The sequence below is a fragment of the Xenopus laevis genome, chromosome 2S, assembly GCF_017654675.1.
Source record: "Xenopus laevis strain J_2021 chromosome 2S, Xenopus_laevis_v10.1, whole genome shotgun sequence".
In the NCBI taxonomy this organism is placed as follows: Eukaryota; Metazoa; Chordata; class Amphibia; order Anura; family Pipidae; genus Xenopus; species Xenopus laevis.
In genome coordinates, this window is record NC_054374.1 from 135,919,761 (window position 1) to 135,976,684 (window position 56,924).

The 56,924-nt window shown below is 39.2% G+C and overlaps 1 protein-coding gene across 1 annotated transcript; it reads left to right on the forward strand.

The window, feature by feature from the left end:
- Positions 1–15,669: 15,669 nt before the first annotated feature.
- slc48a1.S (solute carrier family 48 (heme transporter), member 1 S homeolog) lies at positions 15,670–32,512 on the forward strand. The gene is made up of 3 exons (NM_001096596.2): positions 15,670–15,833; positions 28,881–29,048; positions 31,584–32,512. The coding sequence occupies exons 1-3, from the start codon at positions 15,701–15,703 to the stop codon at positions 31,718–31,720; spliced, it is 438 nt and encodes a 145-aa protein (NP_001090065.1). The 5' UTR covers positions 15,670–15,700; the 3' UTR covers positions 31,721–32,512.
- The last annotated feature ends 24,412 nt before the right edge of the window (positions 32,513–56,924 follow it).

A 56,924-nucleotide genomic window follows, 5' to 3' on the forward strand; every position in this document is an offset into this window, starting at 1 on the left:
CAGAGCAATGGGGATTGGCGCACGGGAAATTTAAAAAACGATTTTATCTCCTGTGCATTCCCCAGTGTTTCTGAACCAATGTGGGTGCAGTTGGGCAGCATGCTGTCCGCTAAAATCCTGCCGTCCTAGGCCCGGGCCTTGGTAGTACAGAATAGGGCGCATAATTTCATAGCAAACGCTGTAAACAATGCCAACCGCACTTTTAGCACATATGTGTCCCATTTGTTTCAAAGTACAAGCACAACTGTGTTAATTTCCCCCCTGGTGACCACAATGATGCTAGAACCATGTGGGAAAATACACAACATTGCGGCTAAAGAAAACACTGCAATTTCACTTTGCTTACTGCACTTGTTTTCATAAATGACCTCCTTACTTTTATGTGATTTTACAGAGATCTTACTCATGATTACTGTTTTCTGTGAATTTATATTGACGGTATTTGGACAGTATTAATCGATCGATCGAACGATTTTTACTTCGATCGAAAAAATACTTCGACTATCGAAGTATCAAATTCGATGGTCGTTTTTTAACTTCGAAATCCAACCCTTAGTAAATGTGCTGTGTTAAAATTGGTTAAAATGTGGTGTTAAATTGTTTTTGATTGTCTTGTGATAATGGAAATGTTTTTCACTAATGACCACTAGATGGTGTAATAGAATATGAGTAGCACCGGTAATTACATCTTAGTAACCTTCATAAAAGACCACATGGTCTGAAACTTTCTGTAATGCCCTAGCACCAATAAAGGCTTTTTTTATTCCGAAATATATTGGGTGCTGGACTAACTTTTTAACCAGTAATACCAGTGTAAAGTGGCCATTGGAGAATGTGCATCCAGTTAAGGAAGAAAGTGAGAGTCGTGCTAAAACCATCTAAGCCTTAGAAATAAGAATCTAACAGGGGAATGTAATAAAAGTCGCAAAGAGCAAAACAATTCGCACCAATAAGACTAAAAATCCACATCTCGCAATGTAATATTGTTCGTTAAACTGTTATTGCATTGCGAATTTTAATTGCGCATTGCGAATTTTAATTGCGCACTCATAAGAAGTGCTTGAAGGTGTCGTAATCTTTTGGAGCAAACATAACGACTTTTTCAGTAAGAAGTTTTATTACATTGACTGCGCATTGGCGCAAACTATAAAATTCGCAAACGGTCTTTCACTGTCGGAAGTGGTCGCTAAACAGTTTCCGGGCTCGCAAAAGCTATATTAAATTCGCACAAAGCAAAATTTGTTCGCGCAAAGGCATAACTTTTCGCATTGCGAATAGTTTTTCCGTTAGCGATTTTTATTACATTCCCCCGTAAAAGAAGTATCTTGAATTGTAATGGACTCTCTCTATAGTCTTTAGTCATAAGAAAGCTTATTATTTATTACACCAGCACGTCATAATATGTGACTGAGAATATAAGAATCCTTATAGTCCAAAAAGCTGCTGCACACTGATAAAGTGAATCAATTCTTTAGTTGTGCAAATTTATTGGCTCATGCAAAGAAGACAAGGCAACGTTTCAGACCTCGGCTCGCAGGGCCCTTTATCAAGTCTATAGTGAAACACTCCACACTGTGCTAAATAGTGTTATGTGAGGGCAGGGAAAGTGCTGGGCGGAAACAACAATTCCAATTAGTTGCATTCTTATATACCAATACAATATACCATTGTGACTTTCAGCCATTTAAATGTCCTTTGTGTTGACAAAGAGTGTCCAAAAATTAGATACTGTGCACTTATCGATACATTAGGAATAGTGATGGGCGAATTTGTGCAAAATGGCGAAAAATTCACGAAATGGCGCCGGCGTCCGTTTTGGCGAAATTTTTTGTGACGCCGCCGAATTTTTTCGGGCGAATTTTCGCGGGCGTTTCGCAGATTTATTCGCTGATGGCGAATCGCGCAAATTCGCCGCAAATTCGCTCCTGGCGAATAAATTCGCCCATCACTAATCAGGAATAGAGAAGCTTAAACGCGTGGATATTACTTTTCCTGCAAACTATATTCCATATACACTCTCTGTTCTCTCTGTTGTATGCAGATGGTAATGTCAGCTGGCATTTTACTGGCCCATGTGGTGGAGGGCTGATAATAGAAGTCAGTGTTGGCCACTCCCCCTTTTAAACCACACCCACTGTAAACCACACCCATGTTACCACCATTTAGATCTAGTGATGGGAGAATTTCGCCCATTTAGTTTCGCCGACAAATTCGCAATTTTCCAGCAAACTGAGGAAAATTTACAAAAAAATCGTGATATTCAAACATTTTCACTAAAGAAACGTGAAATTCAAACGTTTTCATGAAAAATCGTGCAATTCAAAGTTTTCACAAAAAATCGAGCAATTCGAACATTTTCATTAAAAATTTGAGCAATCCGAACGTTTTCACAAAAAAAATTGAGCAATTTGAACATTTTCACTATAAAAATTGAGCAATTTGAACATTTTCACTAAAAAAATTGAGCAATTCGAACTGTTTCACAAAAAATCAAGCAATTCGAACATTCTCACTAAAAATTCGAGCAATTCGAACGTTTTCACGAAAAAAATTGAGCAATTCGAACATTTTCATTAAAAATTCAAGCAATTCGAACTTTTTCACATAAAAAGTAGCAATTTGAACATTTTCACACAAAAAATGAGAAATACGAACTGTTTCACAAAAAAATCAAGCAATTCGAATGTTTTCACAAAAAATCGTGAAAATCGGAGATTGACGCAGTGAATTTTCACAGGAGATTCGCAAATTTATTCGCCAGCAGAAATTTGCTGCAAATTCATGCCAGGCGAATTTATTCGCCATCACTATTTAGACCCTCTGGGCCAGAGCACTTCAACATTGAGTGGAAGAGAATGCAAGAATTCTTTGCTGGTTTTCCTGCAACTGTATCATGTATTTCAGTGAGTTATTATTGTGCAGACAGTGGAGAACACATGATTCAAGGGAACAAAACCGATGAGAATGTTGATCACACTTCAGAGCTAATTATTTTTATTTTTTTCTTTTGACTCTGGTCATTCAGGAAAATGTGAGATTCTGGTGACAGTTAGGGGTCACCTTTGAGATAACTTTTAGTATGATGTAGAGAATGATATTATGAGAAAATGTGCAACTGGTTTTATTATGTAAGCTTTTTGCTTTATTTAGCTTTTTATTCAGCAGCTCTTCAATTTGCATTTTAAGCAAACTGGTTGCTAGGGTCCAAATGACCCTAGCAACCATGCATTGATTTGCATAAGAGACTGGAATATAAATAGGAGAGGGCCTGAAAAGAAAGATGAGTAATAAAAAGTAGTAATCATAATACATGTGTAGCCTTACAGAGCATTTGCTTTTTAGATGGGGTCAGCGACACCCATTTGAAAGCTGCAAAGAATCAGAAAAAAAAACTTACTACAAATACTTATAAAACTATAAAAAATGAATAATGAAAACCAATTGAAAAGTCGCTTTGAACGGACCATTCTATAACATTCTAAAAGTTACCTTAAAGGTGAACCACCCCTTTTAACCATAGTGCTAAGCAAGAAAATACCCTAAGAAAAGGATTTGACAAATCTATACTGTGAAATGTTATAAATCTCTTCAGTGTGATTTAGGACCATGTTACAATGCACTCTACAATGTATTTGTATCTCACCCCTGCATAAAGCATCATACATATACCATAGCACTATAGAATATATGGAGGAAATATAATCAACATTTAGGGGCATATTTATCAAGGGTTGAATTTCAAATTGAAAAAAACTTCAAAATTCGAATTCAAAAAGACCAACCAAAATTGAGTCGTTTTTTTGTTTGTTTGTCAAATAAGTCAGTTTTGATCGAATGGGTCTGTATTCAACCGAATTCGAAACGTACGAATTGAAGGAATAGCGCATTCGATCTAATTTGATTAAAAGTTTTTCCCCCAAAAAACTTTGATTTTCCAATTGACTCTAAATAGGTTCTAGGAGGTCCCCCATAGGCTTAAACAGCAATTCAGCATGTTTTAGATGGCGAATGGTTGAAGTCGAATTTTTAAAGAGACAGTACATGATAAATTTCGATATTCTAATTTTTGATTTTTTTTCAAATTCTAATTGAATTTTGACTATGTCCCTAGTCGCAGTACACAAAAAATAGCTTGAAATAGATTTTTTATTCATTCTAAAATTCACCTCGACCTTTGATAAATCTGCCCCTTAAACACATCACCACAACCCATACTTAAAGGAGAAGGAAAGGTTAAACTTAAGTAGATTTCTATCATAAGACTTACAAAGCATAGTTAATGCTTTCTCCCTGGTGTCTAGAAGAAGGAACAGCGCTCTGCAGAGAATCTAGCAGTGGACTCAGGTGACGTCACTAATTTTCAATGCAGCTTCCTCCCTCTTGAGGCGCATTGGGCTCAATTATAGTTTAATGCACATGTTTCAGAGGCGCAGACTTTCTCCCCAGATGACGCGCATGCAAATTTAGCTATGCTAACAGTTATTGCGTGCTCTTGCTGCTCGTGCTGCTATTGCTAATGATCGCTACGTCACATGTGACGCGCTCAGGGGAAGTTTTTTTCGGGCATGCGCATTACTGATGTAGAGGCGAAGGAAGTCTCAAATCCTTTAGTAAGATGGCCGCTGCGTTCTACAGTTCTACAGTTCTACAGCAGAGCAGAAGATCAACCATCATTTTCTGCTTTTGTATGCGCATTGGTGAGGAGAAAATATAGTGATTAAGGACAACAATGTGAGTACTATAGAGGGAAGTAGTGTATGAAATTTACCTTTCCTTCTCCTTTAAAGGAGAATTAAACCCTAAAAATGAATATAGCTAGATATGTCATATTTTATATATTGAATTTATTGAACTAGCCAAAAGGTTGAGCATATGTATAGTAGGCCTTCAAAGTTGTTACAGGAGTTTCCCATCTTGGATTGTGTTAGGAGTGTCTGTGACACGCAAATGCTCAGTGGGCTCTGAGCATCTGATAAGAATCTTAGCTTAGGGATCATCACAAATCATCAAGCAGAAAATGAGGTTTGCTTATCATATAAGATGATGCTTATACAATGTGTACAATACATTGTGAGTCTGTCCCTAAGCTCAGTAAGTCACAGCAGCACAGAGCATGTGCAGTAAATCAGCAGAAATGAATATGAGGAGCTACTGGGGCATCTTTGGAGACACGGATTTGTCTTTTGAAAGGGCCCTTGGGCAGGTATAGAAGCTCAAATATAATGTACAACATTTCTGCGATATTTCTTTAGTTAAGCTTTACTTCTTCTTTAAGAGATGGGAAATTCTTGGCAGCATGCTACGTATCTATACACTTTAATCCATTTAGGTGAAAAATAGAATACAAACTCCATTTCTAAAGCTGGCCACACAGAATTTTTTCATGCAGTGTAATGGAATTCCAGATGAACTTTATGATGTGTGGGCCCATAAAACAATCAACTGTAAAAAGAAAAGAGGGCAAACAGATTTGGTGCTGGGTCATGGTCTGGCCTGGATATACACAAGGTCCACTTAATCTGAGTGATCCAACCAATCAGGCAATGAGCTGCTTGATTGGGTGTGTGAAATATCTGGTCATCCCTTGGAACTAATAGTCAGATATTTCTTTATGAAATTGCCATTAAACTGTGTTTTTTTTTTTTAAAAAAATCACTAGAATAAAAAATTTTAATGAAATTTAATGAACTAATCGCAATCACATTTAATTGTGGAAAGAAAGGTGATTGCAACTTAAAACTAGGGATGCACCGAATCCAGGATTCGGTTCGGGATTCGGCCAGGATTGGGCCTTTTAAAGCAGGATTCGGATTCGGCCGAATCCTTCTGCCAGGCCGAACTGAATCCTAATTTGCATATGCAAATTAGGGGCAGGGAGGGAAATCGTGTGACTTGTCACAAAACAAGAAAGTAAAAAATGTTTTCCCCTTCCCACCTCTAATTTGCATATGCAAATTAGGGGTGGGAAGATTCGGTTCGGTATTCGGCCGAATCTTTCAAGAAGGATTCGGGGGTTTGGCCGAATCCAAAATGGTGGATTTGGTGCATCCCTACTTAAAACAACACTGTTCCAAAAAAGTAAGCCTGTTGAACATCAACTATTTGAATAAACATAAAATAATGGCAAATAAAAATTTATCTTAAATGCTTCAGGTACACCATTGATTTCTATAGAAACTTTGCAGCTTAAGCTCTCCATTTGAATTTTTCCCATTAGAGAAATCTCAAAATATATTTTGAATGTTTGAAAAACTCAGACCTGAATATAGTAGAGTTCTTGTTTTTTTGCTTACATTTTATTGAATCCTTGAAATTTAATAAATCAGACCCTACACGTAGCGGCATATTTATCAAGGGTCAAATTTCGAATTGAAAAAAACTTTGAAATTCGAATTCAAAAAGATCAACCGAAATTAAGTCTCGAATCGCACCAATCTAAGTAATAGCGCATTTGATTCAAAGTTTTTCCCAAAAACAACTTTGATTGATTCACCAATTGCCTCCAAATAGGTTCTAAGAGGTCGCCCTTAGGCTAAAAGAGCAATTCGGCAGGTTTTAGATGGCGTATGTTTGAAGTCGAATTTTTAAAGAGACAGTACATAATAAATATCGATATTTGAATTTTCATTTGTTTTTCAAATTCAAATTTGGACTATTCCCCAGTCGAAGTACACAAAAATAGCTCAAAATTGTATTTTTTTTTTCATTTGAAAATTCGCCTCGACCTTTGATAAATCTGCCCCGTATTGTAAGCTTGTTTTAGTAAAACCCAGGGCATACAGAATATAAATCATTAAAAAAAACCTCCTTCCATCTGGGAGCTAACTTCTGGTGGATTCCCTCAGTAGACTGAGCCCCTTGTGGACTACAAATAAAAATGCACAAAGGTTTGGGGGGTCACCATTGCACGATACTTGACCATTCTTTGGGAAGATTTCTCAACCTCTCTTTACTCTCAGACTTTTAGTTGCTCCCTAGCACTGGCAGGCGGTACCCCCAGCTCCTCTCTGAGTTACTTCAACAGACAAACAGCCTCCCTGCCCTGTGTCTCAGAGACATCTAACATTTTCACTTTTTATTTAATTTTCAATTAAATACCATGACATTTTTGATGGACTAAAAGAATGGAGTGTCTGGTCTGTCTGTTCCTTTCAGAACACTCCAGGTTCCAGCACCTGACAACAAAATTCCTTGAGTACAGAAAATATTCTCTTACTGCCCTACTTTGGAGCTTACATCTACTATGGAAAAATTAAACACAAAATATACCTTTACTGCTATTTTTCACTTGCTCACAGTAGTCAGATGACACATTTAGGGGCAGATTTATCAAGTGTTGAATTGAAAATTCAAAGTAAAAAAATTAGAATTCCGAGCTATTTTTCCGTACTTCGACTATCGAATAGGCCAAAATTAGATTTGAATTTGAAAAACATTCAACTATTCGAATATTAAAATGTATCATGTACTGTCTCTTTAAAACTTCGACTTTGACAATTTACCATCTAAAACCTGCCAAATTGCTGTTTTAGCCTATGTGGGACCTCCTAGAACCTATTTGGAGTCATTAGGTGGACTTTGAAAAATCTAAGTTTTTTTGGGGCAAATCATTCGATTCGAATTCGATCAAATGCAGTAAAACTTTGATTAGAACAATTTGAATACAGCCTATTCACCCGAAGTTAAAAACATTGATTTTTTAAATAAATCTAGATTGGTCTTTTTTTATTCGAAGTTATGAGAGTTCAAAGAAACTCCCATTACTTCGAAATTCGACCCTTGATAAATCTGCCCCTGAGGGGCCGATTTCCTAAAATTTGAATTAATATTTTTTTTCACAAATCTTTCTCCAAAAGTTGCAGGCTTTTTAGCATTCCTCTAAAACTCTAAAAATGCCAGATTTATTAAGTGTAAAAACCACAAAAAAATTTTAATACAAAACTGTGCCAAGTAAAAGCCCATTTTAGAAATTTTCAGCTTTTTTTTGTTCCTTGTTATTGTCCAAAAACTAATTGAATTAAAATTTTGATTAAAAATTTTTTGTATTTTTTAGTGCATTGCTCAACATTTTTTTTCCATCCGTACTTTTTATGTTCAGATCTTTTAATAAGTTTATGGCAGTCTTGGTTTTAGAGAAATAGAGTTTAATCGTGGTTTCAAAAACCTCTAAAACCACTAAAATCTGACCTTTAATAAATAGGCCTCTAAGTATATATCATTTACAATTTCAGAACGATCACCCAGACAGTTTCTACGTTTGCTCTAACAGAAAAGGGCAGGAAACAACAGAACCGATGGAATATTCTAACCTTTGATTTAATCATATAGCACAATGTACATGGACCAGTCTCATTAATATTATGTTTGCGGTTGTGGCTTAACTTTGCAGAATTCCATTTTACTCAAACTAAAGGGGTTATTTATCAAAATCTGAAAATATCTCATTATTTTCTGATATTTAAGCAGACCAAATCCGCACAGGTTATTTCCCCTTATTTATCAATAAATTTTCCCAAACATTTCCTGTGCGGATTTATCATATTTTCCACCTGAAAACTCAGATTTTTTCAGATTTTTGCCCAAAAACTACAACATTTTCAGTAGGGATGCACCGAATCCAGGATTCGGTTCCGGATTCGGCCAGGATTCGGCCTTTTTCAGCAGGATTCGGCCGAATCGTTCTGCCCAGCTGAACCAAATCCTAATTTGCATATGTAAATTAGGGGTGGGGAATGAAAATGCGTGACTTTTTTGTCTCAAAACAAGGAAGTAAAAAATGTTTTCCCCTTCCCATCCCTAATTTGCATATGCAAATTAGGGTTCGGTTCGGTATTCGGCCGAATCTTTCGCGAAGGATTCAGGGGTTCGGCCGAATCCAAATAGTGGATTCGGTGCATCCCTAATTTTTGGATTTGCATGAAACCCAGCGCAGATCAGGATATCTTTGGGACTTCTCCTATTGACTTATATACAACCTCGGCAGGTTTGAGATGCTGCATTTTTGGATTCAGACTTTTCCCATCCTCGGGGTATAATAAATCCCTAAAAATTCGAGTTTTTTTTTTCGAGTTTTTGCCATTTGGACTTTAATGAATAACCCCCAAAATATGTGATGAGTCCTCAGCATTATATTCCTGAATCTCAATGCTTCCCAAACCCCAGCTCAAGCCGACAGTTGTACTGTTGAAAATGAAACTATAATAGCCTTGTGTATCTATCCACCAAAAGCCAGAGTATCCTCAATTTTTTTTTACAGAACTGATCCCAGCCATGTTCTCTAGCTCTTGATTCTCCAAGAAAGCCTTTATATTATTCCACAAATAAAGATTCAATTTTGGGAAAATTAAAAGAGTCCACCAAACATCTCTAAGCTCTGTCTTCAAGACTGACTGAATGTGGGCATACCTCCCAACATTTTGGAAGTAAAAAGAGGGACAAAAAATTTTTTTACGCACGTAGCGCAGCAATTTTTTGACCACACCCCTTTCTGTGGCAGGTTATGAAAGTTTGAAAATATTTCTCCTTATCTAAACTGTGTTTTTGTGTCTCAAAATTGTTACAAAGTATCTTATTTGCACCTGTTAGGTGTTCTGGGCTCTCTGCTAAAAGCCAAGTAAGTGAGAAACTTTGTTTCTTTTTCTGGCTGTTCAGTGCAGAGAAAAGAGGGACTTTCCAGTACAAATGAGGGACTGCGGGTTGAGCTGTCAAAAGAGGGACTGTCCCTCCGAAAAAGGGACAGTTGGGAGGTATGTGTGGGATGTGCTATTACAGCCAATTACAAGCTTGCAAATCCTTTAGGGTTCCTAAGGGGTCAAATCCCCCATCATTTCTATCTGGAAGATATATATATATATATATATATATATATATATATATATATATATATATATATATATATATATATATATATATATATATATATATATATATATATATATATATATATATATATATATATATATATAAGTCATGTTCTATTTTATAGGTCAGGAAGCCACATTGTGCAGGGTCAGTTTCAGGGTTAAGCAGCAAGAGCACTTGCCCAGGTTACACTCCAGTAATTGTTCATTCTCTTGAGGGGATATTGGTCATATTAGTCCCAGTATACTGAGTTACTATTGTTATCTATGTTCAATAAATAAAGCAAGAATGTCTAACTTGAGGTGTTACCCCATTTGTTACAACCTGAAAACAAAATGATAGCCCTATTCATAGTGCTGGGAGCCTGCTGCACCGGGGATCGTGGGATCGAGCAGAGACTCTAACACTTTCACTGCTATAACAAATCGCTTACATTACAGACCATGTCAGAAAACAAACAGCATGCAACGGAGTAGGAAAAGGATACATTTGTTTATATGGTCCATTTATTCCTGTTTACGTTTTTTCCTTTTATTTAAAGAAAATCCATCATCAGTGTATTTAGAGGGAAGTCTCTATTTTACTTGCTTATTTTATGAGGTTTTCATAAAAAAAATACGTAGGTTCCTCTTTTTCATTTCAAACCACAGAGGCAGTTTGATACTGATTTTAGATTATGGGTTTCCAGGCTTTTACCCTTCAGATATTGCAGCAGCTGCAAAGGGATGCTGGGAGCCATATTTACAAAGCTGATGAACGGCTGCAGGTTGGATACCCATTTTTTTTTTGGATCCATGCTCACCAGATCAGTGTTTCTGGGTCACATTTAGGTGGTGATGTGTTCTGATGTCCAAACTTTGAAAATGCAACACTAAAGATGATCATAAATTGCCTGTAAGGAGCAAGTGGCAAAAACGGAGCATGTGCAGCATAAATCTGTCCATAGGACAACAATGATTATTGCCACTTCACCATTTAATGACCTAAAAATGAGCTCCACTCAGGGAAAGCCATCTGTAGTGTTCCATGTAACTACAGTCTAAGCTGACACTATCCCACACGGCTGCAACAATTACTTATTTTACAAAAACCTTGAGAATGTCTCTCATACGGTGCCGGCCTTTTGATGGTTTTCCCTTCCCTTAAGGCATCTTTTAAAATAGTTTGCAGGACTCTGCTGCCCTCTTGAGTTATTTAACCATGAAATACACATTCCTAGCAGTTTGTTCAATCATACAATTCAAACGCAGTGGCATGCATCTTAACACATGTAATAATGCAAATTATATTCAAATCTGATTTAGAAATAACAACATGAAAGATTTGTCATCTAAGAACAACATTTGCTGCATGCTGCCTTCAAGGTACTTTTGTTTCTTCTTGAACTACACTGACTGTCTAATGTAGATGAACGGAAAGAAGAAACCACCTGATTTTATCTAATCATATTACACATTAATATCTGAAGATCAGATGTTGAAGCATCCCACAGAATGTCATGCTGTTTCGTGCAGTTGCAGGATTAGATTTTGAGGGACAGATAAGTCTATCTAACTAAAGTCTCTCATGTAGTCCAAGTAAATTTAAATTGCACGGATGAATTGTCACAACACTTTCATGTAAAATTGAATGTAGCTGTAACCCCTTTTTGGCCACCCCCCTGGTGCCAAGGTTGTACAGCACATAATTCTTACTGATGCAGGTCCTAAGTCCCCTTTGCTAAGTGAAAGGTACTGGGAAACTCCTCTCTGGCAGTGCCTCCACTTAATGGGATCCGGGAATACACCTGCGTTTGGCCCATTAGGAATAACATTCAACACACACTTTGCTTTTATAAAAACATCAACTTTATATAAAGAAAGTGTAAATTAAAGGGTAAGTAAAACGGCATTTACATCATACAATAATGACCCACTCTCCTGGGAAACTGTGGCAGTCCATTTCCTGGCCCTCCGTGCCATGCAACATCCCGCACTACTCCATTGGCAGAATCAGAGTTTCAGTCCCTTATCCCCAATGAGTACAATAGGTCCCAAGTAGTACTAGAAGCCCAAATAACTCTCCCTCCGGATTTAGTATTGGCTCCCTCGTGGCAGGCATAAACAAAGCCTGTGTCACAAATGGAATATTGCTGGATCCTCTCTTTTTCTACCCTCCCCTGGCATCACTCACCCTGGGGATTCACTCTGACGGGTAGGCTCACCCAGAGCTGGAATCCATTCCATGAACATATGCAGCTTGTATTATTCTCCAGACATAGCTCCCAGCACGGTCTATAGCGTGAGCACGTAAGATTTCCATTGCTGAACTACAACTCCCAACACTCTCCATAGTGTGAGCACGCAAACCAGTATTTCCAAGTTTGAAACCCGCATGGTTGAGCTTCCAGGCATTGGAGGATCCTGTCTCAGCCTTGGCAGACCTATCGAACTCCACTTTAGCCTACATTTTGTCGGTTTAGATTCACTTTCTCCTCAGTGAAATTACAGTCAGCAGCAAGACCAAATCTCAATCATAATAGCTGTCTGAGCACACGGCGCTCCCTTTTATAGTAAAGTGGTGCAGCAGCGACACCTTGTGGTATCCTCCGGTATCTGCCATGTTGCACCAGCACAAGGGCTCTGGCCCCATTGTCCAGCACCTGGGAGACCCCATAGCTCAGTCCAACATGTGCTCTATAGGGAATTAACCCTATGGGTCCCTACATAGCCATCATATAAAATTTAAATACTCTCGAACATCATTCATTTATCACAGTATCTAAGGGTGTTGTAGCTACCGCTTAGCTGAACTTTAGGAAAAACAATTACAGAGACAATCAATCACAGTTTAAAGGACATCTTGCGTAACAGTGTGTAATGTCACTGCAAAATAAGCTGTCTAAAAAAGGTGGATCTGAGCTCAAAAGGTTTTAAAGCTGACCATACATGGTCTGATTTTAGCTGTTGACTTGGCTTGTCCAGATCATCTGGCCAGATATCTATTGTAAAGGTTTAAAAATCTTGGTCCATTAATGCGATCCACCCCAGTCTGCATTTCATTGTTCACATGTTGTCATGTTGTCATTCCTGACATTTCACATTCACTTGGCACATAGTTAATACTGAGCTATTAGGTCATGCCTTAAAAGATGTCAAGGAGAAGTGTTTATTAAAGCTTTATTGGTCTTGCTTTTGCTGTAGCTCATAAACTTTCATTCTCTGCTTTGCTTGTCCCAATGCTGTCTCAAGAGCTTTGACAAAATCCAAGTAGATCAGATCTACTGCAATCTCGTAGGCCTACTTACTACATCATGTAGACATGACCTGTCATTTATAAAGCCACATTGATAACTATTTATAATGTCATTCTGCAAAATATATATTGAATGTAAGTCCTTAACAAACCTTCAAATAACTTGCCAGCTGCAGATGTTAAACTTACAGAAATGTAATTGTCAGGTTCAGACTGTAATCCATTTTAAATAATTCAAATACATCAGCTTTCGTTCAATCCGTTGGCACTATTTCTGATGAAATAGAAAAAAATTAGGATGTGGTCACATATACCAAAGTAAGCTCATTATATATTTAAAGGAAAATGATACCCCCAAAATTAATACTAAAAGGGCAGCTGTTGGCCAAAAATATTATCCCCAACCAAAGGTGTGGGCTAATAGAGCTTGCACTCTGGTTGGAGGTAAAAGTAGTAGTACTAGGATACATGTCAGAAGTGCATTATGCGCATGCACAGCACTATGCACGACATGGTCACTTCAACCAGGAACATTCACATAATGTGATTCTGATGTCACACGTATGTGCATAATAAGCAAGTTGTGGCATTCACTTATTATGCGCATGTGTGTGCCCCAACATGGCGGCTCGTACTACTGTTACCCCCCAACAGGAGCGCAGTCGTGCCCGGATTTGTGGAAAGGCCACAAAGGCCCGGGCCTAGGGCGGCAGAATTTTAGGGGGGCGGAATGCCACCCAACCACACCAACATTGGTTCGGAATAGGGTTGCCACCTTTTCCCCCCGGTGAAGACCAGACAGGGGGCAGGGCCATGACATTGAGGGGGCGGGACAGTGATGTTGAGGAGTGGTGTAATGACGTAGAGGGACGGGCCGTGCCATAGACGGGCGAGTCTATGATGTGGCAATCGTCCGAAAGCTGTGTCAATCATGGGGAATCTTGCCCGGTTTTCAAAATAAGGAAAAAGGGTTTTGACCCGGCAAGACCTTCAAAATAACAGGCTGTCCTGGTCAAAACCGGACAGATGGCAAACCTAGTTCAGAAGCACTGGGGATTCACAGAAGATACAATCGTTTTTAAAATTTCATGTGCACCAATCCCCAGTACTCCGGACCAGATGCTGAAAATTTGCAAATGTGCATAAAGGAAGAAGAGGGGATGGGGCGATGAATATCTGTGGGCCTAGGGGCGCCTGATATGTAAATCCGACCCTGAGTGTAGTCTCTATTAGCCCGCACATTTAATTGGGGAAAATGTTTTTTGCCAACAGATGCCCTTTGAGTAACAGATTATATTATATTTAGTGACATATTAAAGAATCTTTCCAAACTGGAATATATTTAAGTAAATATTGCCCTTTTTACATCTATTACCCTGAGCCCCCATTTTATGATATTCTCCGTACTGCCTCAGAGATCACCTAACCAGAAAGACTGCTGCTCTATCTGTAACAGAAAGAAGTGTGGAAGCAAAAGACAGAACTGTCTGTTAATTGGTTCATGTGACCTAACATGTATGGTTTGTTTGTGTGCACTGTGGATTGTTGGATCCTAGGGAGCAGCCATTATTTTTTAAAATGTCAATTTTCTATTTAGGATTACCCAATAGCACATACTGCTTAAATGGTTTATTAAAACGGTTTATTTACACTAGTGATGTGCGGGCCGGCCCGAAACCCCCAGACTCGGAGGCTGCGGGCAGGCCCGCATATTACTAGTGTAAATAAACCGTTTTAATAAACTATTTAAGCAGTTTAAGACTTCCCCGATACGTCATTCTTCTGCCCCACTTCCACCTCTGCGCGCCCCTTTTCATATACGCGCGTAGTCCACATCCTTTTCGTGATGTCACAGTGGGACGGGCGGGTATATAAAGAGGGGAGTGTGCCGGGTTAGGGTCGGTGGTGGGTTGCGTTTTTCTCGACCCGCACATCACTACTTTACATGAAACAGTGTTTTACATATATAGGAAGGCCGGTATTTTTTTCCAGAAAAGCTGACAACCCTAGGTGCAAGGATGCCACATTGTGGATGGAATTAATTGGGCTGCACAGTTGTGTGCCATCTGCTGATACATTACTAACAATACCCTCCCCTAAATCATCATCTGTCCACTGCAGTACATTATAGAAGGTTTCAGCTGGAAAACTACAGCACAAAATAATCTGCTCAGTTTTTTGGATCATAACATAAAGGGCTATTCTGGGCCATTGGTGGTAACGTTACTCGGGTTTCTAAGGCTACAGAATGCTGAAGTTCCGTGCCAGCTTTCCGTGTGTTCCAAGCCTCTCTTTGGTGCCAGCCTCTAATTAAACACCTGTGCAGTTTCTGACCTGCGTTGCACTTTCCGTAAAAAAACCTAACCTAATCATACCCTATCCCCCACTGTCTCCACAGTAAACATCTCTCACCGGACCTCGTCCTATAAAACTGCACGCTATTCCTATTGGTTCACATTCGTGAAGTCTGACCGCAAACACGGCGCCCATTGGTTGCTGTGAGTTTAGTTGGCAGCGCAGCCCACAAATCGCCTGAGCCCGTATCTGGTATCTGTAATTGCTGTGAACACAGATCCAGTGTTGGCTCAGCTGTAAAGTTTCAGTCATGGCGGTCACCAAGCAGCTTTGGATCCGAATCATTTACGCGGCCGTGGGCACCTTGTTTGGCCTATCAGCCTTCCTGGTATGGAATGTGGCCTTCGTGCAGCCTTGGACCGCAGCCATGGGAGGGTTATCAGGTAAGGGGCCCGAAGTAGTGATGTCATGTATCTTGTGTCATGTGATATTTGGGGATTTACGTTTTGCTTTACCTGTGTCAAAAAAGAAAGGGCCATTGTGTTGCCGTAGTGGCTGCAAGGGGTGCTGGTATTTATAGTCCCACAAAAGCCTTGGGGCTTGGTTTGTGCAATAATATAGGGGTTTTGTTTCAGAAATACAGGGATAGGATCTATTATCTGGAAACCCGTTATGAGAAAGCCCAAAAACACTGACATTTCTCATCATGTTACCTATAAGCAGACATTCTGTTAATCATTTCCTTTTTCTCTGTAATATTGAATAATAAATGTGCCTTGCCCTTTAAATCTATTTTGGTAGCAAAATATCCCATAGGGTTTAATGTTTAAAGGGGACCCGTCACACAAGCAAATGATTCCAAATCCTATTTTATCACGTTAGTCAAGCAAAATGAACTTTAATTACACTAAATAAATTATTTGAATCTTGTTTCCTTCAGTCTGGGAATTCATAATTATAACAAGCAGGCAGGAGCCATTTTGTGTACACTGTTATTAATTCAAGCCTTGTATCATCTCAGAATCTTGTTTGTGCACCAGAATGGGGGACCTGATGTCCATCCCCATGCCCTGGCTACACAATTAAATGGTTAAGAGAACAGGGGAATGTGGGGAGAGCAGTGACATCTAAGAAGTGCTGAATGGAAAGTGAAAGTAATTGCTTGCTCCGCTTCTATGCCTAAGGCATAGAGGAGGTGCAGCCAATATTTGAGATTTTAAAATGAGTTTACAACAGCTATGAATGCTTTAATAAAAAAAATAATTTGGATTTCATGTTTAATTTAAGATGGACTTTTATTATACAAATTTTTATGTCTCGTTGACAGGTCCACTTTAAATGTTTTTCAGCCTTTAAGGTTTGGTGATCCAAATTATGGAAGTCCACATGACTGTTCTTTTTAGGAACTACAGAGCAGGGGTCCCCAACCTTTTTCACCCGTGAGCCACATTCAGTTGTAAAAAGAGTTGGGGAGCAACACAAGCATGAAACAAGTTCCTGGTGGTGACAAATAAGGGCTGTGATTGGCTATTTGGTAGCCCCTGTGTGAACTGGCAGCTACAGGAGGCTCTTTTTGGCAGTATCTGGTTTTTATGCAACCAAAACTTGCCTCCAAGCCTGAAATTCAAAAATAAGCTCCTGCTTGGAGGCCACTGGGAGCAACATCCAAGGGGTCGGGGAGCAACATGATCATGGGGATAACTGATATAGAGCATAACCACTTTTTTTTCTGGATAAATAGTTGGTCTTTTTTAACCAATAACATTTTCATGGACAATCCCAGGGAAGTTTAAAACGGTTAGCAACCTACAGTTATGTAGGACATATTTCTTCATGGACATTCTGTACTTAATCACTGCAAATTTGCTGGATGCTGCTTCATTTAATAATTTTGTCAGGTGGGATTAGTGGCCATACCGTCATACCGCAATGAACGTGTGAAATTGGAGGAGCCATATGTCTGATTAATGCAGCAATATCTGAGATGTTGGGTTGGATATCAGAGGCCAAGGCACTGTGGCCAGTTCTAAGCAACTGTTATATTCATGTTTTATTAAATTGCCGTTGATAACTGTCAGATGGGATATGAAATAATTTAAAACTCATACTTGCAAGGAATCAATGGGAAATTGAGTCAAGATGACAGCACAGTGCTCCCATAGAAAGTCTCCTGGTTCTGTAAAAAGTAAGCAGTTCATTCTCTGTGGGATAAGGACACTCCAGCACATTAGAATTTTCTTTGTCCTTGGAGAACCATTTCCCATTCTCTTTAAGTTTTCAAGTAAGCGTGAATACATGCAGGTGAGGTTGACTTTTTAGAACTCATAGTTCAGTACAGTAATGTCCTTGAAGTGGAGCACACTGTATATTGTCCCACACTTGATCTAAAGGTGCTTTATAGCCCCATTGTTCAACTTGAGTTCAATGAATAGGGCTTCTGATAAACATACCTTTTTGGCTATTTTTTTTTTTATTATTACAAAAAATATGTTGAATTTCTTGAGCAAAACATGACAAATCAAGAAACTGAAGCTACTCCATGATTAGTCCTTGCTTGGCAGAGCTTTAAATTAAGTAGAAGTCCATTATGCAGAGGGATTATCTGTGGTGTTAAAAGACATGTTAACCCCAAAAAACTTTTGCATAATAAAAGAAAACTCCATTATATGCAACTTTCCTACTTTTCCATCTATTGACTTGACTTGGGGCAGCTGGGAAATTGACAATATGTCTAGCCCCATGTCAGATTTCAAAACTGAATATAAAAAAATCAGTTTGCTCTTTTGAGAAATGGATTTCAGTGCAGAATTCTGCTGGAGCAGCACTATTAACTGATTCATTTTGAAAACATTTTTTTTTCCCATGACATTATCCCTTTAATAATAAATTAACAACTTTAACATGGCTTGTGTTAAATAAGACATCAAAAAATACAGTGCTGTCACCCAAAGGTATTTCAAGTGTAAATCCAGTTATAGTGTATGACTGCGCATGCTGTCCGTTGTGGGAACATTCCAGCACAATTAGTGGCTAGACGTGAGTTTGTTTTTTTTTTTTTTTTTTTGGCGATTTTGAACAGAAAGATTAGTCAAGCAGAATGTATATGAATGAGAAGCATGGGAGCAGGGCCAGAGCTGTTTCATAACTAACAGTAAAATAGGATATTGGCAAACAGGAGATGCAATTGCAGATGAAAGGTTTTGAAGCCCTTGTATTGTGTGGAAAAACACTGTTCTTGCTCTCGGCTAAGTTTACTTTCCATCACCGGTAGAATTCTAACAAGACACGTGAGGTTTGTTTATACAGACGGCAGCATGTAAAAGTAGTCGGTGCGTTTAATGTTTTTCCCATATTTTGTAGGTTGGTGAGGGTGTTCTACTACATGAACTTCTTCATAGTCTCATGACCCCTGGCTCACTTGGCTACTCCCCACTCTTTGCATTCTCCATTGTCGCAGGGCTGTCAAGTTCCTATTTTGATGTATTTTACCTTTGCATTTGTTCAATAGAAATATTAAGAGATTTATTATTATTAACATGTATTTATATAGCGCCAACATATTGCGTAGCACTGTAAAGTAAATGTGATTATACATAGAACATATGGAGTTACATACATCACAATCAATACAGGTACAAAAGGTGAGGAAGGCCCTATGCATAGGCATACAGTCTAAAGGGAAGGGAGTAATACACAAGGTGTGGGAGTGGGCAAGATCGAATTAAGTGGGTGAGAAATGTGGTACTGTATGTGGTGTTGCGTTTGGTAGTTAAGCAGAGTGAGGGTAGGCTTCTCAAAAGAAGTACGTTTTAAGAGATTTCTTGAAAGCAGAAAGGTTGGGAGAAAGTCGGACAGACCGTGGGAGAGAGTTCCAGAGGAGGGTGCAGCCCTTGCAAAGTCTTGAATGTGAGGAGGTAATGAGAGAAGAGTTGAGTAGCAGGTCAGTAGAGGAGCGTGGTAGGCGGTTGGGTGAGTATATAGAGATGAGTTCAGAGATGTAGGGTGGGGCAGAGTTATGAAGTGCTTTGAAAGTCAGTGTCATTAATTTGAATTTGATTCTGAAAGGTAACAGAAGCCAGTGCAGGGATTGACAGAATGGCGAGGTAGAGGAGGAGCAGTTGCTGAGGTGTATGAGCCTCGCAGCAGTGTTCATTATGGACTGGAGAGGTGGCAGTCTCTGGAGGGGAAGGCCAATTAAAAGAGAGTTACAGTAGTCTAGATACATATTTAATTATTAGTTACAGTTTTAGGCCCCTCGTACACAAGCAAACACATGGGCGAACAAAAGGCCCGTCACCACAACTTATACTACTGAATGACAAAAGCTTATTTACCAAAATCTGAAAATTATTTTCTGAAATACGCTCTGACCAAATCTGCACAGGTTATTTCCCCCTACAGTAGAACCCCCTTTTAACGTTTTTCAGGGGACCAGGAAAAAATCTGGGAAAATGTAAAATCAGGAAAATGTGTTTAATGTAACTTTTTCTACAAGTACTGAAAGGATATAAGTACAGGAGTCCATTTTACTTTGAGATACAATATTAACTAGGTTAATAACAAGAGTTAACCATTGCAGCATTAATGTTACACTATGGGGGCATGTGCAAGGTCTCTCTGTCAGTCACATACACAACCTAAATGATTGGTGCAGGACTGTATAAGGGACAGACTCATTGTAATTGACTATTTACAGGCAGAACCATTGCAAAATATACATCTAGTTAGTATTTTAAACCTCTTTATTTCACAAATTATAACATTCATAGAGGGGAAAAAAAGCAGTTTTTGGTATCAGGACAAAATTCCAATGTAAAATCCGGCAAAACATTACTTAAAATCAGGGAAATGCGCCCGTTGAAATGCATTATAAATTGGTGGGACCACAATAAAAAAATGTAAAATGGAGGAAAACTTAAAATCGAGGTTTCACTGTATTTATCAATACATTTTCCCGAAAAATTCCAGTGTGGGAAAAAACTTGTGAAAATCATGCTTGTTATTTATTTGTACAGGTATGGGATATGTTATCCGGAAACCTGTTATCCAGAAAGTTCCGAATTACGTAGAGGGCGTTTCCCATAGACTCCATTATAATCAAATAATCCCAATTTTAAGTTATTTCCTTTTTCCCTATAATGATAAAACAGTACATTGTACTTGATCCAAACCAAGATATAATTAATGCTTATTGGAGACAAAACCACCCTGTTGGCTTTATTTAGATTTTACATGATTTTCTAGCATACTTAGGGCGATATTTACTAAGGGTCGAATATCGAGGGTTACTAAACCCTCAAATTCGACCCTCACAGTAAAATCCTACGAATATATCGATTTACCGCAAATCCTACGATTGATTGAAGGAAAAATCAATCGAACGATGAAGACAGTACTTCGACTATCGAATGGTCGAACCATTTTTAGTTTGAATCGTTCGAATCGTAGTCGAAGGTCGTAGTAGCCTAACACCTGGGAAAGCTAAGGTGGCATCTCTGCATTAGCGATTTTTTTTTTTTTTTCTTTCTGTGTCTTTAGAGATTCGTTTTTTTTTTTTTTGGTTTTTTTTTACCAAATGGTATAAGGCTCATTTACGAGCAGTCATTTTATTAAGAACTCCCTGAAAATTTAAAGGGATGCTGTCATGGGAAAAATTTTTTTTTTTTTCAAAATGCATCAGTTAATAGTGCTGCTCCAGCAGAATGCTGCATTGAAATCCATTTCTCTAAGAGCAAACAGGTTTTTTATATTTAATTTTGAAATCTGACATGGGGCTAGACATATTGTCAGTTTCCCAGCTGCCCCCAGTCACGTGACTTGTGCTCTGATCAGCTTCAGTCACTCTTTACTGCTGTACTGCAAGTTGAAGTGATATCACCCCCTCCCTTTGTAGCCTTAGAGAGCCTTTGTTTTTAGATGGGGTCAGTGACCCCCATTTGAAAGCTGAAAAGAGTCAGAAGAAGGAGGCAAATCATTTAAAAATAATGGAAAAGAAAAAATGAAGACCAATTGAAAAGATGCTTAGAATTAGTCATTTTATAACATAGTACAATTAGCTTTAAGGTGAACCACCCCTTTAAGGCCTTACGGTGCTACAGTGGTTTAAGGTGAAGGTTGGGTTAAAGACTGTCTTAGGCTGTTTTAGTTCTCTAATAAAGACCAGTTTATTGAGATCCTGCTGTGATACATATGAATCTGCTCAGCAATATATCCAGAAACAATAATTGGTTGTGAGGAAAACAGTCTGTAATATGTATCAGTAATTTAGGTACACAATAATACACTGCATGGGGTTATAATAATGTGTTCTATTTCTAGTTACATATCCTAACCAACAAGCAAGTAGCATTTCTGCTAGAAAGCAAAAAACCTGATTGGTTGCTATGGGTTACTAGACATGGTGCATGGTAATTTCCTTAACCCCTAAAGATTGCTAGATTTGCCCTCGATCACATAAGAAAGGTAGTGGCTGCCCCTTACATGACATTTTCCATCCATGTCAAGGCAATTAGATTGCAAGTGAATGGGCTCCAGTATATTATGCTTATTAATAGTTTTTTGGTTTGCTTACATTTCGGCTGGCCAATTGCTTGAAGGCAAATAACTCACGGGCTACAAAACACACGATACATGTTCCCTCTCTCTACAAACTAAAAGTGGTTTAAATAATAGGTATTACATTACTGGTTTAGAAGTTCTTAATATATTGTTAGCTTTGTCACATGTTGCAGCACTGTTACTCTCCAGTCTTGCGTGCATGCATAGCCTTTCTATTGATCAGAACAACCACAGACTGTATTACTTTAAAACAGGAACAGATTCTGCTCAGTAAGGACAAAGATAAGAAATGTATCAACTAAATGTATCCATTTAGAACAGTTTACGGGGTCAGCGACCCCCCCCCCTCCCAGAGCTGCTTTAGAAAGTAAAAAAATACACTTTACACTTCAATAAGAAACACAGTGACACATAGAAAATAGAAAGTAATTGGAAAAAGTCACTATTTCTGGTGATCTATCTGAAAACAATTAGTTGTTTGAAGGTGAACCACCCCTGTATCTTTCTAAAATAAGAGCTTTTGTTTTAATTATGTCTTCATATAAAAAAACATTTTGATTGCGAAGCGATGTACTTTACATTTGTTTCCCATCATGTTCCTTGCCACTATTTAAAGTTTGTACATAAATCCTTCAACTCAGACTCCTCTTTTTAAAGGAACAGTAACACCAAAAACTGTATCAAAGTAATTAAAATATAATGTAGTGTTGCCCTGCACTGATAGAAGCTGTGTATTTGCTTCAGAAAGACAACTATAGTTTATATAGAAAGGCTGCTGTGTAGCCATGGGGCAGCCATTCAAACTGGGGAAAAAAGGAGAAAGGCACAGGTTACATAGTAGATAACAGATAAAACACCATTGTATTGGACAGGGCTTATCTTTTCTGTGCTATGTAACCTGTGCCATTTTCCTTTTTACCCAGGCACACAGCTTTTACCAGTGCATGCTAACAGTATATTATGGGGCTTATTTATAAAAATCCATTTTCTGATTATTTAAATAAAAGAAGTCCGACCAAACTAGAATCCATTTGACCTTATTTATTATTTAAAAAAACTCAATTTAATCGGTCCGGGTAAAAACTCGATAAAATTGATTGAAAATCCGAATTATACTTTGTATTCTCAGGTTTTTTATACCAAATTTCTTGCCTGAAAAGGTTGGATTTTCAGGCTAAGTCCAGCACAGATCACAGAAACTTCCAAATTGGATAGGGACCTCTGCCATTGACTTATATACAACCTCCGCAGGTCCGAGATGGCAGATTTTCAGATTCTGACTTTTTTTTGCTGCATTGGACTTTAATAAATCTCGAACAGTTCAAGTTTTTATAAAAAATCAGGTTTTCCACCAAAAGGCCAGTCCGGCTTTTAGTAAATAACCCCCTATTATTTTAAAAAGCTTTATTAAATTTTTGGTGTTACTGTTCCTAATGTATTTTTTCCATGTTGAATGGAATAAGTTAAGCATCTTAACACTGCGAAATTCTAAAACAATATCAAAGTTAAACTACATAAACCAAAAAGAGAATATTCCTGTGTCAGAGTGGAATATTCACATAATTGAATTGAATAATTGAATTACTATCATTGATAGAGACAGCTCCCTCTGATTTCTATTTAACCTAGTCAATTTTAACAACTTTTTGTGTTTTTGTTTTTTTTTAATAAATTCTGACTAATGAAGGTTCCAGAGAATATTTTCCACAGTGTTTTGTTTCTCAAATTATGAAAAAAACTGTCATATTCTGTGAAAGGGGTTGTTCACCTTTTGAGATAACTTTTAGTATGATGTAGAGAGTGATATTTTGAGACAATTTGCAATTGGTTTTCAATTTTTATTATTTGTGTTTTTTTGCGTTATTTAGCTTTTTATTCAGCAGCTCTTCAATTTACATCTTAGGCAATCTGGTAACTAGGGTCCAAATTACCCTAGCAACCATGCATTGATTTGAGTAAGAATCTGGAATATGAATAAGAGAGGGCCTGAATAGAAGGATCAGTAATAATAAGTAACAATACATTTGTAGCCTTACAGAGCAATTATTAGAAGGGAGTCAGTGACGCTTATTTGAAAGCTGCAAAGAGTCAGAAGAAAAAGGCAAATAACTATAAAAAATAACACAGCAACTTCCCCTTAAACCCCACCCCTCCCTGTTTTCTTTATTTTTCTCTCTTTTTTCCCCTGTATAAATACTAGTTTTACAATAAAAACAAAACGTATACACTACAGAACAAAAATACTGAGAATGTACTGTATGTTAGAAATGTTCTTTATTTAATGTATTGACAAGAAAAGAAAAATACATATTGTTAAGCATCTGTAACATTTTCAATAAATATAAAGTTAAAAAAAAAAACTATAAAAAATAATGAAAACCAATTGAAAAGTTGCTTAGAATTGGCCGTCCTATAATGTAATACAAGTTATCTTAAAGGTGAACAACCCCTTTAAATAGGCCCCTTAGTGTTCTTTTGTTCTTATACTCTATCAAGGAACCTTGTTATCTTCTAACATCAGGCAAATATATATGAAATACAGCACTCCTTGGTTTTCTGAAGATGGTTTTGCATGTTCTATTACGCAAACATCTTGTATCTGAACGTTCCATCCTGTAGTAGTATGAATTGCATAAGATGCTGTTTTGTAATTTGTGCTGTGTTGCCCAATATTCCTTGCTCCCATTCCTATCCTAATGACAGCATTCCTGTGATTTGGAGGGAGAGGGGATTCTCGTAAGCAGAACTTTGTTCTTCCAGAAAGCCTTGGGCTCTGACGCTATTCCTGTAATAGCTGTGTAAGAAAAATCTGTAATTGCCATTTGTCTCATGGGCATTTTCACTGTCAAAAGTATTGCTCAAACTGAAAATGTTCCACAAAAATGTGGGTAAATCAGTCCAGCAGCTCTGCCAGTTTCTCCTTCAGTGTATAATTACTTAGATCACACTGCCTGGATGTATAAAAACATGCTTTTTTTGGCCCGAGGTAATGGTTTAGCAATTACAATAAAAGAGTGTCTAATTCTGTTCCCCGTTAAAGGTACAGTATACCCCTTTAGTTCAATATGAGTGCAATGAATAGTGCTGAACTTGCTGTTTAAATCACAAAACAGAGCTGTGGTTTTTGTTAGTTCTTAAGCTAAATGTGGAAACTGAAGCTACTCCATGGTTGGTCCTTGCGAGGAAGATAAAATAGATTCCCAGAGCACAGATGACCCCCCCCCCCTGCATAATTCTCTGCCATGCCATGACTATTGGAGTAATTTGCGTTTTTATTCATTGGGCACAAATTGATGCTTGATATAATCTACAGATTTATTATGTTATGTAATAAAATAAAAGTTTTCCCAGGTACAGTAACAAAAGCAACCAATCCACAGGTAAACATCTTATCCGTTATATATTGTTGTTAGTCTCGCCCCCTACAATTACTGTACCATTGCCACTGATGCAGAATGATTTAGTATGAAGTGTCCCTCCTTATGACTACCACTACTCTGTATATCTATGCTTAACATTGAGGTGGCTAGTTGCCAGTGTTACCTCCTCATCTTTCCATTCTGCCTTTGGCCTTATTCACACTGAAACCTGCCATGTGATTCAGTTGGCTCGACTCCAGCAGCTTAAAGTAATTGTTCAGTTTAAAAAAATAAGAACTGGGTAAATAGATAGGCTGTGCAAAATAAAAAATGTTTCTAATATAGTTAGTTAGCCAAACATGTAATGTATAAAGGCTGGATGTCTAACATAATAGCCTGAACACTATTTCCTGCTTTGCAGCTCTCTAACTCTAATTCTGAGTTAATCAGCGGCTTTAAGGGGGGGGCACATGGGACATAATCCGTGAGTTTGCAATTGATCCTTAGCATTCAGCTCAGATTCAAAAGCAACAGTTATGACCCATGTGCTCCCCTCAAGTCACTGATTGGTTACTGCCTGGTAACCAATCAGTGGAAACCAAGAGAGCTGCAAAGCAGGAAGTAGTGTTCTGTTCTGTTAGACATTAGACATCCAGTCACTCCAGCTTTATATATTACATTTTTGGCTAACTAACTATATTAGAAACATTTTTTATTTTGCACAACCTATCTATTTACCCAGTTTTTATTTTTACACTGAACTATTCCTTTAAAGGAAAAGGCAACTTTGATGTCATTCTCCATGAAAGACCATTAACAGTAACACAGCTTTCCTTGCATTAGTACTCTAGCCTGCTTGCAGTGCCCTGGTTTGGAATACTGGAGCCCCAAATTAAATGGAGCATAGTTATGAAGGTGTAACATAATGGTTAATGAAAGTAAAGCTACATCTAGTACACTATTTATGTAATGGGGGGGGAGATTCTCTGATAACAGAATATTATAATATAGTAAATCAGAGTCAATTTCCCCCTCCAGTTTTTCAAATGCAAACGTGTTCTGTTCATATTTAATAGGATTTCCAAATCCTGAGGAAGTTGAGGCAAGTGCCAGAGTAGGACTGTCAGCAATCACAGGGTCTGAGAGTCACTTGGCACTTTTAGGGGCAGATTTATCATTTGAGATTAGAACTCGCCACAGAAAAACTCGCTCACTTTCTATACATTCCTACGGGATTTTTAGAATCGTGTTTATCAATGAAGTTCACCATTTGATAAATATGTTTTAAAAAAAAAAAAAATCCCATAGGAATTAGTGATGTGCGGGCCGACCCGATACCCACGGGTCGGGCAGGTTCGGGTCGACCTCGCACTGCTCCTCGATGGTGGTGGGCAGGTGCGGGTTGAGCTCTTCTCCTGCTCTCCCCGCCACCTTCAAATGCCGGCATCCGACTTCCGGAAACCCTGACCCGCACATCACTAATAGGAATGAATAGATAAACAGATCTCGCATTTTTGGTTAATCTGCCCCTGAGTGTTGCTGTGAAAGCACTAGCTCAGATTTAGCTGACTTTATGCTCCGCTCCTTGGTTTAGAATAGATGCTGGAGAGGGGGCTTTGTCCAGAACATACAGGTCGGCATAGAGAAATGTAACCCAACTGTATTTCTATCATTGTCCAGAACAAAGCAGGGACCTGTCTGGATAAAATAGGTTGAGCCACAATTACCGACAAACCTTTCTTTTTAGTAAAATGGTGAGTAGGTAAAGTAAAGGGGCCACCCATTGTCTCCTATTTTATTCCTGGATAAACTGACTGCTCATCATTTGTCTGTTCTGCTCTTATATCCAGGTTTGTTTTATTACTCCTTTATTATCAATAGATGGCATTTGGTCTATAGACATTCTCTGATTTCCCCCTAAATGGATTAGCATTCAAATGCTTAATAACATGTATACTACTTCTGTTTTGAACACTTTATTATTTATGTATGCTTGTATTTGCACTTTGTTCACTATTATAATGGTTACAGAAATACATCTGGGGAAATAGAACATGTGGTCACCAGTTTTTGATGTGTCATGGTGTCCCTTTTTGCAGTGCCAGGTTCATATTTGTCACGTGTCTTCGTTTTTGTATGACTTTGCAACATGACACTGCACTTTTTGCAACTGGCAAACTTAAAGGACCAGTCACAATTTTTGTGTTTATTCACGTGATTGGGAGGAACCATACCCGCGCTGACTGTGGAAAGAATTGAATGGTATATGGAGTTTCCAAATAGCTAGCAAATCAGCATAGCAAATGAGTACAGTAGAACCCCCATTTTACGTTTTTCAGGGGACCAGGAAAAAATGATGTAAAATCCGGCAAATGTGTGCTTCAGTCTGGCAGCTCAGTAATTCAGGCGCAGACTCTAAACTGTTACAATTTTGCAACATTTAGTTGATACATTTCTCGGCAGCATCTCTGGAGTATTAGAATTGATACAATAGTTGCTAACAGCTGCCTGTAATGAAACTCAGCGGGGGCAAAGATAAGAAATGTATCAATTTAGAACAGTTTGCAGGGTCAGCGACCCCCCCCTCTCAGAGCTGCTTTAGAAGGTGAAAAATTACACTTTACACTTCAATATGAGAAAAACGGCGACACAAAGAAAATAGAAAGTAATTGGAAAAAGTCATTATTTCTGGTGAACTGCCTGAAGGTTGTTTGAAGGTGAACAACCCCTTTAATAACTTATTTAATATATATATATTTAATCAGAATATCACTCTCTACATAATACTAAAAGTTAATTTAAATGGTGAACAACCGCTTTAAGCATTGCAGCGTTAATATTATACTATGGGGTATTTGCAAGGTCTCTATGTCAGTCACTTAAGGCCCCCATACATGGGGCGATAAAAGCTGCTGACAGACTGAGTCGGCAGATTGACCCGTGTGGGGGACCATCCAACGGGCTTCCCCGATCGATATTGGGCCAAGATCTCGATCAGGCAGGTAAAAATAACCCCGTCAGGTCGCACCCGCATTTATGCGGTCCCGCGATCCGACCACCCGTATCGCATCCATTATGGGCCCACCGATCGGATCAGCCCAATATCACTCACTTCAATGTGGGCATATCTGGGAGAGATCTGCTCTTTTGGTGTTGCCAAACGAGCAGATCTCTATGTCTGTGGCCATCTATAAACAACCTAAAGCAATAAGTCATTGGTGCAGGACTGTATAAGGGGCAGACTTATTGGATTTGACCATTTGCAGGTAGAACCATGGCAAGATATACATCTGGTTAGTATTTTAAAACTCTTTATTTCACAAATAATAACATTCATAGCGGAAAAAAGGTTTTTGGGAACATCAGGACAAAATTTTTATGTAAAATCCGGAAAAACATTACTTAAAATCAGGGGAATGCACCCATTGAAATGCATTATAAATTGGAGGGACCACAAATAAAAAAAAAAAAAATGTAAAATGTGGGAAAACTTAAAATCAGGTATTTAGAATCGAGGTTTCACTGTGTAGCATTTTCTGACCTTTTGTCTGTGCCTGGTATTGTGTTTTGCAGGGGTTCTAGCACTTTGGGCGCTCATCACACACATCATGTACGTGCAAGACTTCTGGAGGACGTGGCTAAAAGGACTGCGCTTCTTCCTTTGTATAGGCGTGCTTTTCTTTGTACTAGCGCTGGTGGCCTTCATTACATTCCTTGCAGTAGCCATATCTGAAAAGCAATGTAAGTGTCAGTGTGAAATCATGCACAATTAATGTACACGTAACAATAGACTCCATATAATTCATTATGGTGTTTATTTCTGTGCATTCTGTAGTGATGGGGATATGATTCATACATTCAGAGTTTAGTCTATTGGTTCTGATGTGATTGCAGGGATGCCCTGTAGCGTTTAGTTCTACCCCTGAGGCAGAAACTCAAACAAAATCTGGCCTCTCCAAATTAACAGATACTCCGGTCTTTTTATGAATTAGTGAACAGCACAGCATTTTGGGGATTACACCTCAGTGGTAGGACTGATAGCTATGGCTGCCCTTTAGAGCAATGGCACACTGGATGTTAGCTCATCCCACCAGCAGTAATTTGATTTACAATGGTTAACAAAATGTCCTGTGTACTTTTTCCCTGAATGAAAGGGAAAGGCAAAGGCATCTTTTATTTAATTGAGCTGCAGATCTTGCTGGGAGTTATGGCCTACAGAAGGAGTTCAATGTATTCAGCAATGTGGAGGGAAATGTTTGAGAAAGTGCAGGTATATTAAAGGAACAGTAACATCAAAAAATGAAAGTGTTGATGAAAGTAATGAAAACATTATGCTGTTGTGCTGCGCTGATTAATAATACAACTGGTGTGTTTATTTCAGAAACTCTTCTATAGTTTATATGAACAAGCTGTTGTGTAGCCATGGGGGCAGCCATTCAAAGCTGAAAAATGAGAGACGGCACAGGAGAAAACCGATAAGCTCTGTAGTATACAATGGAATTTTGCAGAACTTAACTGTTATCTACTGTGTATCCTGTGCTTGAATTGCTGCCCCCATGGCTACATAGTAGCTTGTTTATATAAACTATAGTTGTGTTTCTGAAGCAAATACACCAGTGCAGGGCACCAGAATATTATATTGTCTTTCCATTAAAGGGGTTGTTCACCTTTGAGAAAATTTTTTAGTATGATGTAGAACAGGGATCCACAACCTTTTGAACCCATGAGCAGCATTCAGAAGTAAAGGTAGTTGGGGAGCAACACTAGCATGACAAATAAGTGCTGTGATTGGCCATTTGGTAGCCTCTATGGGTGGATTGTCAAACTACAGGAGACTCTGTTTGACAGTGCACCTGTTTTTTATAAAACCAAAACTTGCCCCTAAGCCAGGAATTCAAAAATAAGCACCTGCTTTGAGGCCACTTAGAGCAACATGTTGCTCACAAGCTATTGGTTGGGGATCACTGATGTAGAGAGGGATATTCTGAGACAATTTTTCATTTTTTATTATTGAAGGTTTTCGAGTTATTTATCTTTTTATTCAGCAGCTCTTCAATTTGCATCTTAACCAATCTGGTTACTAGGGTCCAAATTACCCTAGCAACCATACATTGATTTGTATTCGAGACTGGAATATGAATAGGAGAGGCCTTAATAGAAGTGTCAGTTATAAAAAGTAACAATTAATGTTAATGCTCCTTTAAATGAAGCTCAGAACTTTTTGTATAAAGACAGTATATGCCCCAGGTTATGTCTTCTGCAGATGTTATGTAATTGCAGATGAGGGGGAAAGGTGGGGAGCCCAAAATGTAAGGGCTAAGTATTAAAACAAGGGGGAACGGGAAATGGTTAGAGTGGTATACGCTAGCTGCAGGAAGCTCCGTTACATTTCCAGTATAATTCTTTTGGAGAACTAGTCATTACATTTCCAGTATAATTCTTTTGGAGAACTAGTCAAAGTTCCCACAATAATATATTGGCTCTTGTGTGGATTTTGTGGGATACAGAGACTGCACAACAGCAACATTGTGCAGCAAATACACCAGCACTCAGGTATATTATCTCCCTCCATCACCCAGCAGATTGCTTTACCCCATGTATGTAAAGGGCCACTAAAACAGGGTTTCAGTGGCCCTTTAAAATATATATGTTGTAGCCATACTTCCTTAAAGGGGTGGTTCACCTTCAAATTAACTTTTCAATTGGTCTTCATTATTTATTTTTAATAGTTTTTACATTAATGGCCTTTTTCTTCCGACTCTTTCCAGCTTTCAAATGGGGGTCACTGACCCCATTTAAATAACAAATGCTCCGAAAGGCTACAAATATATTGTTATTGCTACTTTTTGTTACTCTTCTTTCTATTCAGGCCTCTCCTATTCATATTCCAGCCTCTCATGTAGATCGATGCATGGTTGCTAGGATTATTTGGATCCTAGCAACTAAATAAATTGCAAACTGGAGAGCTGCTGAATAAAAGGCTAAATAACTCAAAAGCCACAAAAAATAAAAAATGAAAACCAATTGCAAATTGTCACTACATCATACTAAAAGTTCATTTAAAGGACAACAACCCCTTTAAAAATGTCATATAGACTAAATTGAGTTGAGTCCAGATGACTTCTTATTGCTGTTTATTAATTGGTAGGTATTGGAGAGTGACCCTTACAGTGTTTTCACTTTAATCCCAATGACATAACATTTCTGCATAATACATTTTCACTTCTGCTCAATTGTAAGCGTGTTTTTTTTTTTTGTTTCTCCCATGACCTACAGCCATATCCGACCCAAAGAGCTTATACTTGTCCTGTGTATGGAGCTTTATGTCTATGAAGTGGGCCTTCCTGCTGAGCCTGTACTCATACCGCTACAGGAAAGAGTTTGCTGATATCAGCATCCTCAGTGACTTCTGACATAGAGAATTCCTAAAAAGGGGACTTCAATCTTGGAGTTTTATATGTGTGATGGAGCACACCCGCTCTTTCTTCTCTCTACTAATCATCTGGGTTTGTGCCTGAAGAAGGAAGGAAAGATGGAAGACCACAAACATTGCTTTCATATTCCTATTTCTTAACTGCCACGCATCTGCATATCCCATGACGATTTTGTAATTCAATTGAATCCTCTTTTTGGGTTAAGATTTGCAATTTTTTCTGAAAGCCTGAGAGCAGTGATTGCTGAACCCCACACAGTTCGTTCTGATTTAAAAGAAGAATGGGGGTAGTAAACATTTTTAACTTCCATAAGAAAGGGGATGTTTCATTTCACAGCTTACCTCATCGTATCTACAAAATACTCATTTTCCCCCATTTCCAATTATATATATCTTTTTTTAAAACTTCAGTTTTTTTAAAAACTTGTTTGTATCAGTATGTGTGTATTCATGTCTATACCTTTTGTGTTTGTTTAGTTAATATACATAATTAATATTCATATATAAATTGGATTTATGTTATTGAGCTGTAAGCCCAAAGGTAGCAGAACAAGTTCCTCTGTGCTGTGTCTGGGAGAATTTTATTGGTCTACTGTGTAGCCCGTTGGGTGACGGGCAGAAAGCCCAGAGATATGATTATGGCACATTAGGAAGTGCAGCACTTAAAGGAAGGGATCCTGCTGTATCATGTACATCCATATCAGTATTTTATTCATGTTTATTCAAAGTAAATCAATATAAAATAATCACTTTTTTAATATATGTACAACAATAAAAAGAATACACTCTATAATGGAAGACTAGCATTAAATAAATCATCTGGAGTATAAAATGGGACCATATAGACGTGCCTTTTCCTTTCTTATATATTAATTTATTATTTATGTATTTATATAGTGCCAACATATTGCGCAGCGCTATAGAGTAAATGTGTCGATACAACTAAATCACATGAATTACATACGTAGAACTAATGGAGTTACATACATCACAACCAATACAGGTACAAAAAGTGAGGAAGGCCCTGTGCAAAAAGAGCTTACAATCTAAAGGGAAGGGAATAAGACACAAGGGGGCTGATTCACTAAGGGTTGAATATCGAGGGTTAATTAACCATTCGATGGTCGAAGTAGCCCAAAAAATACTTTTTTACTTCGAATCCTTCACTCGAATTTAGTGGATCGGCCCCAAGGTGTGGGAGTGGGCAAGATCAGAATTAAGTGAGCGAGAGATGTGTTACTGTATGTGATGTTGCATTTGGTAGTTAAGCAGAGTGAGGGTAGGCTTCTCTAAATAAGTGCATTTTAAGAGATTTCTTGAAAGCAGAAAGGTTGGGAGAAAGTCGGACAGACCGTGGGAGTGAATTCCAGAGGAGGGGCGCAGCCCTTGCAAAGTCTTGAATGCGAGCATGTGAGGAGGTAATGAGAGAAGGGTTGAGTAGCAGGTTCGTAGAGAAGCGTAGTGAGCATTTGGGTGAGTATTTAGAGATGAGTTCAGAGATGTAGGGTAGGGCAGAGCTATGAAGTGCTTTAAAGAAACCGTTCAGTGTGAAAATAAAAACTGGGTAAATAGATAGGTTGTGCAAAATAAAAAATGTTTCGAATGTATTAAGGCTGGAAAACGTATTGTAAGAATTTTTTAAGATTTTCCACATGAAAAGTCAGACTTTTTTGGATTTTTGCCACTAAAAATTCAGATTTTATTGTAAATTTTTCGGGTTTTTGGTATTTGGACATAGATAGATAGATAGATAGATAGATAAAACCTTTAAATACACAGTGTTTAGCAGGAACCCTTCTGGAACACCCAGCTTGGCATGCTTTGATGACGTAGACTAACCTACAGTGAAACAATCCATATATGTGCAAACTAGCAATGAATAAATTATAAATAAAAATTCATACTTGTGTTAATCTCATTAATTACTTCCTTATATATAAAATAAAGTGACCGCTGTGCATAGTACATAACACAGAGTGAGGAACTCTGATTATTGTTACACTGATTCACTATTTGTGTAAGAATGTATCACACTTTACAATTTGCTAAGTTGCAAATTTCAGTAACGATTTTGCAACATTTTATCCGGAGTAAGTAGGTTTTAGCTATGCACATCGTTCACTTTATTTTATATATAAGGAAGTAATTAATGAGATTAACACAAGAATGAATTTTTATACATAATTTATTAATTGCACAAAGATGGATTTTGCACATATATATGGATTGTTTCACCATAGGTTAGTCTACGTCATCAAAGCATGCCAAGCTGAAGACGAGTTGCACACACACACACACACACACTATATATATATATATATATATATATATATATATATATATATATATATATATATATATATATATATATATATATATATATATATATATATATATATAAAATATAAGCTTTACATACAAAAAAAGGGGAAGCGCAACATGTTAATTTTAGCCAGTAGATTCCTCATCAGCCACAAGAGGGTGCTGCACTGCAGCCTTTTTCTTAGAGTTGTATGTTTGTTGTATAATGGCAAAAAAAATCAGCTTGAAGCATATTTTTTACTAATAATTTAAAATAATATATTACATTAAGCATCTTGAATAATAAACTCCCGAACACAATTTTAAGGCCAATATTCAGCAGAGGTATACTGTTTGTAGCAAGTCCATTTTCATTAACGGTAGAAAATGGCAATACCACTATTCCTTTCTGTCTCTGTGTCTTTCTCACCAGGCCCGGACTGGCAATCTGTGGGTTCTGGCAAATGCCAGATGGGCTGCTATAAGCTGCCATAGAAAGTCCGTAGTGGGCTGGTGGGGGCTGTTTGGGCATCTATATACCTAAAATGCCAGGGCCTATTTTAATTCTCAGTCCGGACTTGCCTCTCACCCCTTTGCTACTGTTGAACAGGTGATCATCCAAGACTTCTGTATCTGTGTAACATTTAATCAGACCTGTCTGGTTGATGGTTTTTTTTTTTATTTTTTTTCATTTGGTGACCCCACAGAGCGGAAGAGTACCACCATATACATATAAACTACAGATGATACTGAGGATAGTTTTTTTTTTTAACCAGTAAAATGGAGCACAGGCACAGTTTTATTAAATACAACAGAATATATTTCTAATTTCTCCTTGTTAAAGTAGCCATTCTTAATTCTGTTATTTGAACTATTTTGTTCATAATTTGCCCTAGGCTCACAGGATGAGTATAGATTGACTAACTTGTTTTCCTTTATATTACATTTTGAGTGGTCTAATCCCCTTTATTTATCACGGACAGGTGCTGAACTAATTGTGTGGGACACAGGGGGTGGCAACTCCCAGGCATGATCCCCATTTTGCAGGTCAGCCCATGTACTTCTGTCAGAAATAATAAATGTCCAGAATGATCTAAACCCCAATAGTAAATGAATGTAAATTCACTCCGCCAGTCACTTTTGCAAGTGATACCTTTATAATCCTAGGGTCACAACAGCTCTGGAAGAAACCTGCTTAGTAGTGATGGGCGAATAAATTCGGCTGGCACGAATTTGCAGTGAATTTGTGTGTTTCACCGGCATAAATTTTTTTTGGAAAAGTCACTCGCGTCAAAATCTCTGCACATCAACACTATTCGGATGCCCATTGACTTTAACACCAGCGGCAAAATTGGAAGCGGGTGTCAATTTTAGATTTTCACGATTTTATCGTGAATTTTTTGCCGTTTTGCGAATTTCGCAGGAAGTTCACTAATTTTTTGTCAAAGAGGGAGAAATTTGCCCATCACTACTGCTGAGGCCTGGGCCTTTGTGTCCTTCCCAAAAATCAGGGCATGTTACTGTATACTCGGGCTGGTGCTCCAATAAGCAGAAAACTGCCCCGATACAGGGTTCTTCCTGCAAGTGCCATGGAGCAATCCTCTTCCTCCTCTTCTTACTTCACACAGGTGTGCATGTGCATTAGAGACAAAAAACACACTTTAACAAAAAAGCCAGCCTTTTCACTCTACTGTGCATGCAGCAATCCCCAATTCTGAAGAAAACGACGTGGAGCAAGAGCAGTATTAATGCCAAAGTATGGGAAATGCTCCTTTCGTCCTACTAATGCATGTCAAAAGCAATTTATTCACCAACTCGTCAGTCTACAGCAAGATGCCAAAAGCCCTTATTTATACCCTATGTTCATATGTTTATGTAAAGGCACATCACAGACATGTCTTATCAGATGAGCCTATCACACAATCACATCACTCTGAGCTTTCAGCATCATACTCAGCCTGTAAACCCTTCTGCTTCTTCACTATCTGCTCTTTTTTGGCCTCTGGATTAAATTACCCACAGAACTTTGGCACTGTGTCGTCTTTGTGGGAAAAAAAAGACCTAAAATCAACAAGTCTCTCCTGGGACACCCACACCCCCTCACTGTGTGCCAACATTCCCAGGGCAATCCCATGGGAACTTGCATGTTGGGAGTATAGGCCTGAAGTATATAAAGAATGACAAACCATAACTCATCTGATTTTTCCCTCTGCCCTGGCGGCCTTCTGTTTTATAACTATTTACTGCAAAGCAGAAAAAGAAAAATGATATCATCGTGACTGGTATTCTATACAGATAAACTTCTAACCCTCACAAACAATCCCTTCATGAGAGAACGTAATCGGCATCATATAAGGAAAAGACCAAATCTTCATCACATGTGTAATTATTCAATCTCTGTGGGAATTTCACCCCTGGCACCAACATTAAGAAACCTTGAGAACTGCTCCCAGTGCATAATACTTTCTTCTTAGTAGGAATAGCTAAAATATCTTACTTTGGGAATCAGAGACATAGCAATGATTAGACCTGCGCAAGAGCACATTTTGTATTGAAAAGGACAGTGCTTACTTTTTATGCATTCTATATGCATACTTGGAATTTTTATCAGTGCTTGGAGAATGCAATCCATTCAATCACCCCTTCCCCTTACATATACGATATTGGCTGAGCATTAGAGAAAAAACTGCCTTCAGGGCTTGGTAAGACTTCTTTTTATATTGTTTTATAACTCCTAAATTGAATTACAAGACATCATTTCTGTTCTTTTTGAGATTACCCCAGTAAAATTGCTCTATGTGTGTGTGTTCCTTAGTGGTATATTAATCATCATAGTCTTCCTTCTCCTTAATGGGGTGAGCGGCACAAAAGCAGCAGGCCAGACCATAATCTTTGCAGGGCTTTCTCCAGTCCAGATGAAAGATATATGGGGCAAATTCACTAAGATTCGTGCCAGCGTCCGCTTCGCCGCACTTCGCCAGGCGTATTTTCGCCAGCGCTTCGCAAATTCACTAAAATCTGAAGTTGCGCTCAGGGGAAGCATAAGGTTGCGAAGTTCGCCAAGCAAAGCGAAGTTACGCTAGCGATGCTTAATTTGCATACGGCGCCAAATTGAAGTTACAATGGAGGTATATGTAGCATCACTACACAAGCCTGGGAAACCTTCAAAACAGCAAATAAAATTTTTATTTTGCCCTACACATGTGCCCACTGTATAGTTAAGTTGCCATGAGTTAGGAAATGTAGGGGGGAAGGAGGGGAGCCCCAAAAAATTTTTTGATTTTTTTTCAGCCTATCACCCATAAAAAAAGAAAGAACGCCAGCATTTTTTGGGACTTAGAAACATTTTTAACTTTTTTTTAAGCAATCCCTATCTACTCTATTGCACGTCGCCTGGTCTGAGGTGGCGAAGGAAGTCTGGCGTAAAAGGTAGCGTTCAGAAAAATTTCCGCGTCAGTTAATTTGCGTAGTTATGTCCGTTGCGCAAATTCGCCAGGCGTAAGGGTGCGAAGTAACACTAGCGAATTTACGCCAGCGGCCGTTAGTGAATTGGCGAATTAACGAAAATGCGCTACGCTAGAGAATTAACGCTAGCGTTAGGCACTTCGTCGTTTAGTGAATTTGCCCCATAACCCCTACAGACCCAGCCTTCAGCCTCCTACTACCTAGAAAATCTCCACCGGCCATCTCCCTCAGGACCACTTTACCCTGCTTGCATGGAAATCCGTGTACAGATATAGGATCCAGAAACCCATTATCCAGAAAGCTCAGATTTACTAGAAGTTTATCTCCCATAGACTCAATTTTAAACAAATAATTCACATTTTTGAAAATGATTACCTTTTCCTCTGTAGTCAAAACAGTAATATTGGGTTTATTTAACGTTTAAATGATTTTCGAATACACAAGTTATGGAGATCCGGAACAGGTTCTGAGCATTTGGTTAAAGGAGAAGCAAACCCAAAAGTTAAAAAACCCCTATCCCCTACCCTACATAGACCCACTTCCCTCCTCCCCCCAACCTAAGTGTTACCCCGGGCAAATGACCCTAAGTCTTTACTTACCCCTCCATGCAGATTCTGTCCAGTGGAGTTCATGGGCGCCATCTTCCTCTCTTCGGTAATCTTCAGAATGAGACCGGCATGTCGGCGTATGCGCAGTTGGAAACTCACGCAAATTGCCGAAGCGCCGGTCTCATTCCGAAGATTACAGAAGCGCCTGAAGATGGTGCCGTGAACTCCAATGCCTGAATCTGCACCGAGGGGTAAGTAAAAAGTTAGGGGCATTTACCCAGGGTAACACTTAAGGTGGCCATAGACTCAAAGATCCGCTCGTTTGGCGACATCGAGCGGATCTTTCCCCGATCGGGAAGACACGTCGGAAGCCACCATACACGGGCGGATAAGCTGTCAAATCGGTCCAAACGACCGATATTGGCAGCTTTATCTGCCCGTGTATGGCCACCTTTAGGCTGGAGCGAGGGGGGTCTATATAGGGTGGGGGGTAGGGTTTTTTAACTTTTGGCTTTGCTTCTCCTTTAAGAAGGAGCAACCATGCAAGAGCTTTATAGTCTGTCTCTTTTTCAATACAGTGCCCAGGTTTCCCTTATTAGATTTCTGTAATACAGGTATTACAATACTATACAGATATCGATTTTATAGGCAATGTTTTTTTTTTTTACACGCTTTTGTGATTCTCCCTCTCTGTCTTTGATCCGAAAGGTTAATGGGTAAAAGTTTAGTCTGTTGCATAAGCGTAGAGGCTGCAGGCGCAGGTGGAGTTGATTTGTTGTCACAAAGATTTTTTTTGCCATGTTCTGCCCCTCCCTGGTTATTCTGCTTTTGGTTCTTTAGGGAACCACCGCTGGTGTTAATCCCTTTAGTGGACTAGAATAAGCATAACCAAGGACACAAAGCTGCAAATGCTGTCCTTGCTTGTTCTGGAGAACATGATAAACTGTATATCCTCCTATCATTTCAGGGACACTAATAAGAACAGATATGACAGGGTTCATCATGAAAAGCCCCACAAGAATGATGTAACATGTATAGTGTGTCATAAAAATCCATCCAGCTATGACAGAGAAACAAAAACATCCAAAAACAGATATTCCCAGAATGATGCTGTTAGAGATTATACATTTTACTGCCCTTGTGTGAACTTCCTTGAAGGCATTTTATCTCATTGTATATGTTCTGTACGTAGCAGAGATGACAAAAAAATCTTTCTTGACTTGACTCGACTTGACGGAGCTTGGGTGGACCTTTTAGAAATGGCTAATCCAATAATTGAAGCACAGAGTTCAGAGACATATTGCATTACCTAATGAGGCAGTTAAGCAGTTCCAGCAATTTCTCTTGAAAAAGGTCTGTAAGTAATGGCAAATAACTTACCTGCACGAAAACAAAAAGGTTGATTTGTGTAGCTCATATGGGGCTTGATGATTCATGAACTGTATACTAATTCATTCTGGAACCCTTGTCCTATGATCAATGAACTTTAGCATTAGGGACAACAGTTTGGCATTTCGTCTGTCGTCTCCAGCTTAGAGCAGAAACCACCATGTTAGGAAAATGGCAGCTGCTCAAAAAAGCAAGAACCACATGTCTATTTTGGCCAATAAGCCAATGGTACATGGGGAGATTCAGGCACATAGTTCTTTATCACAAACCCGTTAAAGGTGGCCATACACGGGCCGATAAAAGCTGCCGACAGACGGCAGCTTATTGGCCCGTGTATGGGGGCCTCCGACGGGCTTCCCCGATCGAGATCTGGCCGAAAGTCTGCCAGATCTCGATCAGATGGGATTAAAAATCCCGTTGGATCGCGGCCACATCTGTTCGTTGATGCGGTCCCGCGATCCGACCGCCCGTTTGCGTTCGCTAGGATCCGATCGTTGGGCCCTAGGGCCCACGATCGGATCAGCCCGATATTGCCCACCTCAAGGTGGGCATATCGGAGGGAGATCCGCTCGTTTGGCGATGTCTATCCATGTATGGCCATCTTAATGGTACCTAAACCTGCAAACCATATCTTGACATCTGATGTCATTGACCATAACTCAGCCAAGGGATTTTATGGATTCCAATAAGCAGTGTCGGACCAAAGTTTCACTGTGTAGAAATGTCCAGTCATACATTCAGGCAGGGTTGGCCTGATAAAGTACCATATGATCTCCTGCTGGGCTCTGGCCAGGGACAACTGATTACCCCCTTTTTTTTTCATTTTCACCATAGGTTTATTACACCTATAGCATTTAGCACTGTTTATGTCTAATTGTTGTGAGATGGGCCCTGGATGTCATGTTCTCTGGTAGGCCCTGTCAGATGCTGAGTTCCATACAAGTTCAGCAGAAGTGAGTGCATGTGTTTTGTACATTGTTCAGACTGGCAGATCCCAATCTTCATTTAAGCATTAACTTTGACTACATGGAAAACACAGCAAATGGAAAAAAGCTACTACACACAATTTAACCTTTTAGCAGTAAGCATGCAGTAACTAGCTATATATATATATATAGATATAGATATATATATATATATATATATATATATATATAGATATAGATATATATATATATTTTAATGGGGCAGACAAGGTCGAGGTGAATTTTCGATTGAAAAAAATTCAAATTACGAGCTGTTTTTTGTGTACTTCAACTAAGGAATAGTCCAAATTAGATTTGCAATTTGAAAAAAATTTAAATATCCGAATATCGAAATTTATCATGTACTATCTCTTTAAAAATGTGACTTCCACCATTCGCCATCTAAAACCTGCCGAATTGCTGTTTTAGCTTATGGGGGACCTCCTATGACCTATTTGGAGTCAATTGGTGGACTTTGAAAAATCAAAGTTTGTTTGGGAAATGCGATATTCCTTAGATTTGTACAATTCAAATTCGGCCAAATATGGACCTACTCGATTAAAAACGGACCTATTCGACCAAAAAAAACTAAATTTCAGTTGGTCTTTTTGAATTTGAATTTCGATGTTTTTTTCAATTCGAAATTTGACCCTTGATAAATATGCCCCTAAGTGTTATTGCACAGCTGAAATGATCGCGACCCATAGAACAACAAAATACAGGTATGGGACCTGTTTTGCAAAGTGATTGGGACCTGGGGTTTCCCGGATAACAGATCTTTCCATAATTTGGATCTTCATCCCTTAAAAGACCAGTAACATAAAAAAAAATAAAAAAAATTGTTTCTACTAACTTTTAATTCGCAAAGTTTTTATTAAGAAATTACTTACCAATTTTCTGCTTGTGCTCCTCTTCAAAAACAGCGACAGGGCGACGATCCATCGTGCGGCTCTCGATTTCTCCTCCCTGCCTTCTATAGGAGATAGCCAGGGAGGAGAAATCGAGCGCCACGCAATGGATCATCGCCCTGTCGCTGTTTTTGAAGAGGAGCACAAGCAGAAAATCGGTAAGCAGTGTCGGACTGGCCCACAGGGATACCAGGAAAACTCCCGGTGGGCCCAGGTGTCAGTGGGCCTCTTACTTCAAACCAATTTCATGGTCATTCCCTATTTCTATGAGAACAAAGAGGCTAAATAGATGGAATAATAGATTATAGTATGTAAAACTATAAATAGAGGTTGAGCTAGGAGAGGAAGAATAATAGTACTGACAGTGGGCCCCTGGTCTAAATTCTCTTGGTGGGCCCCTGGTCTAAGGTTTTTGGGTGGGCCCCTGGTATCCCAGTCTGACACTGTCGGTAAGTAATTTCTTAATAAAGACTTTGCAAATTTAAAGTTAAAACTGCCTTGGTGGTTTTTTTTTTCGTTAAGTAGAAACAATTTTCTTTTAAATATTTTTTTATTTTACTGGTCCTTTAAGTCTACTAGAAAATCATGTAAACATTAAACAAACCAAATAGGCTGGATTTTCTTCCAATAAGGATTAATTATATTTTAGTTTGGATCAAGTACAAGGTACTGTTTTATTATTACAGAGAAAAAGGAAATCATTTTTATAAAATTGGATTAATTATATCAGTCAATGGAGGTGGCCTTTCTGTAATTCGGAGCTTTCTGGATAACAGTTTTCTGGATAACGTATCCCACACCTGTATCAAGATAAACTAGAATCCTGATTGTACATCCTTAAATTTATTTTCCCAGATTATTTGCTGTTTTTTTGTGGTCCTGCACTCTCTGTACTTTTCCCCCCAGATTTTACGATTATTTCACTCGATCCTTAAGAAATGTAAAAGTGGGTTCTACTGTAATAAAGTATCTTTACTGTAGCACTGTACAGAATAGGAGGACACTGTAACCGTGTGTACTGCTCTAGCATCTTTGACTTTTAGTTCTGCTACTTGAGTTTTTAGAGTGTTCTACTAGCCATGGGCATGGGATTCCATGCATGAAATGCATTCCAGTGATAACTAAGTGAGACAGGATGTATCAGAGCAGCCTCACTGGCTTTTATTAAAGGATATTAACTGAAAAGAATATATTTTTTGAAGAAAAATCATTTGCATTTGTTAAAATATTGTGCTGATATTTTAAATTGTAGTCAAATTTCCTTATTTTCTCTTTACAAAGCTCGAGCTTTAGGCTAATGTAACACAAGGCATTTTGACCTACAGTACTTGTCACTGCTTGTGGGCTTCAGCAGGGCAGTATTTATATTAAGGCCCCCGAGGGCCTGTGCCTAGGGCAGCACGGTTTCGGGGTGCCTATTTTTTACGTTTTTGTTTGTATTTATTTAACCCCTCTACCCTCCACCACTGATTTCCATAGGAAATCCGGTGACGGAGCTGATGGGGAGAGGGGTAGGGGGGCCGAGGAAGCACGCGGAAGTGACATCACGCACACGGGACGCTGACATCACTTCCACTGAATAAGCCATGTGACATCACTCGCATGACGCGCTGACATCACATGCACCACATGCTCAGATCACACTCACAACATGAGGGCGTGTTTAGGTCCTGGGTTTCAGGCATCATGATTCCCATGGATTATTATAGGAAGTGGAGACGGATATTTTGACCACTGCTGTATTTTCAATGCCAATAGCAAAGATGGTCAAAATTCGAGCTGTCTTTATAAGAGTGGCTTTATGGTGAGAGATCTGGTGTAAACCCTTAAAACAGTTTATAAAGTACTCTGTTTAGCTATTCCACAAAACTCCTCCTTTTCATACAAACCAAGGACTTATAAATCCCACTCTCACTTAGTCTAGCTTTCCTTTCTACTGCTGGCAGCTGGGGACATTTCCCCAAACCCTGGCCCTTACCCCATCCCAGTTATATCACGACCACGAGCTCCTTCTCTCCGGAGCAAATTCAATCAGTACAGAACACTTACTCCTATACCCAAAAACCCAGTTAATCTTTCATGTGCTCTCTGGAATGCCAGATCTGTTTGCAACAAACTCACCGCTATACACGACCATTTCATTGCAAATTCCTTTAACCTACTTGCGCTTACTGAAACCTGGCTCTCTCCTACTGACACTGCCTCACCTGCTGCCCTGTCCTATGGGGGCCTACACCTTACTCATACTCCTAGACCTGGTAACAGACCTGGAGGTGGGGTGGGTTTGCTTCTCTCTCCCCGCTGTACTTTTAAAGTTCTTCCACCTGTTCCCTCTTTATCATTCTCCTCATTTGAGGCTCACTGCATTAGGCTCTTTTCTCCTGTTTCACTCTGCATTGCTGTTAAATATCGACCACCAGGACCAACTGCACAATTTCTGGACAACTTTGCAGCCTGGCTTCCTTACTTTCTTTCATCTAACATCCCATCCATCATATTAGGTGACTTTAATATACCCGTTAACAACATCAACAACTCTTCTGTCTCTAAACTTCTTTCACTAACCTCCTCCCTAGGCTTATCTTTGTGCTCAGACTCCCCCTCTCACTCCAATGGTAATGCTCTGGATCTCATATTTACCAGACTCTGTTCAACCTCCAATTTTACTAACTCCCCATTTCCACTCTCTGATCACAATATGCTCACATTTCAACTCTCACTAACTCCCTCCTCACCCCCTGCTATTCCCCAAACACGTACTTACCGTGACTTGCAAGCTGTAGACGTGTCACATCTCTCTTCTTCCTTTGACTCTCTTCACTCTAATATCTCAGCCATCTCATGTCCTAATGTGGCTACCTCTGTCTACTATAGTACTCTCACCACTGCCCTAAATGAGCTTGCTCCTATAAAAACTAAACGTTCTCGAACCAAACCACTTCAACCTTGGCATACTGCTCATACAAAAGTGCTCCAAAGACACTCACGTGCACTTGAGCGTCGCTGGCGCAAATCCCATTCAGAATCAGACTTTTGGAGCTACAAATCCGCCCTGCGCTCCTTTAACACCAGCCTCTTCCAAGCCAAACAAACATACTTTACTTCACTCATTAACTCCCTTTCTAAAAAACCAGCACAACTTTTCTCCACCTTTAACACTCTCCTTTCCCCTTCTCCACCCCCTCCATGCACATCTGTCTCTGCTCAAGATATTGCTGAGCACTTCAAAAACAAAATTGACACTATCAGAAGGGACATTACACTACTCAACCCCCCTAGACTTCCACCACCCTCCCTCCACACTGCCCAGTCTCTCCTGTGCTCCTTCACCCCTGTCACTGATGAGGAAGTCTCAAAGCTTCTGGCCTCCTCTCACCTTACCACCTGCCCGCTTGATCCAATTCTCTCGAAACTTCTCCGCAATACCAATCCTTGTCTAATCAAAGCCTTAACTCACCTATTTAATCTTTCGCTCTCAACTGGACTGTTTCCTTCTCAACTAAAACATGCTCTTGTCACCCCCATTCTCTTGATCCCTCCAATCTTGACAACCTCCGACCTATCTCTCTGCTACCTTTCATCTCTAAACTACTTGAGCGCCTAGTCTACAACCGACTTACCTCATTCCTCTCTGACAATAACCTGCTGGACCCCCTACAATCTGGTTTTAAGCCACAACACTCCACGGAAACTGCCCTGACTCGACTATCTAATGACCTTTTAACCGCTAAAGCCAACAATCATTTCTCACTACTAATACTGCTTGACCTCTCAGCCGCATTTGACACTGTAGATCACCCTCTCCTCCTCCAGTCCCTCCAGTCGCTTGGCCTTCGTGACACAGCCCTGTCCTGGTTCTCTTCTTACATCACCAATCGTTCCTTCAGTGTCTCCTACAATGGAGTATCATCTTCTCCCCTACCTCTTTCTGTTGGAGTTCCTCAAGGCTCTGTCCTGGGACCATTACTATTCTCCCTCTATACTTCCTCCCTTAGCAAATTAATAAATTCGTATGGTTTCCACTACCACCTCTATGCTGACGATACTCAGATCTATCTCTCATCTCCTGATCTCAACCCAGAACTCGCGTCTCCTCCTGCCTGTCCGCTATCTCTACCTGGATGTCGCAACGCTACCTTAAATTAAACCTCTCTAAAACTGAAATGGTTCTCTTTCCTCCAAGAAACACCAGTAGCATCCCCGAAGTATCCATCATAGTTAACAATTCCACTATCACCCCCTCTCCCCAGGCCTGGTGCCTTGGGGTTATCCTTGGGGTTACTCCTCATATCCAGTCACTTATTAAATCATGTCACTTCCACCTAAGGAACATATCCAAAATACGATCATTTATCACCCAAGACGCTGCCAAAATTCTTAATCACTCTCTCATCATATCGCGTCTAGACTATTGTAACTCTCTTTTAATTGGCCTCCCCCTCCAGAGACTGTCACCTCTCCAGTCCATAATGAACACTGCTGCGAGGCTCATACACCTCAGCAACCGCTCATCCTCTGCCTCGCCATTCTGTCAATCCCTGCACTGTCTTCCGTTACCTTTCAGAATCAAATTCAAATTAATGACTTTCAAAGCACTTCACAACTCTGCTCCACCCTACATCTCTGAACTCATCTCTATATACTCACCCACTCGCTTACTACGCTCCTCTACTGACCTGCTACTCAACTCTTCTCTCATTACCTCCTCACATGCTCGCATTCAAGACTTTGGAAGGGCTGCACCCCTCCTCTGGAACGCTCTCCCACGATCTGTCCGACTTTCTCCCAACCTTTCTGCTTTCAAAAAATCTCTGAAAACGCACTTCTTTCGAGAAGCCTACCCTCACTCTGCTTAACTACCAAACGCAACACCACATACAACACCACATTTCTCACCCACTTACTTCGATCTTGCCCACTCCCACACCTTGTGTATTACTCCCTTCCCTTTAGACTGTATGCCTATGCATAGGGCCTTCCTCACCTCTTTGTACCTGTATTGATTGTGATGTTTGTTACTCCATATATTCTATGTATGTAATTCATGTGATGTAGTTGTATGATCACAGTTACTTTACAGTGCTACGCAATATGTTGGCGCTATATAAATACATGTTAATAATAATTAAAAATCTGGAAACTAAAAATAAACTATTAGTAATGTGAGGATGTCAGTATCCCTTCTTGTAGATAGCTTTAAGAAGGGGTTGGCGTCTTGAGGAAGTGACTAGTAAAGTCATGAAACACGTCAAGCCATGCTCCCCCCTGCCTGCAGCATCCATGTGTATCTATGCCATGATTTTAACTTCACATCTCAATATATTTGGAATTTTAATCATCACACTCACTTTACGTATCCAGCTAAAACGGCAGGCTGAAAGTGTGCATTGTATGACTTTTTCAGGATCGGCCATTGCCGAATAGCACGGGATCATCTACTCCCTCTCTCTATGATTCATGTTCCCCTTCGATGTTACTTTCTCTGTATTAAGAAGGGGTTGTATGGCTTTTTAGCAAGTGAGGGCAGGTTATAATAGAGTTAAAAGTTGAATTTGATGGATGCAGGCCAGCCATCAGGGGGGGAAAGGGGGGAGAGTTGTAGGGGGCCCGAGGGTAAGGGGGGCCCGGCCACGCCACACTTACATGATTAGCCGGGCCCCCCATCTTTGTGAGAGCTGCTGACTTTGGGAAGGCATGGACGTTTAAGAGGCCCTGGCCACCAATTTTCTTATAATGTGGGGGGGGGGTGCCTGGCCACCAATTTTTTTTTCACATGTGGGGTCCTAGCCACCAATATTTTTTAATGGGGGGCCCTGGCCACAAATATTTTTTTATGGGGGGCCCTGACCACCAATATCTTTTTATTAACATGTGGGAACACTAGCCACCAATATTTTTTTGTTTTTTTACTGTGTGGTGGGGGGCGGACCTGTGGGTTGGGGAGGGCAGACCAGTAGGTGGGGCTTGTGGTGGGCGCAGCCCAGGGGGCCCAGGAAATTTTGTCGTATGGGGCCCTGCGATTTCTGATGGCTGTCCTGGATGGACGTGTGTCTTTTTTTTCAACCTAACTCACTTACTATTTAAGATGAGAATGTATACTAGCATGGTACTTTTATGTTCTAATACAGATATGCTATTTTACAAAACACATACATTTTGCCTTGGTAAGTACTGAGATCATTTTGGTGATAATGGAGACTGGAATATTGTCACCATGAAAACCTGGCTATGAATAGCAATGCAACACATAATTACATATTATATAAATCTTACATGAACTTGACTATGTGCTCCATTTGACCCAGCTTCCTTTGTTACATGGTTGTTTTTTTTAAATGACATTATTGTATTTCTCTGTTGCCTGTAGTCAATACAGTGAGTCACTCTGGGCAATACAATGACCCATGCGCCACTGATCTGTTCTGAGAAGCCGGTCCACTTTGCAGCCTATTCAAGCTCTCACTCTTGTAATCGAATATAACCATTAAAAAACAAAGCATCGCTGCTGGTAAAGTAAAGACAGTTTGGACAATCCTACATGTACAATAAGGTTAAATGGAGCAGAAATGTAATTAATAAAGGTATAATTAAACGCAGCAAAAGCCACAAACCAGGGTTTTCCATTAAAGGGGTTGTTTTCAGGTTGTTCATCAGAAAAATTTACTTTTTTCAATTGCTTTTTTTTTTTTTTTAGAAAATGGAAGTTTAAAGTTGAATGTTCCTGTCTCTGGTGTTTTGAGTCTGGCAGCTAAGTAATCCAGGTGCAGATTCTGAACTGTCATGATTTTCTACATGAGTTGATACAATTAGTTGATACATTTCTCAGCCGTATCTGTGGAATATTAGCAACTATTGTATCAATTCTAACAGCTGCCTTTAATAGAACTCAGCCATTCTGTTCAGCACGGACAAAGATTTGAAATGTTTATCAATAGAAAATCAAAAATAATTGAGAAAAGTCTTTATTCCTGGTGAACTATCTGAAAACAACTGAACTGAAAAAAAGTGTTGGAAGGTGAACAACCCATTTAATCTTGCTTCCAGGAATTAAATTACTTTTCCCCTTCTTTTGCAGCCCTATGCAACTTAATAAATGCCCCTTGTCCTCCTGCTCTGTAAGACACTTGTCTCATGTCCCCTTTGGTAACATCACAGCAGAAAGGGAAGAAAACTAGTGCCAGCCAAAAGCAGTTCAGGGTTTATAAAACAGGGAAGCAATACTGGCTATCATTCACTGGCATTGGTCTACCTTTTGGACTCCTGCATGTTACTGAAGCTATCATTTGGGAGACCTCCCTTGTGTTGCCAAGTAGTGTTCAACCGAACTGGTTTACAGTCAGAAAAGGTAGTGGAGAGAATGTAAGTGCCCACCTGTAAAGGCTAAATGACTTAGAATTCTGATCTAGCTCTGACTCCATTAATATCTTCATGAACATACAACACAACAATTACAGCCCTGTGACCAGTGAATTGATATACAGTGTATGCAAAATTACAACCCCTTCCCTTAAAGGAATAGTTCAGTGTGAAAATAAAAACTGGGTAAATAGATAGGCTGTGCAAAAGAAAAAATGTTTCTAATATAGTTAGTTACCCAAAAATGTAATGTATAAAGGCTGGAGTAACCGGTTTCCTAAAAGAACAGAACACTACTTCCTGCTTTTCAGCTCTCTGACACTGAGTTAGTCAGCAACATTAAGGGGGCCCACATGGGACATAACAGTGAGTTTGCAATTGATCCTCAGCATTCAGCTAAGATTCAAAAGCAACATTTATTACCCATGTAGCCCACCCCTCAAGTCACTGATTGGTTACTGCCTGGTAACCAATCAGTGGAAACCAAGAGAGCTGAAAAGCAGGAAGTAGTGTTCTGTTTTGTAAGACATCCAGTCCAGTACACTGAACTGTTCTTTTAACACAATTTGACCTAACTATGGTAAGCTCCTCCTTGGGAAAGAGATATATGGAGCAATGGAGCTATTTTCCTTATAATCCTTTTCTCTCTGTAACCCCACAAAGAGTTGAGCCCTTAGGGAGTCCCCCAGGTTTCCATTTTTCAAAAGTTGTCAGTTTTTGGTTCCAGTTTCAGAAAAGCTTGGGGACAGAAACAAATAATAATATAATAAATAATAATAATGGTTCATATGTGCTAGTAATGCATACATTTTGTGTGGCTTGTATTGTAGCAATGTTAAATACTTGGACCAGTCAGCATAATTTGAATAATGATCTAATAACTACTACACTGTTATTATTTAAGGCGTCAATTAAAGAGCAATTAATGCAATCATGGTGCTTTAGCATATGATCTAAGTGTAGAGGGCTGGTGCATGGTTTCTCCTTTACAGCAGGACTGTATGATTTCCCCATGATAATTGGTTTTCTCCTGGCCAACTCCCAAATTCTGAAGGTAAAGCCATGGTATGTACCAAATAAATATGGGCTTGTGCTGTACCAATCAAGGGCAGGCTAGTCCAGCCACATTCCATGTAATTTTAGTTACATACAGTCCTATGCACCTAATTAAATATACAGTCACGGATATTTGTTCCCCAAAGAGAAAATGATTTATACGGTAGGGCTGGCAAATGTGTAGTCACCATTATAGGGGTTTATTTGGGATGGTATAGTGAATATGCCTGGGGTTAACCTGCCCTATGTCTATCTTTTTAAGCAGATGTTTAGCTATAGTGATGCATTAAGAAATTAAAAGATCACATTAAGTATGGAAGACGAGATCCAGAAACTGGTTTGTATTAGGCATCTATTTATAGTTACTGTGTTCTTTTTAGATATCTTCCTATCATCTATCTATCTATCTATCTACATATCATCTATCATGTATCGTATATATAAACACAAGTGCAATTTCTTGTGCAATTGCTATGCTTTTTTCAACAATGCAGAATTGTTTGCAAGAATTCCAGCATCTTTAAAGCTGGCCATAGACGCAAAGATCCGTTCGATTTTCGAATCATGTGTGGAGTTTCCCGACATTTATCTTGCCATGCCGATCGGTCGTTCAGTCGATCGGACAGGTTAAAAAATTTCTGTCTGCTGACAATCGTATCTCTGCATGTATTGCCAATCGTTCGATCTTCAGTCACTGTCAGCTTTGTCGGACAAAAACTTTCCTATGATTGCTGTGGGCTGATCTGTTCTTTACTGCTTTGTTCGATCTGAATGGTTAGTCGCAGGTCGGAAGATGAGGACGTATGATCCTTCGTCCGATATTGCAGGGAAATCTTTGCGTCTATGGCCAGCTTAAGTTGCAAGGTGGTGATGCACCTAGCACAATTGGATGTGCCTGAGACAATTAGACGTACTTGAGTGGAAGCCTGCAAGAGATGATTTACAGTGTTTGGCATGGGAGTTACAACTGCACCCAATTCTTTAGGAGCAAGTGCGTTACGCCTATTGATGCTGAAGGGAACCCTGGAGCTACCGCCTGGTCATCAGTTGATTCAAAATGGAAGACAGGAAGCAATGAGCGCAACTATACAGAAGTGTAAGTTCATTTTGACATTTTTGTGGGGCTTCTATGGGAACCATCACTGTAGGGTTTTTTTTTATAAATCCATATCACAAATAGTATTTGTATTTTTCTCTTTGAGTTGTTATATATTTAATGACTTACTTGTTTGTTGCTCAACCTAACATAGTTTCCCCTGGCTGCAACTAACACATTCATGCTGTGAGTCACTGACATAAATCACCTGCTCTAACTGGTTGATTATAGCAAGAATGAGCAATCTGCAACCGTTTTAAGTTTGCAGCAGAAAAACAAGTTAGGTTGAGGAAGCATGTCCAGTTGTATTTCAAAAACTATACAAAAAATAAAACCTAATGTCCCAAATTTTTAATGGGTACCTAGTAAGGAACTGTGAGCTGAGATGGGCTGGAAGCACAGCAATGGTACATACAGAGAAAATGGAGGATTTGCACACATCAGGGCTTGGACATGTAATCAAACCCTCATTGGACAATCTAACTAAATTAGAAATGTAATTATCTTTCCAGCTACAATTAACCAATGCTGCCAGCGAGTAAAGGGTGCTGGTTTCTATTAATGCTGCATTTTTTTTAATGTCTAAACATAGATATTTAACAATTATGGGAAATGTAAAAAACACACTGTTGAGTGTAACAAAGTTACAGCAACAAATTAACTTTCAAATATTTGGTGGCTTAACAGAGCATCCTAATGAGGTAAGATAACCAGGAACTGTCTTTCCACCATGGGAAACACATTAACCACTCAATGAACAACAAAACCCTTAAAGTGAAAAGTATTTCCACAATTACACACTTGAGCACTACTGTAATTTAAAATGATTTGGTAATTAAAGACTGCATGCACAGCCTGCCAGCTCCCAGGATTATTACAAATACATCTCTATATATATAACTGGGTGTGAGCTGCTGTAAACTTACACACATTTAGTCAGTTAAAAGGAAATTATAGGCATTTTTACATAGAGATTATTTTTCACTAAACAGCAGTAAAGTATGGGGTGTGCTTAGAAGTCCATTGTCCCAGTCATGCTCTGTATTGAGTAACAGAACAATATTAGTGATTTATGACCACTAGGGACACTGTATGGTATACATATACAGCGGTGTGAAAAACTATTTGCCCCCTTCCTGATTTCTTATTCTTTTGCATGTTTGTCACACTTAAATGTTTCTGCTCATCAAAAACCGTTAAATATTAGTCAAAGATAACATAATTGAACACAAAATGCAGTTTTTAAATGAAGGTTTACGTTATTAAGGGAGAAAAAAACTCCAAATCTACATGGGCCTGTGTGAAAAAGTGATTGCCCCCCTTGTTAAAAAATAACTTAACTGTGGTTTATCACACCTGAGTTCAATTTCAAAGGTTATAAAGCCATTTCTAAATCTTTGGGACTCCAGCGAACCACAGTGAGAGCCATTATCCACAAATGGCAAAAACATGGAACAGTGGTGAACCTTCCCAGGAGTGGCCGGCCGACCAAAATTACCCCAAGAGCGCAGAGACAACTCATCCGAGAGGCCACAAAAGACCCCAGGACAACATCTAAAGAACTGCAGGCCTCACTTGCCTCAATTAAGGTCAGTGTTCACGACTCCACCATAAGAAAGAGACTGGGCAAAAACGGCCTGCATGGCAGATTTCCAAGGCACAAACCACTTTTAAGCAAAAAGAACATTAAGGCTCGTCTCAATTTTGCTAAAAAACATCTCAATGATTGCCAAGACTTTTGGGAAAATACCTTGTGGACCGACGAGACAAAAGTTGAACTTTTTGGAAGGTGCGCGTCCCGTTACATCTGGCGTAAAAGTAACACAGCATTTCAGAAAAAGAACATCATACCAACAGTAAAATATGGTGGTGGTAGTGTGATGGTCTGGGTTGTTTTGCTGCTTCAGGACCTGGAAGACTTGTTGTGATAGATGGAACCATGAATTCTACTGTCTACCAAAAAATCCTGAAGGAGAATGTCCGGCCATCTGTTCGTCAACTCAAGCTGAAGCGATCTTGGGTGCTGCAGCAGGACAATGACCCAAAACACACCAGCAAATCCACCTCTGAATGGCTGAAGAAAAAACAAATGAAGACTTTGGAGTGGCCTAGTCAAAGTCCTGACCTGAATCCTATTGAGATGTTGTGGGTATGACCTTAAAAAGGCGGTTCATGCTAGAAAACCCTCAAATAAAGCTGAATTACAACAATTCTGCAAAGATGAGTGGGCCAAAATTCCTCCAGAGCGCTGTAAAAGACTCGTTGCAAGTTATCGCAAACGCTTGATTGCAGTTATTGCTGCTAAGGGTGGCCCAACCAGTTATTAGGTTCAGGGGGCAATTACTTTTTCACACAGGTTTGGATTTCTTTCTCCCTAAATAATAAAAACCCTCATTTAAAACTGCATTTTGTGTTTACTTGTGTAATCTCTGACTAATAGTTAAATGTGTTTGATGATCAGAAACATTTTGTGTGACAAACATGCAAAAGAATAAGAAATCAGGAAGGGGGCAAATAGTTTTTCACACCACTGTATATATATATATATATATATATATATATATATATATATATATATATATATATATATATATATATATATATATATATATATATGTGTAAAGATGGAAAGTCAGTGCAGGCAGTAAGAGGGAGTAATAAAAAGTGATGCATTTTGGATGAACCTTAAAGGGATGCTGTCATGATTTTTATGGTGTAGTTTTTATTTATAAATTACACTGTTTACACTGCAAATAATTCACTCTACCATATAAAATTTCATTCCTGAACCAAGAAGTGTATTTTGTTTTAGTTTGTGATATTGGTGTGTAGGCAGAAATCTCAGGTCATTTTGCCTGGTCATGTGCAGCATTCGTTGCAACTTCGTTTTGTGAAGTCGCCTGAAGTTGCCTCATGAGGAAACGTCGGACAACTTTGGAAAACGAAGCGCCACGAGTGCCATCCTGCTCCCGATTTTTCATTCTAGCTGGCGGGCAGGTAGGGGAAGGAAGTTCGGGGATATGGTCGCCCCAAAGAAGAGGCAATTTGTCGCCAGGGCAACTAATCTCCCCGAATCTGCCCGTGTGTCTTTACCCTAAAGAGTGACTTAAGTTTATCAGCGCACAAGTCACATAACTGGGGGGCACCTGGGAAACTGACAATATGTCTAGCCCCATGTCAAATTTAAAATATTAATATTAAATATTAATATAAGAAAATCAGGTTGCCCTTTTGAAACTGTGCAATTTGTTCTGCAGAGTCCCTTAGATTCTCAGTGCCCTTCTGTATGCCACATTATGCACATACTCAGCAACATGGAGCAAAACCAGAACATAAGGCCTGCAGGAATGTAAGCAGTCACACAGAGAAACATATATTTCATAACACGCTACTATTGTACTTGTCAGTGTTTAGCAGCACTATTCACCCAAATATGAGAACTCCAGTAGCTCCATAGTTGTAGCTGAAGGAATGGAAGTACTAAGGCCCTCCCAATTTAGCTGAGTATTTAAAAAAAAAAAAAAAACACTTAGCAAATCTCTTACAGAATAGCACATCCAGCTCAGGTATGCTGCCATGCCTTTCCTTGCCTATGTGTCATCCACCAGTCATCTGAGATTTTAATCTTAAAAGAAAACCATGCATATGTGCATATTGTACAAAGAAACTTAAAGTATTCAGTGCTACACCTTAATATTAATCTCCATAAATATGCTTCAGGCAGCTGTCTGGCAACTAGACTAGGCAGGGTGACAAAAGCAGACGGCCACTGTTTTGTGATTGTATGTAAACACAAGATAAAACACTGGCTGCATTTTATAGGAAACAGAGTGAAAAGTTTCTAAATAAAAAGTTATGTTTACTTAATAAACGTTACGATGGACTGAAGAGCTCACAGTTATACATTAAAGGGATACAATGAGTCCAGAAAACAGCACTGCCCTATATGGAAACTAAACAACAAAACTTAGGGAAGTATGGTTCTGTACCAGCCCTTGGCAACTACAGCCATTTAGCCATGCAGCTATGTGCAAGACTGATTAGTAATTAATTCAGATTGTAGTTACTTAGCAGCTCAGAAACCAGTGCAATTTGCATCAGGCTTTAATTATCAGCCCCTTGGCTTCTATCACAGGTAAGCCTCTAAGCTTAGCTTTTTTAGCAGCTGCCCAGAGTACGTGTATGTCACAGACACTCTTAACAAAATCCAAGATGGTAAGTTCTTGTGACAACTTTGAAGGCTGGAATCTTTATTTTTATAAAGATGCTGAAGTTCTGCATAATATCAGTTTATAAAAGCTGGCATATTCATTTTTAGAGTTTAGTTCTCCTTTAAACACAGTAGGGGTCCTCTGCATTCCTAAGTGAATACAGACAAATAAATTCCATGGCCAAACTCATTAAAGTGGAAGAACTTTCGTTCAGCATTTTTTAGGCCATTACCTTGGCCATAACAGGTAGAATCTTGCAGTGTGACCCTTTAAATGTATAGACATAGATTTCCAAAGCACCAACAATTCAATAACACAGCTCAGCCTACACAGAGTGTTTGCTTTCATTTAGCCTTGGCAGGTGATAAAAATAATGAAATTAAAGTTGGGTTCACATTAATAGTGGTGTTTAAACTCAAAATCCTTACAATAGCCTTCATTTCCAAACACACAAATGCACTGGAAACACTGCACATTCTATTCCAAATCAAAACATGAAGAAAAATCTAATTTGTGTTATTCCTTTACAGAAAGTGAAGAAAATGGAGTATTAGGCTGTTCCAAAAAATAGCAGTGCCTGCATTCTTCTTTACAAACATTCACTGTATAAACTGAAAACTGTTTATACAGTTTATACAGTCAATATCACTGAACTAATATTTAGTTTTATAATCAGTGTTTCTGAGAACTGCTGCACATCTTTGTTACATGGAGTCCACCAACTTCTGGCACCTGTTCCACAATTCTTCTGCATTTCTTGCTTTTGCCTCAGAAACAGCATTTTTGATGTCACCCCACAATTTTTCCATTGGATTAAGTTCCGGGCATTGGGCTGGCCACTTCACACCATCAAACATCAATCTTGTTGGTCTGGAACCAGGAAGTTACTTGTTTACTGGTGTGTTTGTGGTTATAAGGTAACATGACCTCCTCAATTATTTGATGTATTGAAACCGATCCATCATCCCTGGTATGTGATAAATAGACCCAACACCATAGTATGAGAAACATCATGATGTTTGTGCCACCATGCTTCACTGTCTTCACGCTGTACTGTGACTTGAATTCATCTGAAAAACTTTCTGCGGCCCCTAGACCCAAAAAGAACAATCTTGCTTTCATCAGTCCACAAAATGTTGTGCCATTTCTGTTCTGTGTTCTTTGGCAAAACTGAACTTTTTCAGCACATCTTTTTTTCAACAATGGCACTTTGCGGGGGGGGGGGGGCTTCTTGCTTATAGCTTGGCTTCACATAGGTGTCTTCTAATTGTAACTTTAGACCTTCTGTGATCTTCCTGGATCTGATGTTGGTTTGCTTTTTTGGCTATTCTTCTATGGATTCGAATGGTAGTTTTCCATTTTCTTCCACGTCTTTCAGGTTTAGTTGCCATTTTAAAGCATTTCAGATCATTTTAGCTGAGCAGCCTATCATTTTCTGCACTTATTTATGTTTTCCCCCCTCCAATCAACTTTTTGATTAAAATACGCAACAATGTCTGGAACGACCCATTTCAGATTTTCAGAGAGAAATGCACTATAACCAGCATGCACAACATTTGCTCCTTCCTTCCTTAAATAAGGGCCTTAATTGACACCTGTTTTTTCACAGAATTAATTACCTCACTAATTGAACGCCACACTGCTGTTATTTGTAACAAGTTATTACTATTTTGAACACTTGAACAATCCTCAAATAATGATTCAATTACACATTAAACTGTTTTTTCAGGTAAGTCAGGGCCAGAACTAGGGGTAGGCAGAAGAGGCACCTGCCTAGGGCACAATCATAAGGGGGCGCTTGGCAAGTACCTATTAAACATATTGCCGCCTACCCCTATTCCGTGTTTGCTACACCTCTGTAGCTCTCCCCTCCCTCGTGCGCCCAGTCA

What these genes read in the sequence shown, in the direction of transcription:
- slc48a1.S (NM_001096596.2), top strand. Translation starts at nt 15,701, where the DNA reads ATGGCGGTCACCAAGCAGCTTTGGATCCGAATCATTTACGCGGCCGTG. An exon ending in AGCCATGGGAGGGTTATCAG is followed by an intron (nt 15,834 to 28,880) that starts GTAAGGGGCCCG and finishes TGTGTTTTGCAG; the next exon opens with GGGTTCTAGCACTTTGGGCG. An exon ending in AGCCATATCTGAAAAGCAAT is followed by an intron (nt 29,049 to 31,583) that starts GTAAGTGTCAGT and finishes CATGACCTACAG; the next exon opens with CCATATCCGACCCAAAGAGC.